The sequence below is a fragment of the Panicum virgatum genome, chromosome 2K, assembly GCF_016808335.1.
Source record: "Panicum virgatum strain AP13 chromosome 2K, P.virgatum_v5, whole genome shotgun sequence".
Lineage (NCBI taxonomy): Eukaryota > Viridiplantae > Streptophyta > Magnoliopsida > Poales > Poaceae > Panicum > Panicum virgatum.
In genome coordinates this window covers 48,679,509-48,751,597 of record NC_053137.1, presented here as the reverse complement: position 1 = coordinate 48,751,597, position 72,089 = coordinate 48,679,509, and the positions used below count along the sequence as shown (strand labels likewise).

The window sequence follows — 72,089 nt, the reverse complement described above, 5'->3', positions numbered from 1 at the left end:
ATGTATATAGACTTAAGACAGAAATATTGGTGGAATGGGATGAAGGCAGATATTGCACGATTTGTCGCCCGTTGTGATACTTGCCAAAGGATCAAAGCTGAACACCAAAAGCCGGCGGGATTGTTGCAATCCCTACCCATCCCGGTTTGGAAATGGGATGAGATAGGGATGGATTTTGTGGTAGGCTTGCCCAGAACCCAGAGAGGACACAATTCCATATGGGTAATAGTGGACTGACTCACTAAAGCGGTTCACTTCATACACGTACGGACCAACTACGGCGGAGAGAAGCTAGCCAAGCTCTATGTGGAAAATATAGTAAAGTTGAGTGGTGTGCCCAGTCGAATTGTTTCAGACAGAGGGACCCAGTTCACCTCTAGGTTCTGGAAAAGTCTGCATAAAGCCATGGGCACCAAGTTGGATTTCAGCTCTGCTTATCACCCACAGACGGATGGCCAAACAGAAAGGGTGAATCAAATTATGGAGGATATGTTGAGAGCATGTGTCCTCACCTATGGCAAAGATTGGGAGAAGAGTTTACCCTATGCCGAGTTTTCATACAACAACGGGTATCAAGCAAGCTTGGGCATGTCGCCGTTCGAAGCTCTTTATGGAAGAAAATGCAGAACCCCTCTGATGTGGTCAGAAGTTGGAGAACATGCCCTAGTCGGGCCTGCACTCATAAAAGAAGCCGAGGAAAGAGTAGCAGAAATCCGCGAGAAGTTAAAGGCCGCCCAGTCTCGACAGAAGAGCTACGCGGACAAGAAAAGACGCGAAATCAGTTTCAACCCAGGAGACTTCGTCTATCTCAAGGTTTCACCCATCCGGGGAACTCGGAGATTTCAAGTGCAAGGAAAGTTGGCCCCTCGGTACATTGGACCGTACCGAGTTCTGAAGAAAGTCAGAGCAGTAGCGTACCGTCTGGAACTACCAGAAGAAATGTCGGATATACACCCGGTATTTCATGTCTCGCAATTAAGAAGGTGTTTAAAGGTACCCGAGACAGAATACGTGCCAATAGAAGCAATAGATCTGCAGCCAGACTTGCGATATCAGGAGATACCGGTCAAGATTCTGGACACTATCACCAGGAGAACCAGAAACTCTGAAGTGCGGATATGCAGAGTCCAGTGGAGTAGACACGGAGTGGAAGAAGCTACGTGGGAACGCGAAGACGCTTTAAAGAAGGAGTTTCCCCACTTGTTTAGGAACCAGCCGAATCTCGAGGACGAGATTCATTTTAAGTGGGGTAGGTTTGTAACATCCCAAAATTCGCTGAGTTAAATCGTGCGCTAATTAATTTCAAAATCGAGTTTTTGTCATTGAGCTCAAAGTTTTTCCTTAAAGCCCTAACCCTAATATTTCGGGAACTGTCCCTGTTCCAAACATCCCGATGTCCAATCCCTAACGCGGCCCTCTCTTTTTCTGTGCCGCGCGTCACGAACCACCGACCGCCGCACCATGCCCGACCGACGCGTGTGCGCGAGCAGTCGCGGTCGGCGCCGCGATTGGCGCGAATCCCGCCCCCCTCTCTCTTTCTCTCTCTCTCCCTTCTTTTTCTTTTCTTTTTCCATTTTCCATTTTCTTTTTCCTTTCTTTCCCTTCCCTCTCCTTCCTTCTCCTGCTTCCCCCTTCCCCTCTGCTCCGCTCCCGCGCGCGCCCAGCGGCCGCCTGTGCCCGGCTCCTCCTCCCCGAGCGCGCTCGGCCCGACCCCCCCTCTCGCCTGCACCCGCGTGCGCCCACACGTGCGGACGTGCACGCCCATGCCACAGTCGCCACGCCGTGACGCACCAAGCGGCGTACGCCGCGCGCCTCCGCTCCCTGCCCGCACACCGCGCCCTGCATCGTGCGCACGCGCACGACACCGGCCGCCCGCACACGCAGCAGTGCCGCCCGCCCACGCGCTCTTCCACGTGCACCCGCCGCCTGCCGCTCCCTGCCTCGCCGCGACGCCGGCGCGCACTCGCACCGCCATTACGCCCCTCTTCGCGCCACGACACGGCCAGTGCTGCCCTACTCCCATGTGCGTTCGCGCGCCGCCCGTCGCCTAGCTACAGCGCCGCCACGAGCCCTGCCCGCGCGCCAGCACGCCGCCCGCCGCTACTGGCCTACGCTCGCCCCTGCTGCCGCTCGCGTCACATCACCTCGGCCCGTCCTCGCCAGCCGCGCCGCCGCATCCCGACGCCAGCAAGCGGCCGGAGCGCCATTACTCCGCCCCACACTGCTCGCCGGACGCCCACTGGCCACACCTACCCACCACCACCGCGCTCGACCTCCCCACCGCTTTCCCGCCACTATAAATAGACCCAAGCCCCGCCTTCGAGCTCCGCAACCGCCACGAGCCGCACCTCCTCCCAAGCTCCAGCGCCGCCGCCGCAGCCCCTCCGCCCGCCACCGCCGCTCTCAACGACCCGCCTCCGCGCGCCGCCTCAGCTCAAGGTGAGGCCGGGGATCGGACCCCGCACCTCTCCACTCCGTTTTCCCCCTCCCTCCATCCGCTATCATGGCCCAGGGCCACTGGCCAAGCACCACCGCTGCCCGTTGCCGCCGGCCACCGTGGCTAGGCCACCTCGGGCCGCCTCGGGTCGAGCCGCAGCAGGGGACCGGGTCCTCCCGCCTCACTCCTCCTTTTCCCCTCACCCCGAGGCATTTAGCCCAAAGGCCCCTCCCCTTCCCTTTATTTAGTAAAGAAACCCCCCACTCTTTATTTGCTATTTTGCAAACGAAACCCTGCCCTTTACCCTATTTCAAAATAAACCCCTTCCACATACAAACATAATTCTAAATATATCCTTGACCCTTCAGATATCTCCAAAAATTACAATCAGGCCCCTGCCTTCTCGAGAATAATTACAACTAGGTCCCTTACACCTTATCTAGCCCCAAACCTTTATAAAACCTAACATTTCATGCGCCAAAACAACTTCGACCGACCCGAAACTTTTCCACGCCTCTCGTGTCATAGTTTTGGCCATGCCATTAGGAAATCACTCAACAATTTTATTCCAAACTCCATATCTTAATTATTTCCAATTTGAGCTCAACGATAAAACTTTCATTTCTCCTTCTTGATTGTGTGTTTGTGTGTACGTGTCGTAGACCACGGTGTGAATGAAGGAGAACCCGTTGATGAGCAGTACTGCGAGCCCGTGAATGAGGACCAGCTCTGCGACCCCGAGCCCGAAGGACAGTGCTTCGACCAGGACCTCCCCGAAGGCTTCGAAGACGGCAAGTTCAATCCCGCCCTTTGATGCATGCTTTTGTCCTAGTTTTTATAAACACAACCTATTGGCCTGTTTTATAAACTTGCATATGTTTGCTTGCTGAAAACACGGTTGGATAGCCACCCCTTGATTTATTATGACCATTCCTTGACCACCTAGATTAATGTCTGATCTTGCTTGGACGTTAATCGATACTAGAACGCATAGGACCTGCTACTTTATACAACTCGTTTTATAAAGAAAAAGTGTGTGTGTGGGAAGGGATAAAAGTGGGTTTTCAAAAGATGAGTCTAGACGGGATGGATGGCATTTCAGTGTGATTTGCCGTCGGGAGTGCTCGTGCCCGTGTAGCAGAGCAAGAATGGAGTTATCCATCTTGTCACCCCTAAGGACTGAGTTGGTGTTACATCTCACCTAACTCCTCTTTCGTGCAAACCACTCGACCGTTGTATGGGCAACGACTTAGCATAAACCCCACTAGTTAGTCTGATAGCCATCAGGAGAGCTGAGAGCAACGGGTGACTAAGGAGAAGGGATAAGCCCAAGTGACTTATGCCCCGGTTAAACCTAGGTGAACGGTCGATGACCCCTTGGCGCATCCCGTGATGGCTAGTCAGGTATAGCTAAAGTGGGTAATGGCTTTGTTGGGAGCTGCACCGACACTAAGGTGATCGAGTTGTGGTACCCCACTTGTGGGTAAAGTTGCACACCTCTGCAGAGTTGAAACCTATTCGAATAGTCCGTGCCCACGGTACTGGGCGAGTTACGGTGTGGTCTCACAACTAGTGTTTACTTTGGGATGGGTTAGCGTGAGTTGTTTTGGAAATGTGTTCGGCAGTTGTGTCATGTGCTAGTGCGGATGAGGAGTCCGGTAGCAGTCTAAAACTTGGATCCCGTGTAGATCAACTCTTTGTGTTATCCGGTATAAGAAAACTGGTTTTAAAGATGATTTCTTTCAATTGAACCCCTGCATAAAATATTGCTTTCCGCAAATCAAGCCCTAGCCTTATCCTTGATTTATCCTGTGCATTATATTCTGCTTATACCCCTCCGTGGGTGTGGTTGGACTTGCTGAGTACGTTTGTATTCACCCCATTCTTTATTTTTACAGAAGAAGATCCAGACTTTGTACCCGACGACGATGAGTAGGGGTACCATCCTGCACCCAGCCTTGCTTGTGGATTAGGATCACCCGCAGGAGATACCGCATGACGCCAGACTCTGATGATTTTCTCTTTGTTTTTAATATTGTTATGTGTGTGTGGATTGTAATCCTCACGATAGTGGCGCTTCTCTGCTCACTACCGCGTAGAGTTGTACGGTAATGAACCATCTGATGTAATAAATGTGTCATCAGTCTCCTGGGACTGATGTTTGGAACACATTTAAGTCTTCTCTTATGAGGGGATGCTTCAAGTCCAGTACTTAAGCTTACCGATTACCATATTCTCGGCATGTGGTTAGTACGTTCAAACGCTTAACCACCACTACCACACACTGCAACCTTATCCATTTTCATCAACACGGACGGGGTCTCACACAAGGTCATGATATCGAACACAACCCCGTCCGTCGTCCTTATATTGATAATAGAAAGGTAAACAAGCAATTCCTATAGAGCTCGCGAGTGACAGGCAATCAATCGACTTTTACCGGTCCTACAAGCTTAGCCATTATTCGAACTCAGGTCTAGTGTTCAGTACATGGGTTCCTAGGATCATGCATCTAGGGTTTCAATTCAAATCCTAAGAACTGTAAATGTACAATTAAATAATAACAGTAAATGATAATAATTTGAAATATAGGTTATGCCCGGGTCTTGCCTTCTCGGTAGTCACTAACTATTTCAGCCCTAGGCTCTTCCGAACTTTGGTCCGGGGCTTCAGTTAGTACGGCGGTGTTCGCTTGAGCTTCGAGATCACCTCCTTCGGAATCCGGGATCAGCTCGTACGTCCCGTCCGACAAAACAGTCGTATCTATATGTAATGCAAGAACAGTATTATAAGCACACATGGGCAATCGTTTATAGAGTAGTTAATTAACAATTCTAACTACACAAGGCATCATGATCAACAGCACAAGAAAGCTATACTAACTTCATAAAGTGAGTGGTGGTTGATTCCTATAGCAATTAAATTAAGGTTTGCTAATAAATTAACAACTCAGAGCACAAACAGTAATAAATTTAGCAAAAAATTACTCTAAAAAGAACATGAACATAGTAGGCTACCCTTTAAAAATCATGCCAAAACATGTAGCCATTTATTCATAACAATTCAATCATTCAGATCACACCTAGAACAAGATTGAATTACACAGGTTAAACTAGAGCAAAACAAAAGCTCAAAATTGAAAAAGGGATGAATTAGCTACTGTGAATTTTTCATGATTTTACCTAAACATAATTAATTCTGAGAAAATAAACAAAACAGACATTAGATTAACAAGATTTATTTTTCGCTCCTGTTCTAGTCATGAACTGGGGCTCAAACTTCATGTACAAGCTAAAAAATTCAAAAAGATCACTCAAAAATATCTTCATGATTTACAAATAGCATAAACTATTTATAATAATTAAAGTCTATTAAACAAGGATTAAATAAAATAATTAGCTACACATGAGAACTGACCAGAAAATTTTTATAGCAATACTAGTGTCACAAGAACAAACTACCATAAAAATTTCACTGCAAGACATGGCTTCAATCATCAGTTAAGAAAAAGATAAAATATCTAGTCTTTATGTACTTAGTGACACAAAACAACTTGTACAGCAAAAAATTGCAACAAACATACACCATATTTTGATTCTACTGCAAAGAGCTACTCTCAAGGATTCCAAAACATCAAAGTTTATATTTTTCTGAATTTCCTATGAATTTCTATGGAATTTCAAAGTTCACTGCAAAAATTACAAAGGAGTCCCTAAAGATACTATTCATATGTGTCATGGGGTTTGCAGACAGCCCCCTGGAACTTTTGTTCCTTCTAACACGGGGTCCTTGGCTGGGTCAGAGGGGGGGCGGTGGTTGACCGGCCAAATCCCGGCGAGGGGATCACCGGCGGCGAGGGGAAAAAGGCGTGGGAGATTCAACGGTTCAATGCGCACCTCTGGGTGGTCTTGGGGTGCGGGGAGGGGCTCGGAGGCGGCGGCTCGACGAAGCAGGCGGGTCGGCGGCGGAGGAGAACGGCGGAGGCGGCGCTCCGGTGAGGATTGGGCGAGGAGGAGTGGTCGGCTAGCTTCGCGGAGACGAGGCAAAGCTAATGGAGGGGTTGGCGTGGGCGGAGAAGCTGCAGAGAGGCGGGTCGACGACGGCGTCAAGCTCACCGGTGTTCTGCGGATGGCGGCGGTGTTGTTCCGGGGTCTGGGGTTGGGGAACGAGCGAAAAAGTGAGAGGAATAGCTTTCTGGGGTGTTTGTAGTGTTCATGCGCGCGTGGGATAGGGCTCTGGGGTGCTGCAGTGGGCTTGCCACCGCGGCGGCGAGGTGGCGGCCGCTTGGTCTTGTCGGGGTGGCGTGGCGAAGCGGGGAGGGCACCAGCGCGTGGAAGGTGGGCGGCGAGGAGCATCAGAGCGACGCGTGGAGGCTAGCAGGCAGGAGGTGGCGCGGGGAGGCGGCCCAGAGCGGCGGGAGAGCGCCGCTTTGCCGACGGTGAGAGAGCAGAGGAGTAGGCCTGAGGTGGAAGAAAATGGACTGCTTTGCAATTTCTAAAATTTACAGGGACCCAACTGTAAAATAAAGCTCAAATGAAAAAGTGCCCAACATGAAAGTTGTTCAACTTTTCAAGATCTACAACTTTGATGTTGTGCAAAAATTTATTTGATCAAAGATTCAAGAGCTAATTTTGAAAACATAGAAGGTATTTTGAATTCCAGGAATTTTGTCTTTTTCAATGCAATTTCACTTTAAACTTAGGCTGAATTGAAAAGTTTCCTGCCATGTAATGATTACACTACATTTTGCAAAAACACCCTCCACAAAAGCTATAATTTCACATCCTATTCAAATATAACTACAGAAAGGACCTTGCATAAAATCATAATTACACATATAACCTTTTATATTTACAAAAAGATCCTTTTTCAAGCAATTCAAGCATATGATGCATACCATAGATACACAACTACTGTGCAGACACCTAGGGTGTCATAGTCGCGGCATGCGACGACCCTCCCGCCGCACCAAAGAAAAAGAGACCAGCCACCCCAAAGAAAAAAGGAAGGGGTAAGGCAGAACTCAAGGAACCAGCACAGAAAGCAACAGAATCAATGGGTAAGGTGGCACCCAAGGAATTAGCTGCAAAGAATGTATGGATTTCTGCTCACTCCGAGTTTGTGATGGGCAATTCAATGTTGTCAAAGCTGGATCTGGCCACTGCAGGGGTGAATACTAAGGGACTCCACAAGCATTACATGACCCATGCCAACGGTGAAGATACGTCAATCGTGGGGTCATTACAAGGCTGAGAACTTGCACAGTGGGTCTGATTATTTCTCCGTTTCTTGGTCTGATCTGTACAATGTCTTCAACCTCGATGCCTTGGACATCTCCCTCATCTGTTGCTTGTCACTGTGAGTATATATAGCACAAAATATTGTTCACTGTCATTCTTAATTACTTCATAATGCTAAACCCTATGTCAGCTTTCTGAAAACTAATGTATTTGTATGTAGGCAATTGGCCAGAGAATCAAAGAACCGTCAGCTTGGTGTTGAATTCATTGACCCCCAGGATTTCTCTGCCAGAGTGATCAATAAAGATCCGCAGCACGTAGAGTCTGCCATCACAAAGGTCTTGGGCTCTTCACCATGTTGTGTGCTTGCCGCGCACCACACAGGCTCCCACTATTTCCTAGTCGTCATCTATCCGAAGTGGAAAATAGTGTGGTACATAGACTCCTAAGACCACGCGGCGACGATAGCATCAGTCTGGGACAACGAGACTTCACCAGCATCTAGGCGGTTATTGATAGGTATATCTCTGAGTTACTACATTTGCAATCTTCTCATTTGGAGCCTGTCACCTATTTAATTTGCAGCTAACGACATCCATAATGCCTAGTGCAGTGCTTTCTCCACCTTTCGAGCCGATCACTGTCTTCCAAAAACCAAGTTGACGCACGTGACCGATTTTCCGGTATATCTCTGACCTCCTGCATACTAAGTTTTCATGTTTTCACTAAATAATATATTTGTGCTAACAGTTTATATCATCTTGAGCAGTGCATGCAACAAGGACCTGGAAATGTATGCGGGTTCTATGTTGCATACCACATGATCCGCCTTGCTACAAGTTTCAAAACCCTTAAAGGAGCAAAAGTAAGCCTTTGTCAAATATATCTCTGACCGCATGCTACATCAACATATATATATTTGTCGCACAAGCACTCATCATTTGACTGTCACTTTTTGCTAGGACGTGCGGGGTCATCCGGACAAGCAATTGGACGACAAGCAGCTCTTGGGTATTAGAGAAAAGCTTGCCTCCTTCTTGCTTCTAGATGTCATAAGAGACAAAGGTGACTTCCACTGTCACAGCTGATGAACTGATAATTGTATATGTGTACTGTTAATTCTTTCATGGACCTACTCTCGATTCATGTGATTATTGTATATGTGTACTGTTAATTTGTAGTGCAAAGATACAATATATAGTTTGTCATGTACAGTTGGTGGTTGTTTCTTATGTAAGCTTTGTGAGATATCAATTGAGTTCTATTCTGTGTGTTTGCTGGATCAACAAGAAGGCTGCCAAATCCTAGCTATGCTCTAGGATGCAGCCAGAAAACAAATTTCAGCTTGCAGGGGTCAGGTTCTAAGGTGACGGGCAACAACCAAACCCATTTCTTCTGTATACTCACCAGGTGACGGCGCAGTAAAGCACAACCCGTCACTTATCTAGAATCGTAGGTGACGGGCGTCGTGACCTAACCGTCACATGTGTTGAACAAAAGTGATGGTCGTAGTCCCCATACGGGGGGGCTAGTCACCAAGAAAGGTGACGGTGCTAAACTTAAGCCCGTCACCTTCTAAACACTGATAAGTGACGGGTCTTATTGCAGGCCCATCACCTGTAGTAGACAAAGGTGACGGTCGAAGACCTCACACGGGGGGCCTGGTCACCAAGAAAGGTGACGGTTGTCTACTGATACCCGTCACCTTGCTTTCACATAGGTGACGGGCAAATGCCTGTCACCCTTCTGTTCTAAACAGTGACGATGTAGGACTGACGGATGCGATGCCCGTCACCATAGGGAGATGACGCCCGTCACTATTGATGCTGGAATAAGCCATGTGACCATGTCCGTACCTGTTGATGCTGGAGGCACCGGAGGCTCCTTAGGAGGGTTGCTTTGTTGCGTCTATAGAACATCATTGTTGACGCAAAAATCAACACACTGGAATCCGAGGACAAGTGTTCACCAAGCTCCGGAAAGTCAACCAAACGTGCCAATCAATTTGACCTGCAATTGGCAAGGGATAAAACAAAGTTAAATTCGAGAGCCTATCGGCTGGAATTCCGAATATCTCTCACACAGGCGTATCGGCAGGCGCTGCCGATAGGAAAAATGACAAAAGGATATTGAATGCGGGTGCGTAGTAAACAAGTGCGTCGGCAGATTCAGTCGATGCAGAAAACAACAAAATCGGCTTAAAACGGATGAATGCACGTGCGTAATAAGATCTAAGCTACGAATGCATAACTCAGACGATGTGGCTCGAAACAGATCTAAACTGGCCTTTATAATAACTAGGTGTTACTGCAAATTCTATAGCCGATCTATGTTTCTAAGCGGATAAATGTGATAATAGACAAATACGTAGGGAAAAACCTACAAATCCAGCCAATATCGATAAATTGTGAATAAATCTAGATGAGAAAATAGCGATGCGTCCGAAATCAAAGTCTAGATAAACTCGATAACTTTTGAATAGATTTGAATGAAGCCACAGCGATACGCCCGATAGCTAAAGCTCAAATATACTCGGTAAAATGAAAACTCACCAGCAAATCAAGTTTTCTGATATAGTTTTCTGACTAATCTCAATTTCTCGCTCATGCACCATGAAACCCAAGAATTGGCCAGCTGACACGCCAAAGGCACATTTATTTGGATTCATCTTCAAACCATGCCTCCTCGTGCATTCCAAAGCTCAGCCAAGTGTTCTTAGTGCCCCATTTACTTGACAACCACATCATCAATATATATTTCCACAATCTTGCAGATGAGTTCATGAAAAATATAGTTCATGGCCCTCTGATATGTGACACCGGCATTCTTCAATCCGAAGGTCATTACTACCCATTCGAACAAATCAAGATGTCCTGGACATCTAAATGCAGTCTTGTGAATGTCTTCTTTTGCGTCCAGCATTGCCATCCATAAAACTGATCACTTTGTGTCCAGCAGCAGCATCTACCAACATATCAGCTATCGGCATGGAATAACCATCCATCGGCGTGGCCTTGTTAAGATTCCTGAAATCAATGCACACTCACAATTTTTCATTCTTCTTGTAAACGGGAACCACATTAGAAATCCACTCAACATAACAACACTGCCGAATAAATTTAGCTTCAATTAACCGTGTGATTTCGGCCTTTATATCTGGTAAAACTTTGGGGTTACACCGTCTCGCTCCTTGCTGATATGGCCGATATCCTGGTTTTATAGGTAAATAATGCTCAATAATAGATCTATCCAAACCAGGCATTTCATAATACTCCCAAACAAAACAATCTTTGTACTCTTATAACAAATTCTTCAACTTTTGTTTGTACTCGAGATCCAAATTAGCACTAATAAACGCCGGCCTTGGTCTATCACCATCTCCAATATCGATCTCTTCTAGCAAATCTCTAGGTATGTTTCGGTGATTAATGACAACCATTATTGTGACTAATGAGTTTGTGCAGCATAATGAAATCTTATCGCTCATTGGATCATATATTAAAGAGGCTCCTAAATTTCATCATTCAAAAAGGCGATCTTGGTATTCAACTCAAGTATATAACAAGACTAAGGATCTTTCTAGTCCTAAGTGTCGCAAGGTTGAGAAGGACACTTATGTTAGTATAGGTTTTATAGTTTTGTAGAGATCGCACTATTAAGAGGGGTTAAGCCCAAGTAACTTGAGCATGGACACGGTCAATCAAAAAATGGATGCACACATTGGTCACTCAGGTTCTTGGAAGCTCAAACAAGTGCTATTCAACTCATATCTCAAGAATATTTGGATTTCATTCAAGACTCAAATCAAAACAGACAAAATCAGGAAAAAGTCTTATCACCGGTTAAACCGACGACATCAATTTTCTATACGTCGGTTAAACACTGTCACTGAAGCATGGACACTGAGTACACCGGTTCAACCGATGATATTTGAAATTAACATCGGTGCAGCTGTCCAGAACGTTGGTTTTCCAGGGATTTCTAAGCTTATACTCACCAGTTAAATCGATGATGGATTTGAGTTAGCGTCGGTGCAGTTGTCCAGAGAGTTGGTTTTTCAGTTGATCAATGGACAACTACACTCACCGGTTAAACCGATGATACGTTTGTTAAATTGCCCGAGCTGTAACGGCTAGTTTTTCAAATGGGCAGTTTACATTCATCGGTTAAACCGACGATAACTTTTGGAGGGCCGTTGGATTAACCGGCGTTGCGTACTTTTCTGGCAGCTTTTCTCCAACGGCTCTATCCGTGTGAGCTGTCTATATATACCCCTCCAATGAGTCATTTTGAAGTCTCTTGACACCAGGCAACACTCATACACTCATTCTATTGTTGAGAGCCACCTTGAGCTTCACATTCCACTCATTTGATCTTTCAATCATCCAAGAAGCAAGGCTAAGGACTTGAGTAGAGAGAAGCTTGTGTGCATCCATTCTTGGTGATCGGTTCTTGCTTAAGTGAAGGCCCTAGCTTGTTACTCTTAGTGATTGGCATCACCTAGGCGATCTTGGTGATTGAGGTGTTTCTTGCGGAGCTTGCCAAGTTGATTGTGGGAGCCCGAAGAAGATTGTACGTGGATTGAGCTCCACCACGCCGGGATGGTGAACGGAGACTCTTAGTGAGCACCCTCGTCTCGGTGACTTGGGAGGTAACAAGACTCTTAGTGAGTGTCACAATGTGGATTAGGGGTGTGTGCCAACACATCGACACCACGGGAAAAAATCCGGTCGTCTCTTGCCCACTCTTTACATTCAAGCACTTACTTTCATGCAATTTATTCATGTGCTTGACCCTAGAGATGATAACTTAGCTCTACCTTGCTTAGCTTTATATTTTGTTGTATCCTTTATAGCTTGTGTAGGTTGCTTTGTTAGCCGGTTGGTGAATTGAGCCTTACTAGTATCACATAGGTTAAGGTTGCTTTATTTTGTTTTTAGAAATTTGAAAAAGGCCCAATTCACCCCCCTCTATTGGTCCATCGATCCTTACAATCGGCCGACGTAAACCTGTGTCCCAACTTTCCTTCTTCTTCTAGGAACTCATCCACTAGGAACTCTCTGAAGAACCGACTGCTTGGATCGGTGTAGAATCATTATCAGCAGATGAATCATTATTTTGTTCACCATCGGCCTTAGCTTTGACACGCCAGACTTGTGCCTTGACTCCCCTCTTGCTCAGAGTCTGCTTTTGCTCTTCCTCTACGGTCTCCAGTTGATATAACTTCTGAACACGTCGCTTCTGTGATCTGGTCAACCCTTCTAGACACCACTGAGGTTGGCTAGTACGATCTGAATGCAACTCACGTTCTGGATCTCTACACATCGACTGATCATCCTGAACCCTATCATCGGCCATTTGCTCTAACCGATCATGCGCGGGCACTCTTCTTCCAGCAGAATCATGTAGCATGGTCCTGCCCCCCAGTCGATCATGCACCAATACCTTTTTTTCCTAGCCGATCATGCACAGGAGTACGCTCACGTCTGTAAGGCTCATCACCATGACGTGGCTTCTTGTATGATTGGCTGCCTTGACCATTGCACTCGGGACAATCGTATGCCGGTGGTAATGTCAACCCTTCTGCCCAACAGTAAACAAAGAAAGGACACCTCCAATGTTCTTTCTCACAACGTGCCTCCTCTTCTCTGCGTTGCTATCTTTCACGGTCACGCTGGAACTTGTTCAACAGTATTTTTGACGTAACACGCCTCCGTGGCGTCGAAGAATTTTTCGGCCTTATCTTGTGGACCCTTTCCTTCGACCTCATCGGCAGTTATCTACGCCTTGGGATCGACGGCTCCAGACTTCTTAGCCGATGATGACGTCAGGATCTTGGCTTGAGAAAGACTCTTGTCTTTGGCCATGTCCACCATATTGGTGGTAAATGGATGCTGATCAATCTTTATTGTCCTGTTAGGAGTTTCAAATTTTAGCTTCCCCTGTTCAAAGGCCAATTGAATCTACTGTCGGAAGACTTTGCACTCATTTGTATCATGCGACGTGGCGTTGTGCCACTTGTAGTACTTCATATTCGTGAGCTCTTCTTCCGACGGGATCTTATGATATGGCTTTAATTTGATCAACCCTTCCGACAATAACAAGTCAAAGATCTTGTCGGTTTTGGTGATGTCAAACTCATATGTTTCGGGTTCCTTTTTTCCATATGGACACATCACCGGCTTTTTGTTGTTTTGAATCCACTCAGTTGATGCAACCGTTTCCTGCTTTTCATCAGAATCATGATCAGCAGAATACTCTACAAAGTTTACTTTCTTCTGAAAAGGCTTCTTGGACTCGTAGGACCGAGTTTCTCCTGTCATACGACTCGCGATCTGACTGATGCTCTCAAACTCCTGCGATGCATACTTGTCCCTGATGTGAGGCAAGAGTCCGTTGAAGGCTGCATCAGCCAACTACTGATCTGACAGAACCAAACTATAGCATTGGTTCTTAACATCTCTGAACCTTTGAATGAAGGCAGCCACCGATTCATCATTCCATTGCCTCAAGCCAGTCAAATTGGTCAACTTTAATTTGGTAATTCCAGAGAAGAAGAAATGATGGAATTGCCTTTTTAGATCAGCCCAATATAATATGGAGTTTGCTGGCAAAGTGGTGAACCATGCAAAGGCCGATCCAGATAAAGACAAGGAGAACAACCGAACTCTGAGTGCGTCTTGATTGGCTGCTTCTCCCAGCTACAGAAGAAATCTATTAACATGCTCCATTGTAGAAACTTCTCCCTATCCTGAAAACATGGTGAAATCAGGCATCTTGTATTTGTGTGGGAGAGGAATCTGATCATAAACCGAAGGATAGGGAGTCTTGTACATGACAGATTGTCGCTTTGGCCTTAATCCAAACTGTTCCCTCATCACTTCAGCTATCTTAGAAGTCCAGTCAACCTGCTGATCAACCACCGGTATCTGTTGAGGAGAAACCATGTTCGCTGGATTCATCGCCATTGCAGGTTGTGGTGACATAGGAGTCATCGGCCGTCCTGCCGAAGCCATCTGATGTGCTTGCTGAGCCACCCGATTGGGCGACTGCTGAGTCATCGACAGCACAGAAGTAGTCGCCGGCTGTGGAGCCGATGGACTAGCTGATTGCTGACCAGTAGAGTCAATGTATGCCACGTTGACATATCGCAATATTCCAGTCGCCTGATCATGGAAAATCCAGTTGACTCCACCCTAATGAGGAGATTTTGAAACCAGAATCTCTGAAGGAGACTTTGGTTGAAGCAGAAGCGCGAGATGCTACTGTGGGGTCATCGGCGATGGCGCCAATGCATTGAATTGTGCAGCCATCTGCGGACTCCATATATTGTACGCGGTCTGTTGCGTTGCCGATGCATCTTGCTGGGAACCTATCGGCTAAGTAGCCGATGGATTAGACTGAGGAACCGCTGATCCATCGGCTGAGTAACCAATGCATTAAACTGTGCACTAGACTGTGGAGTAAGGAAATCTGGCGGCATACCATATCCAGTGGCCGGATTCCATCCTTTTGGATATCTAGACACAGATCCTCCCTGCACAACTGTAGGAGCAGGCTTGGGAGTTGAATAGATAGGAGCAGCTGGTGTTGTCGATGTCGCAGTAGTAGTCTGTGTTGACGCTTGACTGTTACTCGCTTCTGGTTGGCTATTTGGAGCCGACAGAGCTGCTGCCATAGACACTTCTAGAGGAACATAGTTCATCTGATCTGGCTGTATATAACAAGGACCCACATAGCCTGGGAATGTACCCTCCGCGAAGGTTTTGACTACTGCATTGTGCACTGTGTTACCCATGACTGTTGAGCTCTTGATGAATGCTTGAGCCACAGCTTGAGAGATCGTGTCTATCATCTTATTCTCACGCTGTGTCTCTGTCAATGGCTGGAAGGACAGGAAGTCAAACTTCTTGATCACGTCACCAGATCTAGTCGTATTGAATGACTTGAGACATTCACGCTTGTATTTCTCAACAGTTCAAGATATTCTTTTGTTGGTCTTCTTTGAGCTTGCTTTCATCAACAGGGATGTAGTTGCCTTCATTGAATTCAGTTTCATCGCTAACTCTCGCCATGTTAAAGCTTCTGGTCCCACCAGGCATGCCAAAAGATGTGTTGACGCAAAAATCAACACACTGGAATTCGAGGGCAAGTGTTCGCCAAGCTGTGGAAAGTCAACCAAGCGTGCCAGTCAATTTGACCTGCAATTGACGAGGGATAAAACAAAGTTCAATTCGAGAGCGTATCGGCTGGGATTCTGAATATCTCTCACACATGCGTATCGGCAGGCTCTGCCGATAGGGAAAACGACAAAAGGATATTAAATGCGGGTGCGTAGTAAACAAGTGCGTCGGCAGATTCAGCCGATGCAAAAAATGACAAAATCAATTTAAAACGGCCGATTGCATGTGTGTAACAAGATCTAAGCTACGAATGCATAACTCAGACGATGTGGCTCGAAACAGATCTAAACCGGCCTTTATAATAACAAGGTGTTACTGCAAATTCTAGCCGATCTAATATGTTTCTAAGCGGATAAATATGATAATGACCAAATATGTAGGGAAAAATCTACAAATCTAGCCGACATCGATAAATTGTGAATAAATCTAGACGAGAAAACAGCGATGCCCCCGAAATCAAAGCCTAGATAAACTCGATAACTTTTGAATAGATTTGAATGAAGCCACAGCGATACGCCCGATAGCTAAAGCTCAAATATACTCAGTAAAACACAAACTCACCAGCAAATCAAGTCGCTCAAATATCTGTTATGCATGCATTTTTGGCAGGAAATTAATTCATGCCTGCTGTCGAGAAATTGATTCCTTCCATAGCTGTCAAGAAATTAATTCCTGCCATACTAGTGTATAAATTGAGTCTTGCAGAAAATTAATGCATTCCAACCACACCTAATATGTACATATATGTACTGTCAGCAAGAAATTAGTTCGTGCCACCTTGCAAAATTTAATGGTAGGCGTCATTTGCTGATTTGGTAAGTTTCATTAGATATCAAAAAGCTGAGGTGGTGAATAATTAGTTTTCTGATTTTCTAAATGATTTTTGGGTGGATTTTGAATATCTGAACATCTAACATACAATCAGAGTAAGATTGTGCATTCATCCATCCTAGCTGTTGAAATATATTTGTGGACGGCACATGAACAAAATTTTCCTGCCCCATGGCGGGCCTGCCATGCCTCAAACATCGCATCAAAGTCATCAGCATGCGCACGATTTCCAGTTTTCCACCTATGAGAAGCAAGTGTAAACTTCAAAAAAAAAAAAGAACAAGAAGCAAGTGTGGGTCCCACAATGACATAAGATTGGGGGGCCACATCCCAAGCCAAGCTCAACTTTTGGGGTCTGTTTGGACGGAGGAGTAAATAGGGTAAAAGTGATAAAAGGAGGTAAATGTTTTACTTTCTAAATTTTTTTTACCTCTCTTTGGATGTCAAATAAAAATAAAACTTGCCTAAATCCCACCAAAAATAAAGTAATTATTGTCTGGCTCTCTCTTATGGCTATCCTACCAAGCCTAGCTACCTATTGAACATTAAATATTATCCACAACCATATTTACTCCTAAGGCCAGCCTTAGTGGGGGTTTTATAGAGAGTTTCATGATATTAAATATCATTAATTTTGCTGACGTGGCAAGGAAAGAGAAGGTTGAAGTTTTATGGAATGTGAGGAGAGTTCATGAAACTCATCTGGCACGGTTACCTAGTTCCCAATCTAGGTATCTGTGCCTATGAAACTCCAACTGAGACTAGCCTTAAGTCTCAGTGGGAGTTTTATGGGCACAGATACCTAAACTGAGAATTAGGTAATCGTGCCAGATGAGCTTTTATGGTGATGGAACTCTCCTCACATCCTATGAAACTCTATTCTTCTCTCTCCTTACTATGTTAGCAAAGTTGATGATATTTAATGTCATGAAACTCCTATTGAGAGTGGCCTAATCCAAACATTTTTATGGGGTAAAATTATTAGAGATAAATGGTAAGAGTAAAATATTTATTTTGAGGTAAATTTACCCCAAATCATCCAAATAGAGCCTTGGTGTCATGCGCCCAAAAGTAGAGGTGGGGTGGGGGAGACCATCTCAGGACGTGTCATGCGCGCATTCCCTTGCAGCCTTGCCCGGCGGGTTCCATGTGATGCCCCTACCGTACAAGGAAGTCAAGCCGTGCCACCATGAGCCCACATCACCGGAGGACTCAGGATCAGGATGAGTTTTTTCATGGGAAAATTCGATTCATGCCACCACAACTCTGTGAATTTGGGTTTCACGTTGAAAATCATGCCACCCAATGGCATGGATTTCAACATGAAATCCAACTTCAAGAAGTTGTAGTGGCATGGATCCAACTAACCCTTTTTGCATCCCCAACCACGACTCGGTCCCACCAGTGTTTCCAATCCGGTGCGTCCAACAGCTGTCCCGTCCGTGCATGTTGTGCTTCTGCAGTTCCTTCCCCCAATGGCACGAGCACGACAACACCTGTGCTGCTGGGCAGCACCTCAATGGGCCGCTTTGGGGAGTGGAGGTGCGGATGCTCCTCCGTCCAGCCAAGAAACATAACGCCATCCGCAGGAATTCGACTCCGGAGCCCGCGCCTCCCGCCTGCATGTGCGCCCAAACCCTAAATCTCCCTTGCCGACCTAGCAATCCGGAGCCAGGGGCGTAGACAGGGCGGCGGGCAGGACCTGCCCCCCAGCTTCCAATCTTATATTGAAAATTTGAATTTTGATTAAATTTTTATATAAATTAGCATAGTTGGCTCTCCCTAATAATGAAAAAAAAACAAATTTCTGGCTCCGCCCTTGTCCGGAGCACGACACTTGCTCTATCGTATATGTTGATATTTTGGAGGTGTTGCATCTGCTGCACAAGGACGAGCCGCACATGAGGAGATCCCGCAACTACAATGTCGGCTTCCATCTGCACCACACCGACGCGCTTCAGAAGCTCCGTACTCGCGCGTCTAGTGGTAATCATATCATCTATAGCAGCATTAGTTATTAGTTTATGAGTAGAAAATTTTTGTTTTACATTCCTATATCCCTGTAGAACACATAATTCAAACTTCGGACGAGTTATCAATTTTCGCTCTGATTTGATGGCAACCAGCAACGGTGCTTTTCTCTTACACCAAATCAGCACCAACCACTAACCACCAGCAAACTAGCAGTATTTTTCTCTCACAGCAAATCAGCACCAGTCACAAGCTACAGCCAGCCGAATAGAGCCTTGGTAGTACACTAGCTAAATATGCTCTTGCATTGCTACGAGCCAACATTGTAATATAAGTATATGATCATTTGCTTTATTATTACTGCAAATATTATACATACCATAGACACATCATTTACTTTTCTATGAACAAACTCACTATGAAAGTTTCGACCAGCTATTGTGTAGTCCCTAACTTAATAATAAAGGACTTATGGCCAAGTTTTCATAACAGGCCATAGATCGTGCGATACCATTTGATGCCACGAGGCAATATCATAATCCCGATTGAAAACCTCGACGATGTCTAACTCCTTTGAAACCCTACCTTCATCCCTTCTATTCTACCTTTTCCGTGTGTGCGGGACATGGATTACCTTTTCCAAAGTGAAACATACATATATTTTCTACAACGCACTTGTCCTCCGAGAAATTTGAACCTCATTAGCTGATCTAGTTGCAGACCAACATCTCCGTGCAAATTATGAAAACTTTAATCTGGACCATCAGATCAATATCCAAGGGGGAAGGGCGCAGAGAGGTGGGAGGGGGATTTGCAAAAGTGTGATTACCCAATACAAGGGTGTGTCTAGATTATAAAATTACTCAATCCTCCATACCCCTTGGATATTGATCCAATAACTCAGATTGAAGTTTTCATAGTTTGTACGGAGAGATTGGCTTGCACATAATACGCCCCAATTAGATTGGTCGGAGAAATAGGAAATAATAAACTTAATTTTTTTCATCGTTTGGCTAGTCGACAATCATCTCATGTTTGCCTGCGCTGTGATTGAGCAAAGTCCAGAGAAGGATTTCACGGGTACGAGTACCATTTTTTTTAAGAAAAAAAGGCACGCGTGGACTCCACTCCAGGATGTGTAGCGCTCTCTCTCTCTCTCTGCCGCACACAACGACAGCAGCAGCTATGCTTGGCTGTTCCCCTCTAGTCCTCTCCATTGCCGTAGAAACACCTCCGGCACAAAATTCATGGTGCGTCACTCCTCGCTGAATCTGCGACTACAGGAGGCTCGCCCAAAGGTCATCTGTTCACCGGACTGCTCTTTCCATCCACTTCGTTTTCCTATAACTGAAGTGCTCTGTCATCTTTGGCCCGCCGTGGAGCTCTCCACCAAATTCATAAGATATGGCGAAACTGAGCTAAATTCCTCCTACCTGGCTACAACTTCATCAGACGCCATCCACCATTGCCAGACGGGAGGCATTATCGTGGGAGGACACGAGGACCCAGAGACAAGCAGGAGCCTTTGGGCTGCTAGTGTGGCAAAGTTGTAACGGACTAGAGGGTTGCCGGCGTCGCGCCGGCGATAGGGAGTGCGGCGGCGCCGCCTCCATGCAGTGGAGAAGGGAGGAGGAAGGGAAAGGAGATGTTAGGGTATCTGTTGTTTGTTGCCTTCTCCACACACGGGTTCATTATTACATAGTTAGCCACTTGGGCCGCAGACGGGCTCAGCCCACACACGCTTACACGGCCTTGGGCCCATTAGGTACTCAGGTCATGACAAAAGTCCGGCACTGCAGCCTCACGCCGACATTGCACAGTACCAGCATCGAGCAACGCCGCCGATCGAGTCAATCGTCGCGGTCCTATCGTCGACGGCGCTCCTGTGGAGAGCTACGGGAATCAGGCAGGCAATTGGTGTGGCGTGGACAGGGACGATGCAGTGAGGTTGTCCACTTCCAATTCAGATAGGAGGCCGCAGCTGCTAGGCGTGCAGGGAGGCAGAGGAGGCCGCAACCATGGCCTCCGCCGCTAATTGCGGCCGGGGAGGCGAGGGGGTAGCGGTAACGAATCAATCATCGATGACGGACGGGACGAGGGGGAGCCCCGCGGATCGGGACAGGGGGCACGCGTTTAGGCCCACCCGTCATTGACAGGTGACAGTTCAAAGTCAACGATACCACAAAAACGGTCCGCTTTTTAGAAGTAGGTAAAGATTAGAATAGGCAAATATGACCATGTGTTGCTATGAGAAAAGTTGATATAAATATCGGACATGTATAGTTTGGCCGTGCGTTAATTTATAGGGTCTACATGATCAAAGTCGTGGACGGAGGGCTAGTCCGACTTGCATACGGGATGGACCAAAACCCACTTGTCAATGACGCAAGACAGACTAAACTAAAAAATTTAGGTGAAAACATTACGTGCTTTAGAAATAAATTATAGATATGAGCAGCCACACCTTCATACTCCACCAAACTTTCCACAAAACCCCCAAAAACATTATTCATATCCATACTGCACATTTCTATTTTCACTAATTGGGATCCTTGTGAGTTGCAGCGGGCTTTAACAAAAATATTAAATTCCTAAATACTACTCATTGAAATCGCAATTTACAAGTAATTGTCGACAAATCTGAAACTAACATAAACACTTGGATTATTAAGCAAAAAAAAAACACATGAAAACAACTCGGCACAGAAGATCCTCCTTGTATAAAAACATCACGTAGGTTAATGCACAAATGATCCCGGAGTATAGGAGCAATCACTACCACTAACCCAGATGTGTTAAGTAGTAAAAAGATGAATGATAACATTCTTGGACTAGAATATGCTTAGGCCTGGGGTGTTTGTACTACTTCAATATGTTCCCAGGAAATGTGTTGTGTACCTCTAAATTATAGTATCACTAGAAATAACCATCATATATTTTCGAATTGCCAAGCCATAAATTACTCTGGAACAATGTTGCCAAAGGATTAGACCGTCTACTTCCGCTCCTTTTCTGTGGTTAGTATCATTCATTGTTCAGAAATTCTGTGCTCACCTTCTCTGTTAGTCAGTTTTCAAGATCAGAGAAGGTCTGCCGAGCAGCAACAGTGTCATGTGCCCATCCTTACGCTGTGCACCTACTACGCAGTGGCGGAGTTTGTGCGAGTAATCAGGGGGGCAGCTATGGTACTTTGTCTTGAAAATCAATGAACAGTAGCTGGTTTACTGTTCATTTAGTGCAGATTTTCAAAAGTCAGGGGGGCCATGACCCCCTTTCAAATGCACTAAGCTCCGCCAGTGCTACTACGTGAGATGTCGAATCAAAGTGAAATATCAGAAAGGCAATCTTATCTTGAGTTGCCTAAAATCCACAAGGGCCAAGAGACTCGACGCGAACACAATTGGCAACCGGGGTAGGTGAGGTGGTTGACGATAAACTTAACTGAAACGGGTGACTTGTTGTCCCGTCCAATCTGCCGCTGGACCTCCACACCGTTGAATGCCAGTCGCGGTGTCGCGATTGCAAAGACGAGCATCTCCAACCGATACCTAAAGTGAACCTCATATGTTGTTTTTAAGTTTTGGGATAAAATATCCTCTCCAACTGAACTTTCATTCAGATCCTTTGGTTTTGTTATTGGGCAAAAGTCCAACCCGTTTAGTTTATGCGTACGGATTTGTTCCTAGATTTCACAAAACCCATAAACCTATGAGTTTTTTAAACTTGATCAATCTAGTTTGATTATTATTTTATTTTGTGAATTTTCAATAAAATTAGCACTCCTCCTCCACTTCTTATTTTGGTGAACTCTCAATATTTTGGTGGTGGCTAGGGGTATTGTTGCTTTGCAATTATACTGTTTGTATATGCATATAATTGATTGGTGACTTTGTTTGGTGCTATGATCATTGAATATAAAACCTATTATTTATATTTTTATTCCCTCTATTAATGTTTAATTTTTGTAAACAATGAACTTCTTGCTTCTCATGTACTCCATACGCCATGATTTTGATGCTTATTATATTAAATCGTTGATTGTAATAAAAAAATAAATGTAGGCCCGCGATCAACCCGTGGGTACCCATTAATCCGATGGATACGAGTTTGAGTACAAAATTAAACTCATTATGAGTAATAGTTCTTTTAACAGGTGTGTATTATATTCGTGGTTACGGTTTTTTTTTTTTGATACTCGTGGTTACGGATTTGGGCAAGAAAAAACCCACCGGGTTTAGTCCCGTTGCATCCCTAGACATCGCTTGTTTTGTCAAGTGGTGTGCCGTACCATCCGCGGTGGGAAGGGAAGGCTCTAGCTGGACCGGGCCGTCAGAGATACTCCTAACAGGCTAACACCAGAGACGTGCGGTGTGCGGCCCAGCTCATGTAATGCATTACGCAACCAAAGAGTCCCGCCAATTGCCAGGCGGCAGGCGCCCAGGGTCCATGACCTTCTTTTTTTTAGCTGGAGCCTGGAATCAGCTCCCATCCGATCTCATTGCCCCCTCCCGTTTTGTATTGCCAGCAGTCTCACTGCAACCTGTTGGTTCATCTGCAGAGAGATGTTCAGTGTCTCCACATGAATCTCCTTAATTTCTTTGTAAAGCTTTGAAGGAGATGCCTGTAACTTGTCGGGAGTTCTGAGAGTCGAGGCGACGACTATCCCGAATTGGGGTATTGCTTGGACGGGGCTGGTGCAACTGCTTGTGGGCTCCGAGCGATTCGAGTCGATCCACACCTAGGATACAGCTGCTGGCCGCTGCTGGCCCCAACTCCACCCAATACAAGTGCTTCCCTTTTTACCAAAGGGCCCCAACGTTATTCTACAATTACACCGAGATCCTTCATCTTCTTCCTCAAGCCTGCGTGCCTGTGCTCTCGAGAAGAATCCTTCACGTCGGCGAACACATCCACCTTCGTCACCGCCTGCCCAGATGAAGAAGCTGACACCACGCATATGAAAGCCGCAAAAAATCCACGATAGAAGACAATCGGCTGCCAAGCTTCTCAATCTGGGCCGCAGAACACGCGTGCCGCGGATCAGTGGATGGATCGACGGCACGCGGCTCCAATGGCGCTGCTGCGACGTGCCGCCGCGGGCCTCCTCATCCTGGCGGCGGTGGCGCACCTCGTCGCGGCGGCGTTCGCTGTCGAGAAGGACCAGCAGCAGCAGCCGTCGCAGGTGGCCGCCCTACTCGCGTGGAAGTAAGCCTCGGCGAGCCCCCGGCGCTCTCCGCCACCTGGAGGGAGGGCACCGACGCGACGCCGCCGACCGCGTGGCAACGATCCGGCTACTACACCTCGGCCTCGACGGCGGGCTCGGCACGCTCGACTTCGCGGCGCTCCCGGCCCTCGTCAAGCTTGACCTGGTGGGGAACGCGCTCGGTGGCCCCATTCCGGCGTCCCTCGCGCGCGCGGCGGCGCTCCAGGTCCTGCGCCTTGGGTCCAACAACCTCACCGGCGGCGTCCCGGTGTTCCTCGGCAACATTTCTCAAATGCGTGTCCTGGACCTCGGCCAGAACCCCCTCGGCGGGCGCCTCCCCGCTTCTCTCGGCAGCCTCCGCTTCCTGCAGCGGCCAGCAATCACGGGCGCAAGGCTCGTGGGGCCGCTGCCTCCGGAGCTCGGCAGACTCGGGAACGTTTACTTCGTCGACATCTCCGACAACAACCTCGCCGGAAGGTTGCCGTCGGCGCTCGCCGTGTTGAGTAGGATGCGGGAGTTCGGAGCTTCGTCCAACAGGCTCACCGGGCATCTCCCCGGGGCCATCTTCGCCAACTGGCCGGAGCTCAGCTCGTTGCAGCTGCAGTACAACTCCTTCACCGGAAGAATCCCACCCGGGATCGCCATGGCGAAGAACCTCAAAACCCTCTACCTGTTCAGCAATAGCTTCGGCGGCTTCATCCCTCCGAGCATCGGCGAGTTATCGATGCTGGAAGAACTGGATCTGTCGTCGAACTCGCTGACGGTGCCGATCCCTAGCTCGCTCGGCCGCCTCAAGAAGCTCACGGTGCTGTTGCTCTACTCCAACGGACTCAGCGGCAGGATGCCCCCGGAGATCGGTAACATGAGCGTGCTTCAAATTCTGAACATTGGCGCTAACAAGCTAGAGGGCGAGCTGCCAACTAGCATCGCGTGGCTGAAGAACCTCCGGCATCTCGTGCTTTTGAACAACAATCTGAATGGCACTGTCCCGCCGGACCTCGGCAAGGGACAGCCGGCCTTGGTCGTCGTCAGCTTCTCCTACAACAACTTCACGGGCCAGCTTCCACGGAGAATCTGCGACGGCCTGGCTCTTCGAAATCTCACCGCGGTGCACAACGCTTTCAGCGGAGTGTTACCGCCGTGTCTGAAGAACTGCACTGGGTTGCGCCGGGTGTGTGTGACGGAACCGCCAAATTAAAACTCTAATTAAGCGTAATGGCCGTCATTTGAACACATCGGACGCATTAGCTTAACGTGCCGATCCTTTCTCAACCCACGGTCCGATCGAAACATCACCGGTAGTCCCACGCGAAGGTGGGCGCAGATGGTAGAAGCACGGCACATTACTTGAAAATATAAACTCAATGAAAACGAAACAATAAGTTTTACAAACCGAGTTCAAATATAGAAGATTAATTTACAAAATTTTACAATAGATAGTCCGAAGTTCGAAACCAAAAGATCCTACATCTATTCTAACTATCACCAGTTCTGATCCTTCTCGACCGGTCGGACCGGTTCACCCAACCGGTCGGTACCCCGCTGCCAACTCCACCGGTCAGACCGGTCCCACGGACCGGTCAGACCGGTCTACGCAAAACAGAAAGGCTGCACACTCAGCCCACAAGTGTACAACTCGACAGCGCCTTAACCTAAGGGTCCCGCTCCTCGACCTGCCACCTCTCTGCATCCTGACGGATGAACTTGACACAACAGGGGCAGAAGTCGACGTCCGGGTGTCCTGTAAAAATGAATGTGGCAACAAACCCTGAGTATTCTAATACTCAGCAAGGCTTACCCGACCAGTGGGTATAACTTAGCCCACATAACTAAACATGCAAAGCTTTTGGATGGTGGTTATTTTGCAGAAATAGCAACTAGAGGTGTATCCGTACTTTCAACATTTTAGCCGCATATTTTATATAGATAGACTCTCACTAATGTTTGCCTATCTACACACGCATGTTGGAGCATCCAATTTAAGATTCAGAATAGTATCCATTTTTATATCTCTAATACCCTAACACATTTGCTACGAGGTGACAAAGAGATCAAGGCCCTCATATCCGCGAGACACGGCGAATCGATCTGATTTAACCTTGCAAGGTGGACCTAACCAACACGGCACGCAAAAGCCCCGTTGGACTCCACACACCAAACTTTTCCCTCCCCGCCTCGAACTACAGGAACCAGCCCAACGACATACGGTCAGCCGAGCTCAACGTGGGACCACCAAAAGTAAACATAAGCATCCCAATTCTCCGCAACTACTCGACTCACCCCAGGAGTTGGGTGCGGGTTCCTGTACTTTCGAAGCAAAGCAGTACTCGGCTTACCGGTTTCGACTACCTCCTACTCCCGGTATGCGGTTAGTACAATTCAATCCCCGATCAGCACTGCCACAACGACCGGTCCTTAACCGACACGGACGGGGCTAAGACACCCAGGAACCCTGTCCTGCTGCCAAACCTAATACCATCATCCCCGCCCGGTCTCACATCTCCCTATCCAATTCAATCCATTTCTCAAATACTGAAGTATAAAGATGATAATGTATCTCGCGAGTAACCAGCAATTACTCGGCTTCTAAAGTTTCCTGTGTCTCGCGAGTGACACGAAGTCACCGGACTTCTACCGGACTTATTTAGCCTGGCACCGCTATCGACCTAGACATACTAGTAAAAACTCAAGGAAACCTAGGGATCATGCAGCTAGGGTTCCAGTCAATTCCTAATACGTAATGCACAAGTAATAGATAAAACATATACATAGTGAATCATAATTTAAATTAATAGGACATGCACCGGGGCTTGCCTTGCGTCTGCTGCTCAACACTGGGGTGAGTTGGGCCTTGGGCCGACTCCCCGCGAATCTCCTCCTGCGGGGCTTGCCCCTGCGACTCCTGTGGCTCCGCAACCACCTCGTATATGACCTCCTCCGCCGCGGCTGCTATACATATGCATATGCATATGATATGAGTATGCATGCATGATTTATAAAAATTTACCACTAACAATTAACCAAACAAATTTCCAACTAACCACACCAACAAACCCTAATTTACCCCTCTCAGCCCAGCTATACCGGTCAGACCGGACCACCCGACCGGTCAGACCGGTCCTACTTAACCTACCGTGACACCGGTCAGACCGGTCAGACCGGTCCTAAACAGACCAGAACCTAGAAACCTTGGCGCAGCGAAAATCGCCCACCAACTCCAAATATCTTCTAGGATCTAGTTCAGGGGTTCATGTGGATGCTTTTGACCAGAGGAAACCACCTAAAACTAGAGATCGACCATCACAAGCAAAATACCTTGAATGAGATCCTATCCGCGCGAAGGACTTGAATCCCAGGCTTCCCAGGGAGGGGATCGCGGAGAAGATGACTCCCCACGCCGGTTTGACCCTTCCTTGACCTTGGAATTAAATGGAAAGGGAGAGTTTGGGGATTCTAGGGTTTGGGTGAGGAAAGGAGAGGGAGAGAGCTCCAGCTCGGGCTCAACACGGTGGGGAGGAAAGGAATCGGTGAGGGTGAGAGAGAGAGTGGTTTAAATGAAGTGGGGCCCTTAAAAACGGTTGGCTCAGGTTCGACCGGTCAGACCGGTCTGGCCCAGGGTGACAGGAAAAATCTTTGGTTTGGTGATTTGTCGCGTGGTTTGAAACTAATGACCGTGATTAACTTAATTAACTAGTGGATTAACATCTGAGTGTTATAATCCTACCCCCTAAAAGAAATCTCGTCCCAAGATTTAACGGATGTGTTAAATTGCAAGGAACATGGAAATGCATGGAATGTTAGGTACCTTGGTGAGTTTGGAGCAAATCCGGACATTTGGATTTAAGAAATTCTTCGGTTTCCCATGTGGCTTCCCGCTCGGAGTGATTGCTCCACTGAACCTTATAAAAATTGCTGGTTTGATTCCGAGTAACCCGAGTCTTGAAATCAACAATTTTTATTGGTTGCTCCGGATAGACAAGATCGGGCTCCAGTTGCAATTTCTCAATGTCAATCACCTTTTCTGGAACACGGAGGCACTTCCGGAGCTGGGAGACATGGAAAATATTATGAACCATGGATAATTGGGCAGGAAGCTCCAGGCGATACGCTACCGGCCCACATTGCTCAATAATAGGAAAAGGCCCAACGTAGCGAGGTGCAAGTTTTCCTTTTACGCCGAATCGCTGAACCCCTTTCATTGGAGAGACCCGTAAGTAAACATGATCTTCCACTTGAAACAGGAAAGATCGACGTTTCTTATCCGCGTAACTCTTTTGTCGGGATTTTGCAATCTTTAAATTTTCCTGAATGACCCGAACCTGTTCTTCTGCTTCGTTCACCATGTCCGACCCAAAGAAAGTCCTTTACCCAGCTTCTGACCAATTCAATGGCGTTCTACACTTCCGTCCATATAATTCCTCAAATGGAGCTATTCTGATGCTCTCCTGATAGCTATTGTTATAAACGAACTCGGCTAAAGGTAAGCATTCATCCCATTTCTGACTGTAGGTGAGTGCACACGCTCTGAGCATATCCTCCAGAATCTGATTGATTCTCTCTGTCTGGCCATCTGTCTGGGGATGATAGGCCGAACTGCGGATCAGTTGTGTACCAAGAGCGGCATGAAAATGTTCCCAAAACCGGGCTATGAATTGAGTACCCCGGTCCGAAATGATTGTCTTTGGAATTCCATGGAGACTCACAGTCAGGGTTAAAAAAACCGATCGGAACCGGTCCGGTTACCGCGGTTACCGGTCTTACCGGCCCGGACCGGTTCCGGTTCCGGCCGGTTAGAAACCGGCCCAAATTCAAATTTTAAATTTGAATTCCAAAAAATGGAAAAAATCTCAAAAAATTCCTAAAAATACTTCAAGGTGCAACGAATCTAATGGTGTCAAATTTTCTCAAAAATTCGTTCATTTAATATAGTTTGCGGGGAGTTGAAGTTAAATCAAAAAAGAAAAAGAAAAAAATGGGCCGGCCCATTAAGGCCCACCAGGCAAACCGGTAAAACCGGCCGGTAAACCGGTCAAACCGGCCGGTAAACCGGTTGCACGGGAGCTTTTGAATTTGATTCGAATTCAAACCGGTAAAACCGGCCGGTAAACCGGTAAAACCGGCCGGTAAACCGGTAAAACCGGCCGGTAAACCGGTCGGAACCGATTGCACGGGAGTTTTTGAATTTATTTGAATTTGGATTTGAATTCAACCGGTTTCCACCGGTTACCGGTCCAACCGGTTCCGACCGGTTTGAGTTAACCGGTCGGGATAAAAAACCCTGCTCACAGTACAGTCCATATACAATTGTGCATATTGTTTTGCCGTATGTGTTGTCTTTATTGGCAGAAAATGAGCCGACTTGGTAAGGCGATCCACAATAACCCATATGGAATCATATCCCTTGGAAGTTTAGGGTAAGCCGATAATGAAATCCATACTAATGTCTTCCCACTTCCAGGATGGAATACTTAAGGGCTGTTCTCAAATGGCTCGCTTTAACCCTCTGACAAGTGTCACATTCTGACACATATCTGGCAATTTCCCGCTTCATTCTGGTCCACCAGAAACGCTGCTTCAAATCTTGGTACATTTTATTACTGCCTGGATGGATTGAATACCTCGAGAGATGAGCCTCCTCAAGAATCTGCTTCCGTAGCTCCAAATCTTTAGGCACCACCAGGCGATTGTTAAACCATAACACACTCTCGCCATCCTAGTGAAAACATGCAGCCTTAGGATCATTTTCCATGAGCCTCTGCCTGATCTTCTCCATACCCGCATTATCTTTCTGAGCCTCCACAATTCGACCCCGAAGTGTAGGTGTGAGAGTAATATTAGCAAGTGTGCCTTCAGATACGATAGCCAGATTTAATTTTTCCATTTCTTGACATAAGGTTGCATGCACCGCTGTGGCTGAGATACAACTGCAACTGACTTTGCGACTCAATGCATCGGCCACAACATTAGCCTTGCCCAGATGATAATGAATCTCCAGGTCATAATCCTTGATGAGTTCTAGCCACCGTCTGTGGCGCAAATTCAGCTCGCTCTGGGTGAAAATATACTTAAGACTCTTGTGGTCTGAGTATATATGCACTGGATTTCCCAGAAGATAATGGCGCCAGATCTTCAATGCATGCACTACTGCTGCCAGCTCCAAATCATGAGTGGCATAATTCTCCTCGTGTCGTCTGAGGGCTCTGGAAGCATAAGCAATCATCAGTTGATCTTGCATGAGGACGCATCCTAGGCATATACCTGATGCATCATAATAAGTATTAATGGGAGAATAATATCCGGCGGAGACAAACAGGGATGAATACGGAGCCAAGACCCGTACCTGATGCATCACAATACACATCAAAAGGCCGGGTAAAATCTGGCTGAGCGAGGACAGGGGCAGACGTCAGAAGTCTTCTCAGAGTCTGAAAAGCCTGCTCACATTTGGCATCCCAATTAAATCTCACCCCTTTCTTGAGTAGTTCAGTCATGGGTCTAGCAATTTTTGAGAAGTTCGGAACAAACCGCCGGTAATACCCTGCTTGTCGGGTACCACAATTAGGGACACCCTAATTGGGGTACTAAGATCGCTTTAAAAACACAAACACCTGTCAAGGCAACTGGGCCCATGAATGCTGTAGCAGCACCTTGGGACCTGCAACGCGGGACAAGACAGGCTCGGCACTCCTCCCGTTCCTATTCTGCCGACACCGACCACCCGGACTCGCCTCCCACTGGGGAAGGGGTCCGGCGATGTCACGTGTCCTTCCGGAAGGGGCGCTCATCACACACGGTCGGAGTCCCGGACCTCCCCCCTCCTCTCAGAGGTCCGGGACCTCCACGTGTCCCCCGGGCCTTCTAGTGTGCACGCCTGCACTCCGACCAGGGGGTCCGGGGCCATCCCGCGCCATAACTACCGCCGGAACACTGCAGGACGGCCGGCGCGATCCTCACAAGGCGAAGGACGAAATCCAGGACGACAGCGACGCACGCCGCCTTCCCACAGTGTACTTACTACAGTATCCGACCACTGTACCTCCGCGATTCGGGGGAAACGACGACTTCTATGCCCCACTCATGTGTCCCGCCCCTTCTTGTAACTATAAAAGGAGGAGGCGGGTTTCCTTTAGACTCTCTCGGCTGGACTCTAGTCTGCTTGGTCTCTCTGGCTTCTCTCCTCAAGAGGACGCACAATGACTACTGAGCACTCATCTCCACCGACTCCACTCTTAGCTGAGACTTGGGAGCTTCTCTCCCTCTCTCGCCTCGCTTGTACCCCCTACTACAAGCACTCCGGGTGCAAGATAATACAGTGCCCTCGCACACCCCCTTTGCTGGACGTACGGCCCCGCGGCCAGAACCAGGATAAACCATGCGTTACTGTGGTTGCCTCTTGCATCATCATCTGGGACGAGAAAACATGCAGCATTCACTAGCTGCGTGATATTTTCTCTTTTTTCCATTTGATTTCCAGGGATGGCGAGCAGATCCAACCCATACCCTATGGGTGTCTCGGATCTGCTCCCAGCTGGGTTTGTGATCTGGTTCGGGAGTCTCGAGTTCAGAGCGACCGGCAATGGTTACCTCATGCGGCTCCTCTCGCCCAGACGCAACCCGATCACCCCGACTTCGCCGGCCCGGCACGACAGGCGCTCGGGTCAGCGTTCGCACGGCACGTCACAACTCCCCCACGTGGGTCGAGGCTGGCATGTCGCAACTCACCATCGAGGCGAACGGGGCCACCGTTTCGTCATCACGTGCCTCGGCATCATCTGTGCCGGCACCGTCACCTGCAGCGGCGCTAGTGCCTCCCAGGGGGGGCTCGACTTCGCCCTCGCCCTTCCCCTTCGGGTTGCGCAACACTGCCGCTCGCACCTACGCCTCGTAAATTAGTACTAACCTCACCGAGTATAAGGATCTGCCGGGTCATCATCTTCTATCGATCCGCAACCTCATCGCGTCGTCCCTCGATGAATCCTACCCCGAGACGGCGAGCTCGATCGCCGACGACGTCAACATCTTCATGAACAACTTCGCGGTCGAGGATGCCGAGGACTACTCCAGGGTCTACGACCCCGATGCTCTTCGCTCGTTCCACCTGGCGACGGCTTACTGCCTCACCTGCTCCGAAGACTCTAGCGAGGGGGATTTCTATCCTTCCCGGGAGTGCTTCATGGTGGACCTTGCGGACGAGCAAAACGACAACGCCCCAAGCAACGACGGGGACGTCGGGGCGGACGCGCGGGCAAAGCCACCGGCGAACCCGCCTGCAGCCCCTTCCTCGTCAAGCTCGGTGGCGCGACAAGCCCAGCTGGCACAGCTCAAAGAGCTTCAAGCCAAGCTCGACGAGCAGCGTCAACAAACCCAGGAGCTGCGCGCCGCACTCGAGCAGCAGCGTGCCGCGCGCGGTACACACGCCCAGGCAGCGGGACGTGTTGCCCGGGAGCGCATCCTGGCCGACGCCGACGTTGACAAATCTCCGGAACTGCAAACGGCCGGCGAAAAACTCGTCACTGCGGCCTATCTACTTCAAGCTATGCCCGAGCCATCGACGCCTTCGGGCCGCAACCTGCGCCGCGAGGCACAGGAGCTCATCAAGCAAGCTGCGTGCAGCAGGCCGAGAGTTCTGCGTCTCGTATGCACTCGAAGGCCCCGGAGCCGCCTGGCGGGACTGCGCATCAGGACCGCGAGGCTTCTGTGCACACGCCACCAGCACGGAAGGGCAAGGCAGCCACAACACCCGGTGCGAGGGCACCCTCGGTGCACGAGCGCATCGGAAGAGTTCCCGCAAGGGAGCGAATCCGTGACACTCGCGGGCACGCTGGCGACGGCGACGCCCGCAGTGTCATCGACGGCAGGAGGTACACCCCTCGACGGGGTGGACGCTTCGACCCTGAGCACGACAGGGGTGAGTCACCGGAGCCTCCGGGCACCCGGGTGTTCAGCCGGGAGATCCGAACTGCATCTTTTCCCCCCGCGCTTTCGACAACCCAACACCCTCGTCAAGTACTCGGGCGAGACTGACCCTGTAGTATGGCTCAATGACTATCGCCTAGCATGCCAGCTAGGCGGTGCAACAGAGGACGCGGTCATCATCCGCAACCTTCCTCTTCATCTTGCTGACGCCACACGAACGTGGCTCGAGCATCTGCCTGCGGATCAGATCCACAACTGGGCCGACTTGGTCCACATCTTCGTGGGCAACTTCCAGGGCACGTACGTGCGCCCTGGGAATTCCTGGGACCTCAAGGGGTGTCGCCAGAAGCCCCACGAGTCCCTGCGTGACTACGTGCGACGCTTCTCCAAGCAGTGCACCGAGCTCCCCAGCGTCACCCACGTCGAGGTCATTAACGCTTTCCTCGAGGGTACGACGTGCAGGAATCTGGTGCATGAGCTTGCGAGAAGCCGACCCGTTAACACCAACGAGTTGTTTGACACCGCCACCAACTTCGCCGCCGGCGAGGAGGCTGTTGGTGCCATCTTCGACGACAAATCGAGCAAGCGCAAGGACGATGCACCCGCGGAGGGCGGCAATGTCAAGCCCAACACCCCCGCCAAGAAACAGAAGCAAGGGACCTCGAGGCCCCCCTCGAGGTGGTGGTGGCCAATTCGACGACATGCTCAAGAAGCCGTGCCCTTACCATAAGGGCCCGGTCAACCATACCCTCGAGCAGTGCGAAATGCTCAAGAAGTATTACAACCGCGTCGCGCATCGCGACAAAGACAAGAAGAAGGATGCGGGCGACAAAGGTGGAGATGACGAGTTCCCCCCTGTGGAGAACGCTTTTTTCATTTTTGGAGGAGCAACGATGAATATGACTTCTCGGCAGCGCAAGCGTGAGCGCCGCGAAGTCTTCTCCGTCACCAAAGCCACGCCATCCTACCTCGACTGGTCGAAGGATACCATTGCCTTTAGCCGCGAGGACCACCCCGACTACGTCCCGCATCCGAGACGGTATCCGCTCGTTGTCGACCCCATCATCGGCAACACCCGCTTCTCCAAGGTGCTCATGGACGGAGGCAGCAGCCTCAACATCATGTACGCCCCCACCTTGGAGCTCATGGGGATTGGACTGGACAAGCTTCGCCCCAGCAAATCGCCATTTCACGGCGTCGGGCCGGGGAAGCGAGTCCAACCCCTCGGCCAGATCGATCTGCCTGTGTGCTTCGGCACAGCAGCCAACTTCCGCAAGGAGGTACTCACTTTCGAGGTGGTGGGATTTCGAGGGTCCTATCATGCCATCCTTGGTCGTCCCTGCTACGCCAAGTTTATGGCCGTCCCCAACTACACCTACCTCAAACTCAAAATGCCGGGTCCGAAGGGCGTCATCACCATCGGCTCTTCGTTCGAGCATGCCTACGAATGCGACGTCGAGTGCGTTGAGCGCGCGGAAGCCCAAGCGGAGGACGAGGCCCTCGCAGCCACCCTCGACAAAATGGCAAGCGAGGCCTTGGACTCCACGCACCGACACGCCGGGATCTTCGAGCCCGCCGAGGGTATCAAGAAGGTGCCCCTCGACCCGAGCCACTCCGACGACAAGGCGTTGCAGATCAGCGCCACCCTCGACGACAAATAGGAAGTGGTGCTCATCGATTTCCTCCGCGCCAATGCAAATATCTTTGCGTGGAGCCCCTCGGACATGCCTGGCATACCGAGGGAGGTCGCCGAGCACTCTCTTGATGTCCGACCCAACTCCAAGTCGGTGAAGCAGCGCCTAAGACGCTTCGACGAGCTCAAGCAGCGGGCGATCGGCGAGGAGTTGCAGAAACTTCTGGCGGCCGGATTCATCAAAGAGGTATTCCATCCCGAGTGGTTAGCTAATCCAGTATTAGTAAAGAAAAAGAGTGGAAACTGGAGGATGTGTGTAGATTACACTAGCTTAAATAAGACATGTCCGAAGGTTCCCTTTCCCTTGCCACGAATCGATCAGATTGTAGATACTACTGCGGGATGTGAGCTCTTATCCTTTCTCGATGCTTATTCCGGTTACCACCAAATCAAGATGAAAGAGTCCGACCAGCTCGCGACTTCTTTTATCACACCCTTCGGCATGTACTGCTACGTTACGATGCCCTTTTGCCTCAGAAACGCCGGAGCCACATACCAGCGGTGTATGCTCCACGTTTTCGGAGACCATCTCGGGCGCAGCGTAGAAGCATATGTCGACGACATCGTTGTGAAATCCAGGAAGGCGGACGACCTGGTTGCTGATCTCAGGATCGCATTCGATTGCCTACGAGCCAAAGGGGTAAAACTTAACCCCGAGAAGTGCGTATTCGGGGTGCCTCGAGGCATGCTCTTGGGTTTCATTGTCTCCCAGCGGGGCATTGAACCCAACCCTAACAAAGTCTCGGCCATCACTCGGATGGGACCGATCCGAGACATGAAGGGGGTACAGAGGGTCATGGGATGCCTAGCGTCCCTTAGCCGTTTTATCTGGCATCTCGGCGAGAAAGGCTTACCCCTGTACCGACTCTTGAGGAAAACCGAGCGCTTCACGTGGACCCCCGAAGCTCAAGAAGCCCTCGAAAGGCTGAAGGCATCGCTCACTCGAGCTCCCATTCTCACACCGCCTACGGACGGCGAGCCCCTCTATCTGTACGTAGCCGCGATGACCCAAGTGGTCAGCGCGGGGATCGTGGTCGAAAGACAAGAGGAGGGTCATGCTCTGCCCGTCCAACGACCGGTGTACTACATCAGCGAGGTGTTGTCTGAAACCAAGACACGCTATCCACAGATTCAAAAGTTGCTCTACGCAGTGGTTTTGGCTCGGCGCAAGCTGCGCCACTACTTCGAGGCTCATCCCGTCACCGTGGTCTCATCTTTCCCCTTGGGAGAGATAGCCCGCAACCGGGAAGCCGAGGGTAGAATTGCCAAATGGTCTGTGGAGCTGATGGGAGAAACACTCACCTACGCCCCTCGCAAGGCAATCAAGTCCCAAATCTTGGCCGACTTCGTGGCTGAGTGGACGGACACACATCTACCCCCATCGCAATTCCAGGGCGAATGCTGGACTATGTACTTCGACGGGTCGGTGATGAAAACCGGCGCCGGTGCCAGCCTCCTCTTCATCTCACCCCTCGGAGAACACATGTGGTATGTGATCCGCTTGCATTTCCCTGCTTCGAACAACATGGCGGAGTATGAGGCCCTCCTCGGTGGCCTCCGCATCGCCGTCGAACTTGGAGTCAAGCGCCTCGACATACGCGGGGACTCTCAACTCGTCGTCGATCAAGTCATGAAGGAGTCTAGCTGTCATGACCCAAAGATGGAGGCGTACTGCAACGCAGTACGCCGCCTCGAGGACAAATTCGACGGCCTCGAGCTCAATCATGTCCCGCGCAAGTACAACGAGGACACCGACAAAATGGCCAAGATAGCCTCGGGGCGTACCACCGTCCCCCCGAACATCTTCGCTCGCGACATCTCCAAGCCCTCCGTCGAGTTCAATCAACCCATAGAGCCAGGTCCCTCGTCCGCCGGGCCCTCCGACGGGAACCCCCCGGCGGACGGGGTCGAGCCCATGGACTTTGACCTCGGGACCACCTCCGCGGACAAGGCCGAAGCAATGGAAGTTGACGAGGCCCCCACTTCGCGAGACTAGCGCGTCCAGTACCTTGACTGGATAGTTCGAGGGATCTTACCCTCGGACCGCACTCAGGCGCGACGCCTCTCCAGGCGGGCCAAGTCCTTCGTCCTAATCGACAATGAGCTACACAAGCGTAGCCCCTCGGGTGTCCTGCAATGATGCATCCCCATCCCCGAGGGCAAGGAGCTGATCCGCGACATCCATGCTGGCGTCTGCGGCCATCACGCCGCGCCACGCACTCTCGTGGGTATCGCGTTTCGACAAGGCTTTTACTGGCCCACCGCGGTCGCCGACGCCACCGACGTTGTGCGGACCTGCGAGGGGTGCCAGTTCTATGCTCGAAAAACACATCTCCCGGCCCATGCTTTGCATACCATCCCCATCACGTGGCCGTTTGCCGTGTGGGGACTAGACCTCGTCGGTCCGCTAAATAAGGCGCCCGGGGGCTACACCCACTTGCTGGCGGTAGTCGACAAATTCTCCAAGTGGATCGAGGCCCGACCCATCGGCAAGATCAAATCCGAGCAAGCAGTTCTGTTCTTCACCGACATCGTCTTCAGGTTCGGGGTCCCGAACTCGATCATCACCGACAACGGCACCCAGTTCACAGGCAAGAAATTCTTGGTGTTCTGCGACAGCTTCCACATACATGTGGACTGGTCGGCTGTGGCACACCCACAGACGAACAGGCAAGTGGAGCGTGCCAATGGCATGATCCTCCAAGGACTAAAGCCAAGGATCTTCAACAAGCTGAACAAATTTGGCCGGAGGTGGCTCACGGAGCTACCCTCGGTCATTTGGAGCCTAAGGACGACCCCGAGCAGAGCTACGGGCTTTTCTCCGTTCTTCCTCGTATATGGCGCCGAGGCCATACTCCCCACTGACTTGGAGTACGGATCTCCGAGGCTCAAGACATACCAAGAGAACGAAACCAGCGAGCTCGCGAAGACTCGCTGGACCAAGTGGACGAGGCTCGAGACATGGCGCTCCTCCACTCTGCACGCTACCAGCAGTCCTTGCGAAGGAACCATGCGCAGAGGGTCCGGCGCCGAGACCTCAACGAAGGGGACTTGGTGCTGAGGCTTCGACAGGATAATAGGGGTCGCCACAAGCTCTCACCTCCATGGGAAGGACCGTACATAGTCGCCGAGGTGCTCAAACCCGGCACGTACAAGCTGGCCAACAAAAAGGCGAAGTCCTCACCAACGCTTGGAATATACAACAGCTACGTCGTTTCTATCCCTAGAATTTCAAGTTTTTTGTACATTTGTTCGTAATCGCATTTTCAATTTCCCGAAATAATAAGGAAGCACGCTTCACTTATCGCTTTTTTGGGAACCATCTGGGCCCTCAAAGGCTAGGGCGCGCACGAACATTGAGGTACGCTCGACTTTACCCTCGGCAAAGCCGAGCCTCCCTCGGGGGCTACTACGGGGGGAACCCCGGAACGTCCCCAAAAAGTCGCCAATGTTTTTTCGAAATATTTCCGTCTCGACCCTAAGCCTCTCGTATCCTTGGAAAAAACGGACGCGAGGCGTAAGCAACTACGGTACGGGGCTGGCCGAGTCGTGGGGCCGCCTACGCCTCTGGGATACGGCACCCCCCTCACCACCCTACGCCTACGTTGCTTATGAACGCGAACTTCCTCGCAGATGTTTATCTAAGTCACATACAAGAACACGGAAATAAAGTAAAGAAACACAGGCTCGAACACACAAGGCCTCGACGGGCCACGCGCTCAAATTACGAAACAAAAAACTTTATATTCATAGAATGCGATTACAAAGTGCGACTATGATATAAACACTAATATATTTACATGGGCTTCGAGGCCCAACTGTCCTACAGGCTACCATCCCCCCCTTGCGGGTCTTCAGGGGCGTCGAATTCGGCGATGGGAGGGATGTCCGCCTCGAGCTTCTCAGCGAGGACGGTGGCGAACTCCTCCGCGGCTACGTCGGCTTCATCCATGATGGCCGATGCGGCGTCCGCGTCAGCATCATCAGGGACGACGTACCCCGACGACACCCTCTGGAGATCCATGAGGTAATGTGTCGAGGCCATGGCGAGAGCCCGCAGGACACCGAGGCGGAAGGTACTCTTGGCGTGTTCGGCAATCCGGCCGCCTAGCGCGCACAGGCGGCTGATCACCGAACTGCCCGAGACGGCACCCTCCCCCTCGAGCTCATGACACACACTCACGGCGGTCTGCTCCAGCTCAGCAAACTCCATCTGTGCCGCCGTGAGCGCGATGTGGACCGCTTCCTTCGCCGCGGTCTCGTCCGCCATCTTTTACCTCAGCTCTGAGTAAAGGAAATCAACATTAGCTACGAAAAGAAACAAATCGACGGAAAATCGAAGGTACTCACCCGCCATGTTCTTCTGCGCCTCCTCCCTCTGGGTACGGGCGGCCTCTTCGAGTAAGGACAAGGAGGCTTCCTTCTCTTTAAGGCTAGCCCCCATGTTCTGGAGGGCCACCTCCTTCTCTTCGAGGGCCTCACCCTGTTCCTGGAGGGTCCCGGTGAGCGCAACCATGGCCACCTCTTTGTGGAGGAGCTCGGCCTTTTGCTGCTCGAGAGTGGCGCTGAGGCGTTGCAGCTCGGCGCTCTGCGCCTCAGCCTCCCGAGCTCTTTCCTCGAGCGCCGTCCGAAGGCGCTGCAGCTCGGCAGCTTGCGCCTCGGCCTCCCGGGCCTTCTGCTCCGCTACCTCCCTCTGGGCGTTCCGCTCATCGGTGACCCGCGCCAGTTCCTCCTCCAGCGCCTGCTGACGCGCCCCCAGATCGGCCATTTTGGTATTGGCGTCGATGTTTTTGAGCACCAGCTCGGCGTAGTGTTGCCCGAGCTGGCTCATCTGGGAGTACATCTGGTTCATCTTGGCGCTCTTCTCGCGCGAGATTTCCCTCAGCTGCTGCAAAGGGGGACGGCGTGGGTGAAGACGCGCAAAAGCTAAAACCAAATCCGATCAATTTTCGGTGGGAAATATTTACCTGGCTGACATGGTAATCCGCGTTCTGATGAAGCTGATAAGCGCGTTCGAGGGCCTGCAAGATCTCGCGCCCAACGCCCATCTGCTTGTTCCAGGCCGCCTCCTCCTCCTGCTCCTTGCGAAGGAACTCTGAGGGGACACCGGACGGGACGATCACCCCGAGGTGGCTCCCCTCGGACGCCCCCGCTTCGAGCACGCCCGCGCTGGCCGACGCGAACTCGGCGATGTGTGCGGCGGCGCTCGCCGCAGCAGCGGGGTCGATATCCATCGAGTCTCCGTACTCCTCGCTGCTGTCCGGCAGCACCACCACCGCCGTCGCGCCCTCCTGCGCCGTTGGCATGGGCACTATCGCGACGGTACCCTAGTCCCGGGCCTCGGTGGGCTCCGAGATGGGGGCTCCTTCTACCTCTGGCGCCTCTTGCGCCATGTCCTCTGCGAGGCCCTCGGCCCTCGAGGGCTCGAAGACGAGGGTCTCCTCCGCTGCTTGGCCGGCAGGGCGCTCCTGCGCGCCCCCACCGGTCTCTCCTTTCGTATCCGGTCGGGCGGCGCTGTCCGCGTCGCCCTGACCGGCCTCAACTTCAATGGCCGCCAGGGCGGCGCCACCGGCACCACCCTAGCCGGTCTCCTCTGCGTCGGCCGCCTGAGCAGCCTCCTCGGCGCCACGCTATCCGGCGTCGCTCTGACCGGCGTCACCCTCCTCCTCCCGGGCTTGCTGCGGCGCCTGGGCCCCTCGGGCCATGGCCTCCCGTAGCCTAGCGGCTGCCGCCTCGAGATCCACGGCGGGCTGGGGCTGCGGCGCCGTGTGCGGAGTGCTGTGAGCCCCTGTCTTGAGAGCCTTGGCCGGGGCAAGCTGCACTGCATCCTTGGGAACGACCCCGGGGCTGGAAATCAAGAGACGCGAGTTGAGCAGGATCGAGAAATCCGCCACATACGTAACAAAAACGAGATCCAAAATACTTACCCAGATCGAGCACTCATACTCCGCTTCCTCATGGCGGTCTTTCGGGCTCGGGGCATCGTGTTGTCCCTCGAAGACTGCCCCGAAGCTGCCCCCCTCGTGTCGGCCCGGTGGCTCGAGGCTGCCAGCACGGACGACTCCTCTCCCGCCGCGGCCTCGTGGCCACAGATCAGCACCTGGGGCGCAGGCGACCCCTCGCCGGCCGCCGGCGAGGATGACCTCCGCGCCGCACCCTCGAGGGAGAGGTTCGCCAATGACCCCCCTGCGGCCCTCGGCTCCTCTGGCGCCACGGTCGCTCCCTCTTCTTCGTCCCACAGGTAGAACGGTGGGGGGTTCGCGCCCTCCCCATCCCTCCCCAGAGCGTGGTCCTTGGCGTCCGAGGCCTCCTCCTCGTCCTCCTCTGAGGACTCGGGCGTGGCGGGCTGTGCCTTCCCCTCCGCTCGAGTGAGCATGCACGCCTTGTCGTACCCCGCCTTTCTTTTCCTTTTCCTCTCGGCCTTCGTCTCCGCCGCGTCCTTCCGCCTCTTCATTTTCTCCGCATGGAGACGATTGATCAGGCGCTGTTCTGGGACCGGGGGGCCTCGAGGTGCCGCACCTCAACCCCTGTACAACACACCCGAAATGGGGTCAGGAAAGGGGAACTACATGACGCACGACGAGTTCGAAGCCAAAACTTACCAAGGAAATATACCCCGGCTCGGGGCGCATCTTGATCCTCCAAAGATCCGCGAGATCTTGGGGAAACTCCGCCACCGCGTACTTCACCCTCCGGGCGGCGTTGGTATGGGAAAGAAGCTTGCTCGACGTCCTCGAGCCTTCAACCTTGCTCCCGGGGAAGAGCTCGAAAATCGGCAGGGCCCTTTCACCGAGAGGGATAACCCTCTGCCGGTGGAAGTTCGCGATGACGGCCGCCGCTGTCAGCCCCTTCCTCGCCAAGCGCGCTAGCGCGTTGGTAAGGTCCTCGAGCCTGGCCTGTTGCGCTGGGGGCGACACCCCCCAGTCCCACTTCGGCGGTCGCTCCCGGATAACTTTGTTGGTGAACTCCGGAAGTGCGCCCTTGTGGTTCCGAAGGTAGAACCACCCTCGGCTCCACCCGGAGTTGTTCGTCGTCATCTTGCTTGTGATGTAAAAGTTCCTCCGGGTCGGGCGGACGTGGAACGTCAGGCCACCGACGCGCGCGTACCGCCTCGACTGGTTCCGCGCGTTCTCGACGAAGAGCTCGCCGCGGAACAGATGGATCCAGAGGTCCCAATGGGCCTCGATGCCGAGGTACCCCTCGCAGACGGCGACGAAGACCGCTGCCTGCAAGATGGAGTTGGGGCTGAAATTATGCAGCTCCACCTCGTAGTAGTCGCATAAGGCCCGCATGAACCTGCTGACGGGAACACCGAAGCCTCGCTCGTGGAGGCGCACGAAGCTCACGACATAGCCTTGCGGGGGCTTCGGCTCAGTCTCATCCGGGCGCGGGGAAATCCACGCCGGCGCCCCCAAGTCCGGGTTCCGTGGCAGCAGCCGCTCGGCGACCAGCTGCTCCAGCACCGCCACGGTGGCGGAGGACTTCCCCCATGGCAAGGGCTCCTGGATGTCCGACATCTCCGAGAGTCGAGGGAGGATGCGAAAAGGAAGGCTCCGAAATGGCTAAGTCTCTCTCTCTTTCTCCTTTCTCCTTCTCGCTCTTGGCTATGGGTTCAGGAAGCGACGGAGGCGGAGAAGGCGAAGCAGGATGGAGGCAAATGGCCAGGTGAACCCAAAACGCCCCCCTTTCTCTTCATATTTATTCACCTAGTCGGGCGCATCCGTAGCCACGGCCTAAATCTACCGCATTGAATGCGGTAGATTTTGCTATCGCTGACGGATGGGCCCCACGACCGTGGAGTCACCCACGCGCGCATGCCGCAATAAATGCGGCACGGTAACCGGCGGGCGCGGCGCGACTGTTGCGCTATCCCATCCATCAGCCGCCGCCCACGCTGCTTCGTCTGCCCGAGGCTGTCGCCTGAAAAGGCGCGCCCACACCATGCCACACAAATCGGGCCACACCGCCCGCTACCGGCGGAAGACCCGCGCACGCGCGTGGCTCGCGACTCTGCGACGTTTTCAGATCACGACGGAATATTCTTTCATGGGGTCTCTTTACCCTCGAAGGAATCGCATTACAAGGCCTTACTGATCAGGGGGTCGAAGCCTGGCCCTTTAGGGGGTTCGACAGGCGCCCCAGATCACCGGAGTCAGGGACTGCAGGGATGTGCCGTACAAGCTACCCTCGAACGCGGAGTTCGAGACATCCTACGCAGTGTTCTAGAAGGGGGATCCCATCGAGGGAGAGCATCGAGCCCTCGAACCCTACCGAATGGGTTCGAGCCCCGCCTAGCGAACCCTCGCGAGCGCTTTATGAGACGTGTCCATGGACCACGAGCCGACCCCTATCGAACAGGGCACGGACGTCCGCTTGAACAACCCGCTAATAGGTCACAGAAGCAGCCATGGCTCGCGGCCCGGGCATGGGTAGCATGGTGTGCTTCACCCCTCCTCCCTGCGGAAGGGCGACGAGGGTCGTAATCGAAGTCGAGGGCTCCCCTGAACGCCTTCACACGGGCCTGGGCTCGGGGGCTCCTCGCACACCACGGATCAAACCACACCCTCGAATAAGTCGACGACCATCAATCGTGAAGACTCCATGTGTCTAAACCAAACCCTCCGCTGTTGACGTGCGCTCTCCTGATGGTTAAGCTAAGCGCCGGGCCACTGTACCAGCACTGAGAGTGCCGAGGCCGGCTGAAAGAGTGCCGATGCCGGCTGAAAAAGTTGCTGGACAGCCGCCCCAGTGAAGCTACCCAGTGGGACAAACGTTCACAGCCCTTGGACGAGCACAAACTCTCCTCCAAGGCCTCGGGGGCTACACCCGCGGGTGTGCTGACGCGCCCCCGCGAAGGAGACTTCACACATATTCGAGGGTCGTAACTCTATGTACACCCCTATACCCTCGGTAATCCTCCCTGTAGAGGACAAAGGGGACTTTATTGCTCAATGCGAATAAAGATTACAAACGGTTACCGGCGCGAAGCCATCGAAAGATACAAACACGTTGCCACCTACGTGGCAATTTTCCCTGTCTTGGGGAGGAGCGAGCGACGAAGAGAGGCACCGAGCCCCTAGCTGACGCAACAGTGAGGCTGCTAGGGATGCGAGGACCAGCCCCCAGACCACACGGGTCCAGCGGGATGCTTTCCTCGCAAGCCTTCTTCTAGCGTCTCCTCCACCGAAGACCATGCGGGGGGTCGAGCTGGCGGACAGCGCCCTCCGCACCGTCTCCCCGAGAGCAACCTTGTCGCCTGGGGGGACGATGCAAAGAACAGCCGCCCAACCTGGCACGAACGCCATGGTCAGGCGTCTCCATCCCCCTTCAGGCTAGGGGACATCGCAGAAGCAGGACCCCACGGGCCCAATGCTCTTCTGCTGATCCCACTGAACCTAAGGGATGGAGCGCACGCCCACTTCGGTCTTCCCCAACCGCTCGCAAGCATTCCTCTAGCGCCAAAAGCCAAAAAAAGCCAGGCCACCCCATCTGGGGGCCGGTCACAAAAAGGCAAAGGAAACATTACAAGAATTGGGCAACGCTGGAAAAAAGAGCTGGGAGGTTGGAGAGGAAAGGAAACCACACGATCCCTATTTATAGCTGCGCCGGGCACAAAGCTTCAAGCTTGTCGAAGAGCGGAGGCTTGTATCGCCCGTGACGACGCGGCACTCCACGAGCAAAGGATGCCCTCGGTCACCGCGCCGAGACGCAACTGAACAAAGTAAAGAAAAACTGAGCCCCTGGACACTAGGCGGCACAGCGTCGGCTCAGGCCGACCGCCCTCGAACGGCGCACTGCAAGGCAACCAGGGAAGGCGGGGCCAAGGCCCTAAGTGCGGGACAGCGCGACGAAAGCGCCAGCTGCCAAGCAGCAGGTGCCGTCATCGCCTTGGCCCCCCTCAGTGCGCGGACACATCTTGTCCTTCAAACAAACAAAAAGGCACGTGCCTTGAAGTACTCCACCCGCAGGCGCACTACCCCGTCTGACGAGTTGTCACATCCGCGGGGCCGGCGCCCAGGCGCGCCTGGCGGGGGCACGGCATTGTCCGATCACGTCAAGGGAGAAATTGCCGAAATACCCTTTAGCCGAATCCCTTGACTCGACCAAAGCCTTAAGGGATACTATCGGGTACCACAATTAGGGACACCCTAATTGGGGTACTAAGATCGCTTTAAAAACACAAACACATGTCAAGGCAACTGGGCCCACGAAGGCCCACGGCCTGCTTCCCATCCGGAAGAAAGGAAAGGACTCAAAGAAGCCCAGCGTGCGGCCCATTCACATACCCCTCGAACCCGCGGAACAATCTCCGCCTCGTTCGAGGGTCCCTCTCGGGTCCGCTGGGCAATCTCCGCCTCGCTCGAGGGTAGCGGAACTACCCTCGAGCAGATGACCAATCTCCGCCTCGCTGGAGGGTAGCGGATATACCCTCGAGTGGGTGACTCATTTCCGCCTCGCTCGAGGGCTCCCTTCGGGACCCTCGATCACGCAACACACCTCCGCCTCGCTCGAGGGTAGCGGATCTACCCTCGAGCGGTGACCCATCTCTGCCTCACCCGAGGCCGTCTCTCGGCACAAGGGACAAACGGCCCCGCCGCCCAACCGCTCGCCGTACGAAGGCATTAAAAGCCAGCCACTCCGCCACGGCTCAAAGGACGGACGGCGTCAAGCCACCACTCCCACAGTAGATGTGACCGGGGTCCCATCCGCTGACTCCGGTCACCATTCCACCATCCCGGATGCTGTAGCAGCACCTTGGGACCTGCAACGCGGGACAAGACAGGCTCGTCACTCCTCCCGTTCCTGTTCTGCCGACACCGACCACCCGGACTCGCCTCCCACTGGGGATGGGGTCCGGCGATGTCACGTGTCCTTCCGGAAGGGACGCTCATCACACACGGTCGGAGTCCCGGACCTCCCCCCTCCTCTCAGAGGTCCGGGACCTCCACGTGTCCCCCGGGCCTTCTAGTGTGCACGCCTGCACTCCGACCAGGGGGTCCGGGGCCATCCCGCGCCATAACTACCGCCGGAACACTGCAGGACGGCCGGCGTGATCCTCACAAGGCGAAGGACGAAATTCAGGATGACAGCAACGCACGCCGCCTTCCTACAGTGTACTTACTACAGTATCCGACCACTGTACCTCTGCGATTCGGGGGAAACGACGACTTCTATGCCCCACTCATGTGTCCCGCCCCTTCTTGTAACTATAAAAGGAGGAGGCGGGTTTCCTTTAGACTCTCTCGGCTGGACTCTAGTCTGCTTGGTCTCTCTGGCTTCTCTCCTCAAGAGGACGCACAAGGACTACTGAGCACTCATCTCCACCGACTCCACTCTTAGCTGAGACTTGGGAGCTTCTCTCCCTCTCTCGCCTCGCTTGTACCCCCTACTACAAGCACTCCGGGTGCAAGATAATACAGTGCCCTCGCACACCCCCTTTGCTAGACGTACGGCCCCACGGCCGGAACCAGAATAAACCGTGCATTACTGTGGTTGCCTCTTGCATTATCATCTGGGACGAGAAAACACGCAGCATTCACTAGTTGGGATCCGGGCCCCCGGGTCGGGACACCGACACTGCTAGGCCAAGGAAACTCCGGATCTCTGAAACAGACTCTGGAGTCTTCCAATTCAGGACATCCTGAATCTTGCTAGGATCAACAGAAATCCCCTTGTCTGAGATGATGTGGCCCAAGAACTGGACTTCCTTGAGCCAGAAATCACATTTACTGAATTTGGCGTACAGCTTGTGCTCCCGCAGGCGTTGAAGCACAATGCGGAGATGCTCTGCATGTTCCTCTTCATTTTTGGAAAATATCAGGATGTTGTCAATAAAAATCACGACGAACTTATCTAGCTCGGGCATGAACACCGAGTTCATGAGATACATGAAATGAGCAGGGGCATTCGTTAGCCCGAAGGACATGACCAGATATTCAAAAAGTCCGTATCTGGTGGAAAAAGCCGTCTTGGGGATATCCTCAGCTCTAATCTTTATCTGATAATAGCGAGAGCGGAGATCAATCTTGGAAAATACTTTGGCCCCGAATAGCTGATCAAACAGAATATCAATCCGGGGAAGGGGATATTTAGTTTTGATTGTGACGGCATTCAGAAGTCTATAGTCCACACACAACCTGAGGCTTTCATCTTTCTTTTTCACAAAGAGTGCAGGACCGCCCCAAGGTGATGTGCTAGGACGGATATAGCCCTTATCCAGCAATTCCTGCAATTGTTTCTTTAACTCCGCCAGCTCATTGGGTGGCATCCGGTAAGGCCTCCTAGAAATCGGTGCCGTACCCGGTTGCAATTCAATTGTAAATTCCACGTCACGATCAGGCGGCATTCCAGGCAAATTATCCAGAAAGACGTCCGGATACTCACACACCACTGGTATATCTTCTAGCTTCTTGTCCTCGGCGTGGTTCACTGTATGAGTCAAAGACACGTGATCCCTCAAATTCAAAGTCATACTACCATGAGTAGAGGATTTGATGTGCACAGATTGTGAGGTCGTGTCCAGAGTAACTCCCTGACCCTCCATCCAGTTCATACCCAATATAATATCTATCCTTTGGGTTGGTAACATTATCAGGACCGTAGGAAAAATTTTTCCTTGCAACTGTAGGGGTACTTGCTTGACATATTGATTGTTGATTAACTTTCCCCCAGGTGAGTGAATATGGTACGGCTTGGGCATACTCTCTATCTTCAGCCCTAATCTAGTAGCACACTCCTTGCTAATAAAAGTATGAGACGCTCCAGAATCAAACAGGACAGTAACAGGATATTCATTTACTGAAAACGTAACCGCCATCACTGGAGCTCCCTCAGGAATACCCTCGAGGGTGGTGTAGTGCACTTGCCCCGGCTTGAAGTGGGCCACACCCTGCTTCGGACCCTGCTGGCTCGATTGCTGGCCTTGCTTGGGTGGCATTGGACAGTTCCGTGCAAAGTGACCCGGCTGCCCGCAGTTGTAACACGGGAACAGATTGGGGCGCACCCCCGGCTGCTGCACCCAGACCTTCTGCTCATTCTGCTGAGGAGCAGGAGGCCTGACTATCCCCTGTGACTGAGTGTACTGAGGGGGCCTGTATCCCCACTGCTGCAGCGGCTGGTGCTGAAAGGGGGCTCGCTGTGGGCCCGACTGCACCATACGGAACCTCTGAGGAGCACTGCTAGTAGATCCCACAGCCGGTGCCTTTCTTTTTTTCTCCGCCTTGTGAGCTAGATGGGCGTCCTCCTGTATGATAGCCCTATTGACCAGCTCACTGAAACTGTCAAACTTGACCATTGCCAAGCGATCCTGGAGCTTACTACTAAGCCCCTGCCTGAAGCACACCTGTTTCTTCTCATCAGTGTCTACGTGATATCCCGCGTACTGCGATAAATTATTGAAGGCCTGGGAGTACTGTAGAACACTGTTGTTACCCTGTTTCAAGGCCAAGAACTTGGTGAGCTTCCTGCGAATGACCCCTGCAGGAATATGATGCGCTCTGAAGGCATTCTTGAACTCCGCCCAGGTGAACCGAGTGCCCGCAGGGAACATGGCCACGTGATTGTCCCACCACGTGCATGCAGGACCCCTGAGCTGCTGGATTGCAAATCCCGCCTTGTCCCCATCCTGGTACAGGTGCAGGGTGAACTTGGACTCTATGGTCCGGAGCCAACTATCCGCCTCCAATGGCTCATCCGCTTTATGAAAAAGCCGTGGTTGAGTACTCAGAAATTGCTCATATCCAGGGATAGGTGGCCGGTGGTGATGCTCAGGCTGCGGCGCTCTGCCCTGCACCACAAGCTCACGGAGGAGTGTCGTCTGCTCATCGCGCCCAGTGAGCATGGCCGCGATGGCCTGGGCCAACTCAGGACGGTTTGGTGGCTCTCCCATTCTGCATTCAACCATGATTGGGTTAGTTACATTTTTCTGATTACTTAAGAAAAATCTTGACTGCAACTAACACCCGAATCATGGAAGAAATCGCCGAAAATCAATTATTTGAACACAACTTAGGGGTCTTTGTCTGCGCTCAACCGGTCAGACCGATGCAACCGACCGGTCGGGCCAGTCTAAGCCCTAACTGTGTACCAACCCTTAAACCAAAATATTAACTGAAATTTAAAAACCATAATGCCATGATGCATGATACAATGCATGAACTCCTATACCAACTTTCAATTACTAGCAAAAATCTTAAAAGCCATGATGCATGAACGTCCAACGTAATTCTCTCAACCCAAAACTAAACATCTATTACTACTCGAACACAGACCATATACATAGGGCTTAGTACGAACAACCCCCCCCCCCCCCCATATTAGTATACTGATCCCATCCAAAGTCCGAATCCAAATTTTTAGTTTGTGATATTCGAAAATTAGTCATGCTCGTACCACCCCCAGTGCGTTTCGGCCCTGATACCAGCTGTGACGGAACCGCCAAATTAAAACTCTAATTAAGCGTAATGGCCGTCATTTGAACACATCGGGCGCATTAGCTTAACGGCTTAATTTGGCGATCCTTTCTCAACCCACGGTCCGATCGAAACATCACCGGTAGTCCCACGCGAAGGTGGGCGCAGATGATACAAGCACGGCACTTTACTTGAAAATATAAACTCAATGAAAACGAAACAATAAGTTTTACAAACCGAGTTCAAATATAGGAGATTAATTTACAAAACTTTACAATAGATAGCCTGAAGTTCGAAACCAAAAGATCCTACATCTATTCTAACTATCACCAGTTCTGATCCTTCTCGACCGGTCGGACCGGTTCACCCAACCGGTCGAACCGATCGACACCCCGCTGCCAACTCCACCGGTCAGACTGGTCCCACGGACCGGTCAGACCGGTCTACGCAAAACAGAAAGGCTGCACACTCAGCCCACAAGTGTACAACTTGACAGCGCCCTAACCTAAGGGTCCCGCTCCTCGACCTGCCACCCCTCTGCATCCTGACGGATGAACTTGACACAACAGGGGCAGAAGTCGACGTCCGGGTGTCCTGTAAAAATGAATGCGGCAACAAACCCTGAGTATTCTAATACTCAGCAAGGCTTACCCGACCAGTGGGTATAACTTAGCCCACATAACTAGACATGCAAGGCTTTTGGCTGGTGGTTGTTTTGCAGAAATAGCAACTAGAGGTGTATCCTTACTTTCAATCTTTTAGCCGCATATTTTATATAGATAAACTCTCACTAATATTTGACTATCTACACACGCATGTTGGAGCATCCAAATTAGGATTCAGAATAGTATCCATTTTTATATCTCTAATACCCTAACACATTTGCTACGAGGTGACAAAGAGATCAAGGCCCTCATATCCGCGAGACACGGCGAATCGATCCGATTTAACCTTGCATGGTGGACCTAACCAACACGGCACGCAAAAGCCCCGTCAGACTCCACGCACCAACCTTTCCCCTCCCCGCCTCGAACTACAGGAACCAGCCCAACGACATATAGTCAGCCGAGCTCAACGTGAGACCACCAAAAGTAAACATAAGCATCCCAATTCTCCGCGACTACTCGACTCGCCCCAGGAGTTGGGTGCGGGTTCCTGTACTTTCGAAGCAAAGCAATACTCAGCTTACCGGTTTCGACTACCTCCTACTCCCGGTATGCGGTTAGTACAATTCAATCCCCGATCAGCACTGCCATAACGACCGGTCCTTAACCGACACGGACGGGGCTAAGACACCCAGGAACCCTGTCATGCTGCCAAACCTAATACCATCATCCCCGCCCGGTCTCACATCTCCCTATCCAATTCAATCCATTTCTCAAATATTGAAGTATAAAGATAATAATGTATCTCGCGAGTAACCGGCAATTACTCGGCTTCTAAAGTTTTCTGTGTCTCCCGAGTGACACGAAGTCACCCGACTTCTACCGGACTTATTTAGCCTGGCACCGCTATCGACCTAGACATACTAGTAAAAACTCAAGGAAACCTAGGGATCATGCAGCCAGGGTTCCAGTCAATTCCTAATATGTAATGCACAAGTAATAGATAAAACATATACATAGTGAATCATAATTTAAATTAATAGGACATGCACCGGGGCTTGCCTTGCGTCTGCTGCTCAACACTGGGGTGAGTTGGGCCTTGGGCCGACTCCCCGCGAATCTCCTCCTGCGGGGCTTGCCCCTGCGGCTCCTGTGGCTCCGCAACCACCTCGTATACGACCTCCTCCGCCACGGCTGCTACACGTATGCATATGCATATGATATGAGTATGCATGCATGATTTATAAAAATTTACCACTAACAATTAACCAAACAAATTTCCAACTAACCACACCAACAAACCCTAATTTACCCCTCTCAGCCCAGCTATATCGGTTAGACCGGTCCACCCGACCGGTCAGACCGGTCCTACTTAACCTACCGTGACACCGGTCAGACCGGTCCCTTCGACCGGTCAGACCGGTCCTAACCAGACCAAAACCTAGAAACCTTGGCGTGGCGAAAATTGCCCACCAACTCCAAATATCTTCTAGGATCTAGTTCAGGGGTTCATGTGGATGCTTTTGACCAGAGGAAACCACCTAAAACTAGAGATCGACCATCACAAGCAAAATACCTTGAATGAGCTCCTATCTGCGCGAAGGACTTGAATCCCAGGCTTCCCAGGGAGGGGATCGCGGAGAAGATTACTCCCCACGCCGGTTTGACCCTTCCTTGACCTTGGAATTAAATGGAAAGGGGGAGTTTGGGGATTCTAGGGTTTGGGTGAGGAAAGGAGAGGAGAGGGAGAGAGCTCCAGCTCGGGCTCAACACGGTGGGGAGGAAAGGAGTCGGTGAGGGAGAGAGAGTGTGGTTTAAATGAAGTGGGGTCCTTCAAAACGGTTGGCTCAGGTTCGACCGGTCAGACCGGTTTCACCGACCGGTCAGACCGGTCTGGCCCAGGCTGACAGGAAAAATCTTTGGTTTGGTGATTTGTCGCGTGGTTTGAAACTAATAACCGTGATTAACTTAATTAACTAGTGGATTAACATCTGAGTGTTACGGTGCGGCTGGAGGGCAACCAGTTCACCGGCGATATCTCGGAGGCGTTAGGGGTCCACCCCAACTTGGATTACCTCGACCTCTCCGGGAAGCATCTCACCGGCCGGCTGACCGACGACTGGTGGTGTTGCACCAAGATCGAGCGGCTGCGCGTGGACGGCAACAGCTTGTCCGGCAGCGTCCCAGCGTCCTTCGGGCTGATGGTAAGCCTCAAGGATCTAAGCCTGGCCAACAACAACTTCACCGGAGCAATACCGCCGGAGTTGGGTGAGCTGCCCTTATTCAGTTTGAATTTGAGCGGGAACTCCTTTTCGGGGGGCAATTACTTTGGGCAGCAACACAAGCAGGCTAGAAAAAATCGATCTATCCAATAACATGCCGACTGGGACAATATCAGAGGCGATTGGTCGACTTGGAGCCTCAGTGATCTTGCTGGATCTCAGCAAGAACCACCTGACTGGCCCTATACCTGCTGAGATCGGCGATCTGCTTTGGTTGCGGATGCTGCTCGATCTCAGCAGCAACAAGCTTACTGGTACCATCCCTGCAACTCTTACGAAGCTAACTGATCTTTAGAAGCTTAATGTGTCGAGGAACAAACTATCGGGTTCAATTCCATCGGGGTTCATTTAGAAGATGCTTAGTCTTGACACTTTTGATTACTCTTTCAATCATATACTTTGTCAGAGTTCTTCAGGACAGGGTTCCCATATCGACATGATACCGCCTTGTAACTGCACTACTTGGAGTAGCTCCTCTTCTTGGCGCCACAAGGACAAGGGTGAACTGATTGCGGCTGGATTCCAAGGCCTGGAGCTCAATGCAGATTTAATGAGCGTAGGGGCACATGCCGTGTTTTTCTTGTAGTGGAGTACAACACTGCGGATACAAAAACACTTCTTAACTTGTTTATCAAATTGTTCGTGAAAACAAAACGAAGGCGACGAGGGAAATAAATAAAATTGCGCACACGAGGGAACACATGCACATATTTATGAGAGCACATATTTCATTAATTTCGATCATTTACAAAATTCATGAATACATGACTCACGACAGCTCGTCTTCTTCTGTCTTTTGCGTCGATGCTTAAGGAGAGGTCTAACTCATAGAGATTGCGTAGTTCACTGATTCCCGGGACCGATTGGATGCGTTTGGTTAATTACATCTATAGAGTGAGTCTAAAAAAAACCTTCGATTAAGCTGCGCTTTTGTGGTCATCATTAACTCATTTGCTCGTCATCATCCATATGCAATATATGGAGCATAGAAGTATGGGTGGCTTTGTTTCGCCGAAACCCGGTCACGACTGTACGTTGCCATGTCAGGGATAAACGGAAAACGTTGATGAAGGGGTGACTTTCGCCTCGTCGGTGCACAGTCATATGGCCCAGCTTCATTCAACATGGATATATGTGTGTTGCCATCGCCTTGTAGGTACCCGGCAAAATAGTATCCAAATCCCGTTACTTGGGACATGCCGATGGAATCGTGGCCTCGCCTCTTCGGCACTTAGCCAAAAGTTTGTCTAGCCTCGTCGGTACATGTAGAAATCGACCGCTGCTTGAACGATGCTTGCAAGATAAGTTTAATAGCCTTCCGGCGTAACTTCTTTTATTTCAGCTATAATTGCTCACTTAATTTCAGGCCTTATCCAAAATAATAAGAGCCTAATAGGAAGCATGCATGTGCAGCTCGGCGGGACTTTTTCTTTTCTTTTCCAACCGTGTAGACATCAAGCCATCAGAGACGACTTTTATTTTAGCTTCTCGTCACAATACACATGGACGACCCAAAACGGGGCAATGGATATGATAATAAGCATCCTCCTATGGTTAACGAGGAAATAACTTAATTATGAGAGCCCACTGCCATGATTTAATTACAGCCGTGTCATCTTGGAGAAGCCGGGCGTCGTGCAAGACGTGGCCGTTTCTTCCGAGGACACCGTCGCTATGCAATCTGAATATTGACGTCTATCGGGGACAGCCGTAGCCATCTCGACCCGAGGACACTGTCGCTCTGCAATCTGAATATTGCTGTCGACCAGGGATAGCCGTAGCCATCTCGACCCGAGGACATTGTCGCTCTGCAATCTGAATATTGACGTCTACTCAGGGACAGCCGTAATCATCTCGACCCGAGGACATTGTCGATGTATAGAAATCATTTGTCGAGAACCAGATCACCCGTAGATGAGCATCATAGATAGAACAACGTAGCTCACCATGCATCTTAGCGGCAGGAAAGGTCAACATGGCGTCGAAGGCGGTAAGGTTGAACAGCTCGACGGCGAAGCGGGGCGTACGAGCACGTATCAATTTGCTTGTCGCCGGCGGCTGCTTGCACGACGTGGCGCTTGCTTGCTGTCTTGACGACGGCGAGGTGCAGCGAGTTAATGCGGCTCTCGGTTGCTCGACGGCGGCAAGCTGCAGCTTATGACGTGAGGCGTCCGTCTGGCGTATGAACGCGGCTGCGTGTAGGTGCCCTTTTGACCCTGGGGTCCTGGCTGCTTTATATAGGCATGGGAGGCAGCACTTTGACCCTCGGCCAAGCAAAGTCTCCTCTGTTTAAACTAACCGGCCAACGTTATCTCCAAGCAAGCAGCCTTATCTCTATCTAGAGGGACAACAGCTCACGTGCAAGTTTAAATCAACCAAGATACTTTTTTTTTAGGGAAACACCGGGGGACGATAGGTCCCCACCTGAATAAACTTCCACTGATGCCGGCAAGCCGGTGATGGAAGGTGCATGGCACCAAGTACATGCGTGACCTTGCAAGGTCAAAAGAGTACAAAAGAGAAGAGAAGATATTACAAGAGTCGCATTTAAAACCACACATAATTGCTCCTAACTCCTATGACAAAGCATGTTGTTGTTCGCCGACCAATGACACTCCCAGGAGACTTCACTTCGACAATGCCCATTCCACAAGCAATTGTAAAGCACCGAGTCAAAATTGACAGACGACAATTGTGATTGCATCGTCGTTGAAGCACATCTAGGATCCAATCGACGCCCTCCGACGCCCTTCCGGTGCCTTGCTCCGGCGGCGAGGCGAGAAGGAGGCCCGGGAGGGGGGTTGGCGGCAGCGGGCGGTGGGTGTAAAACCCCTCAATTAGCCCTCAATTAGGAGTCTTAAACGAAATTTGAAGATTCAAATGGAGTCAAAAATATCAAGCCCACGTGTAGCTTGCTCCCTCTCTCCCGTGCGTGCTCACCGTGGCCAAATTGGCCACGGCGCCGCTCGTGCACGCCGAGCACCACGCGCCCCCGCCATGCCGTGCCGTCCCCTCCTTCCGCTGCATCGGCCACGTTGATGCTCGCCCCGCCCATAGCGTCGTCGTCTGGTCTTGCGCTGGCCAGAACGGCCACGCCGCTACCGCTCGCCATGGCCGCCGCCCGCACCTCCATCCCGAGCCGCCGTCCGAGCTCGCCCCGAGCTCCACCAAACCCCCAGGCCATTCACCACCTCCCTAGTTCCCTTCCCCGCCCTTCAGAACCGAGCTCCGGCCGTCGCACGGCCGGGAATCGAGGATTTCCCGACCATCAGACCACCATGGACAGCACCTCCGCCCTCACCGTCGAAGTCCTACCTCCGGTCCTTCTCCATCCAACCTAGGTATAGAAATCGACTCCCCTCGACTCACTGATGCTTGTGCTCTCCTCGTTCTTACACGTTCCCGTTGTTTCCGCGCTCGTTCCCGAGCCATGCCGCCGTCGACAAGCTGCTGCTCGCCGCGAGCCGCGCTCACGCGCCTCTGGGCCGTGCCGCCGAGCGCCTCCACTTCGCCCGGCCCTGCTGAACCTTCCCAGCCCGGCCGCCCTCTCCACACCTGGCCGGAGCGCCGCCGCCGCGGCTCAGTTCGCCGCCGGCCCGCCGCTCGCCGTGGTGCCACCACTACAGACCACCCCGAGCCCCCAAACCACCACCCACAGGTGCGCACGAGCCCCCTCAACCTTTTCCCCAACTTTCCCCTCGCCGCCGGGGCCGAACCTCGCCGGAAAACGGCCGCCCACCCCTCTGTTTCCCAAGCCGGCCAGGGACCCACGTTGAGAAGGAAATAGAAGTCCAGGGGACTAGATGCAAGATTTCCTTTCCTTTTTCTTTTGTTTTCCAAAACAGCAAACTTTGAAAATGCCTATAAATTCATAGAAAAATCAGAAAATGCAAATCCAAATGTTCTGGAATCCTTGCAACAAGATCAACAACTTTCATTACATGTACATATTTATTTTCTGTCTGTATTTTAATCTAGAAAAAAGATTAGATTACATAGGTTATAATTATTCTAGGAGTTCTACTCACTATCTATGGGTTATTTTTGGTGGGTAGCTACTTCATGCCATGTTTAGCGTTGTGTCAAAATTTGAGCACCAGTTAATACTTTTAACTAGATGAAACCCTAGTCTTGGCTAGATCTAGTAGAATAATATATTCTTTTATTTCTAGATGTTATGATTTAGATATATGTATGAAACTTTTTATGTGAATTTACAATACTAAACGAACACCACTGTCCAAATTTCGTTAGTTATAGATTTGTGTAGCTATTTCTTTTATTGAATCCTTATTTAGTAGACTTTAATTATGAGAAATAAGTTATGTTGTTTTTAAATCATGAAAATATTTCTGAGTGTTCTTTTTGAATATCTTAGCTTGTCCATGAAGTTTTAGCACCAGTTCATGACTAGAACAGAAGTTAAAAATGAATCTTGTTAGATTGAAGTCTGTTTTGTTTATTTTCTCAGAATTAATTATATGTAGATAAAATCATGAAAAAATCACAGTAGCTAATTCATCGCTGTGTCGACCTCCTGTTAAATTTTCAGCCTCTGTTTTGCTCTAGTCTGACCTGTATAATTCAATCTTGTTCTAGGAGTTGTCTGAATGAATGAATTATTCGTATTAAATGGATGCATGAAATGACGTGATTTTTACAGAGTAGATTGCTCTTTGTACCTTCTGTTTAGAATATTTTTTCTGAAATTGTTGTTGTTTATGTACTGAGTTATTTAATTATTAGCAAGCCATGACCTGCATGTTATAGGAATCAACTACTACTTGTTTGTGCAGTTAGTGAACTTCTTTTGTGCCATTGATCATGATGCCATGGGTAGTTAGAAATATAGTTAACTACTCTATAAATGATTTCCCATGTGATATGATTGTTTGCTACTTGTTAGACTACAACTTTATCGTGAAGGAAAAATAATAGCATCTATATTGTTGAGCAACTCGAAACTTTGCATTCATACATATGCATTGCTGCATTTCATTTAGGTACGATAGATGAACCACATGAAGGATGTCCCGTTGAAGCTGAGACAGAAGACGGTGAATGGTGGACACGTCTAGAAGATGGATGGATGGATGGATCCCGATGTACATGATCCCAAGGAAGGTACTTGCCAAGCGAGTATCATCTAACTAACACTGACTCAGTGTTAATCCTAGGCAAGCCCCGGAGCATAACCTATTATTTTAACTTATGAAATGTTATATCTATATTTACTTGATTATGCATTAAGTTTCTAGGCGTTGAATGAAACCCTAGTTGCATGATTCCTAGGTTCCATTGGTCGGAATACTAGTATGTATATGTCGTTATCCTTGCCATGCTAAAATTTGGATTCGGTAGAAGTCGAGTAATGTCCTGTTACTCGCGAGATATAGGATGTCTTTATGATTTGATTATGGAATATTGGAATATGGAGGAAAGGAAAAGAAGTGGAGACCGGACGGGAATTGTCTAGCCCCGTCTGTGTCGGTTAAGGACCGTACCGTTGTCGGCCCTGCTGATCATGTTTGAATTGTACTAACCGCATATCGGGAGTAGGAGGTAGTCGAAACCGGTAAGCCGAGTACTGCCTTACTTCGAAAGTACAGGACTCCTTCCCACCCCTTAGGGCGAGTCGAGTAGTCGCGGAGAATTGGGATGCATGTATTTACTTTTGGTGGTCTCTCGTTGAGCTCGGCTGACTATACGCTGGTGGGGCGGTCCTGTAGTTCGAGGCGAGGAGGGGAAATGGTTGGTTTGTATTGTCCGACGGGGCAAATATGTGCCATGTTGGTTAGGTCCACCTTGCAAGGTTAAATCGGATCGATTCGCCGTCAGTTGCTCTCGGACATGAGCACCTTGATCTCCGAGTCACATCGTAGTAAGGAAATAAAACGAAATGATATGATATATGTTGATGTTATTTAATCAATTATGTTTTCACATTGATTGTTATAGATCTGCAAATCATAGATGTGTAGCAACTTTATAACTATAATTTGGAGCTAAAATTTTGAAATTAAGGATCTACCCTTATATGCTTTTCTGCAAATAAATCTACCAGCCAGAAAGCTTTGCATGTCTAGATATGTGGGCTAAGTATACCCAAAAGTCGGGTAAGTCTTGCTGAGTATTAGTATACTCAGGGTTTGTTGTTTACCCTGTTTCAGGTATAGAAGCTAACCAGGATTCGCATCAGTGGGCTCGATGTGACGTCCTCACGTGTTCATAGTTATCGTTTTGTTTTATTGGTTCTTAATCAAATTTCCTTCTCTCAGGTCATATTCTCTTCCGCTGCTGTCATTTATTTTATGTAAATTCTAAATTTAAAGCTGTTTTGTAAATATTTATGTTATTATCTATTTTTGTGAAATTATATTATGCTGGTACCGTCTGTGCTCGCCGTCGCGCGAGACTTCTGGTGTGTTTCGATCGGCCTGTGGGTTGGAAACAGGCTGTCAGGTTACACTTAATTAAGCTAATGCGCCTGATGCGTTCAAATGATGGCCATTACGCTTAATTAAGCCGTTTAACTTGGCAGTTCTGTCACAGTGTGGCGCCGCCCGAGTCGCCCCCTGGGAGACGGGGGGAGTAGGCTCACTGTCAACCAAGATACTTATCTCTACCAACATACGTGACAATCTCGGCTTAGGATCCAACATTGAGAATGACATGTGGGCCGGCTTGTTTAATGATCAGCCGGACTCCACGGTTTTTCTTGAGATCGGTTTGCATACGGGCGCCTGTTCAAACTAACCAAATTTTATCTCCCAACGTGCGTAACCTCATCTCTATCTGGCACATTTAATCAAATCTCCACCAGCCTTCTAGAAACCAGCTAGCGTACAATCCATGCTCTCTTTCCGTAAGCCTCGCAACAGCTTGATCCGGGTTCTCTTTAAACAAGGAGTAGTGGGGCTCACGTGTCATACACTCAACCATGATTTATGTAATAATATATGCCTTTAAAATAACTCATCAAATAAATATCGCGTGTATATACTTTGTCATGTCTCATTATTTTAGGGTAAAATAATCATCAAACACAAATATTGAATATCTCCGGAGATAAAGAGAGCATGACCTTGCTAAATGAACCCCTGTGAACCTTCTCTATGCATGAAATCAACAGTAAGTATCTGCAGCTGTCACTATAGTTTGCTGTCATATTACTCTGTAGACGAGTCACCACTTCATCCTGCAGTATGTGTCGGCTAAGATCAAAAATCAAATCGGATGAAGGGGTGGGCGACATCAAGCTGCCCAAGCCGGATGAGGGGGGGGGGGGCATGTGCCCCTACGCTCATTAAATCCGCATTGGCCTGGAGCTAGTGCTGCTTGCAGTTCTTACTGGGTGTTTCGTTTACTTCTGTGTAAGTTTGCCAGGGTTAAGCTTCCGAGAGACTGATGGGAGATTGCTGTCTGGGTAACCAGTTCACAAGAGTTGTGTACCTGATATCATAACTGTTTCAGAATTCTGTTATGCATGGTCGGGCTTTGTTATTAAGAATAATAATCACCGACTTGTTCATGTCATGGAGTCGTTGCATTTGTTAGTAGTGTACATTTGCTTTCGACCATGCATGCTCATTTTTTATTTGCATGTGTGCAGTAGTTAGTAGTTGTACTTGTACGTGCGCAGTAGTCTTGCATGCAACTATGCGTACTGCATGCATGCAAGCATGGCTCGTGGCCAGCGGTCACCCAAAAGTTAAATTAATCAACCTGCCCAGGGATACGCCATCAAGCAAAGGTTTACAGGATAGTAGGGAGCAGCAGTCTACTGAAACATCAAGCAAAGGTTTACAGAAGGAACAAATGCCATGCATCAACGGCTCATCCGGCACGGTTTTGCAGATGGAATATGTTCATCATTACAGTCGTTTCAAAGACAGCAGTCAACTAAGCAAAAGCAGATATCTCACATCTACGATGTTTTCTCCATCAGTAATGTAGACACAAAGACTAGGCCGTCAATAAATTACAACCATCATCAATGCTTTCTCCATCATTGCAGCAAGATTTGGCACGCTCAATGTCCATGCACTTGCCAACTAAATCTGTACCACACAAAACTCTAGCCAAAGAAACAGATCCCGCCGGAGACCACCCGGCTCCGGCGGCCACCTCCACAGGCACGCCGGCGGCCCTCTCAGCTACGGCGTGCGCCACTCCCCTGCTGTCCGCCCCCCTAGCAGTGGATGGGTCGTTCCCCTCCCCCGCCCGCTTCGGGCTCAGGTCGCTCCGACGATGGATCTGCCGCGGATCCGCGTCGGCTCCTCAATCCGGATGCGCCACCCTTCTCCCCAACCTCTGGTGCCGGGCCGTCGCATGTCGAAGCTGATTCCCCAGAGGGGATTTGCTTCAGTCTGCCGTCTGATTCGGAGGACGAAGATGAGGAGCTTCACTGGATTCCGCCGAGCTCTTCTCCGAAAGGAAAAGGCAAGTTGCCGGAAGGACGCCGTAGATCCACCTCTCCTGTGCGTGCATCGGGCGGTTTTATGGCGGATGCGCGTCGGTCGGCTTCGGTCGCTGCTCCCCCATCCCAGATGCGCGGGGATCCTCTGGTGGATGCGGATGGATTCCGCACGGTCGTCTACAAGCGTCATACCCGGGGGGTTACGCGCCTTCCTCGCCGCCCACGCCGGCCGGTCCCCGCCGACCTGGTGGGGAAATGCTTCAACTGCCTGGCAACGGACCATGTGGCCTCCCGCTGCACCCAGCCGTCGCGCTGCCTCCGCTGCGAACAAGTCGGCCATGTGGCCAAGAACTGCAAACGTCCCCGCTTCTCGGGTCCTCCGCGGGGGCGTGGCCGCCCCACTCGACGGTTCGTGCCTGCGGCGGACGTCACTGCAGGTCTGCAGCGGCCAACATCCGGAGCCGGTGCCACTCGGCGGGCTCTGCCTCTACTGCTTCGTCGGGGTCGGCTTCTACGGGTCGCGCCTACTCCGGCCCTCCATCAATCTGCGCAGCCTCGCCGGTGGGTCGCTCGCCATCACCGGAAGCTCGCACATGGTCGGATTTCCCTCGGGGGCATCCTTCTAGGCGTCCGCAACTCGTCACTAGAACTGTACCACGTACTGCGGAGCTGCAGCAAGCCGAGGACTCTCTTGCGGCCACTGCCTTGGTCGTGTTGGTAGTGGGTACGCGCCCTTCTTTCGCTCCTAGTCAAGTCCGGCGATTTGTTGAGGAAAACTACGGTATTCCAGGCAGGGATTTCACTCTCCATCGCCACTGGCCGGAGGATTTCATGCTCATTTTTCGTCACCGGTCAGATCTTCAGCTTGTTCTTGATGCACCCCCACTGCCTCGGGCAGATATGGCATTACGTTTTCGTCGCTGGAGCAGGCTGGTCACTGCAGAGTGGGAATCTTTGCGCTTTCGCGTTTTGCTTGAAATCAGGGGTATTCCGGCTCATGCCTGGTCGGTCGCTGCCGCGCAAGTGATCCTTGATGGTGCTTGTGCTATTCCAGAGCCAACCCCTTCTACTTCAGCCCGTGCTGATTCACGTCGTTTCCAGGCTGCTGTATGGTGTGCTGATCCTGATCTTATCCCCAATGAAGTCATCGTCCGCATTCCTGAGCGTGTGAAGGATCTGGGCACCAATAATTTATTCTTACGGCCAGAGGAGCATCATGAGTTGCCAGTACTTCGATACAAGGTTGAAATTGGGATCCTGGAAATCCAGGACTGGAATGTCAACAGCTCCTCCGAGGGAAATGGCACCCGTCCTGAACGGGCTCTTACTGATACTGACTCGGAAGACGATTACCCGGGATTCCGTCAGTCCTCTCGTTCTGGACCAGGGCCGCGCCGGACTGTCGGCGTTCCCTCAGGCGCGTCTGCGGACAATGAAGGTACAAATTCCGGCGCGCCGGCAGGTGATTGTGCGCGAAGGTGTGCGCCTGGGCCCTCTGGCGGTCCTCTGTGGCGTTTTGGTCGCGGCCTTCCCGTTGTTTCTAACGATCCGCCGCACTCTATCTCTCTGCGCTTCGGTTCGGTTCCGCCGGGGCTTCTACGTCCTGCCGCAGGGTGGCCTCCCTCTCCTGTCTTGGATGATCCTACTGTTATTTTAGTTGGGGCAAGAGCCTCTCCCATGGTCGCCAGAGACTTTGATCCTATGATTGATGAGGCCTATGGTTCTCACGGGTGCTGGCTGTCACGTGAAGTTTTAGGGGGTGAACTATTTCCTGAACTTGAGGCTCCAGCGCCAGATGCCCAGTCTGATCCGATGCATCTTGAGGCTGGGTTCCTCTCTGCTCAGCCTAGCCCAGCTCTGGGTATCGTTGAGGTCGCCCGGCCTGCTGTTACTTGCAACACTACCATAGCTGACTTGGAATCAATTCGTTTTGATGTACCAGAGATGCCGCCGGTTGACTGCTCTTCTTCTGACGTATCTAATAATGTAACGGTCGCTCGGGGATCGCGAGAAACACTCCCGTTTCATTTATTTGCTGATAATCACATCACGGTGTCCGAGCATGTCGCTAATTTTGCACAATCTGTGTGCAGGGAGGCTCCCCTGCCAGTGTTAGACACCTCTCCACCGCGACGTCAATCCCATCAGCCGCAGCAGGACGTGACCATCAGGCGCAGCGAGAGATTGGCGCGAAAGTCATGTCACCGAGCAACCAAGCCTGTGGTCCAGGCCCAAAATGTGCTGATGAAAAAGCTGGGCATAACATCGGACGACCGCCCGCCGGATGCTTCCTCCTTCCAACAGTTCACGGATACTTTCTCCTCCACGCTAACCAAAACGCAGTGCGAGGCGCTTGATGCGTTGTTACCATCTGGGATGGGGGCCTTAGCTATGGACCCGGTCGCGCCAGTTTGGGTGCCTTGAGGTCACCTTGGTTGTTTCACTCTGGTCGCATAATCTGTTAAATATGCTGGGTGAAAATTGTCTGGTTTGGAATGTTCGCGGGCTGAACTCTAGGGCCCGGCGTAGTGTGGTACGGGAAATGGTAGCCCAGGAAAACATTTCTCTACTCTCCTTGCAAGAAACTAAACTTGAAAACTGCTCTGCTAATGTGATTATGGAGACTTGTGGTGCCGCTTTTGACTATTTTGCCAAACCGGCGTCTAACACATGTGGTGGCATACTGCTGGCTTGGAAGCGAGACGTCTGGTCGATCACTAATCAAATGTTTAGGTCGTACAGCTTAACTGCAAAGATAACTCTTTTGCAGTCCAATGTCTCTTGGTGGATAACATGTGTGTACGGGCCTCAAACAGATTCTGACAAGGTCGCGTTCCTTGATGAGCTTAGGGAGGTCCGCACCTCCTGTGATGGAATGTGGGTAATCTGTGGCGACTTTAATCTTATTTATCGTGCGGACGATAAGAATAATCAGCGGCTCAATAGAAGCATGATGAATCGGTTCCGACGTTTCATCAATGACACTGAGTTACACGAACTGAACCTTAAAGGGCGCCTCTATACTTGGTCAAATGAGCGTGATAGGCCTACGCTCGAGAGACTCGATCGTGTGTTCGCTTCAGAGGACTGGGTACATGACTTTCCCAACCATGAGCTATCCGCGCTGGGGTCGGATTGCTCTGATCATGCTCCACTGCTGCTGCGAACCGATTGCTCCCTTCCTCACTTCAAGAGATTCCGGTTCGAGAACTTCTGGCCAAGATGCGATGGATACCTGCAGGTTGTTCATGACGCTTGGCATGCACCCCTACCATGGCCGAGTGCTGTTGTCGACGCATTCAGGTGTTTGGATTTCAAACTCCGTAATACGGCCAAGGCGCTGAAAAGCTGGAGTGCCAAACACATCGGCTCGGTTCGTCTTCAATTGGCCATCGCCAAGGAAATCATTCGCTGTTTGGATCACGCCCAGGATTTCAGAAACCTAGCGCCTCATGAGCTAGCTCTGAGAAGGAAAGCTAAACTTTGTTCGTTGGGACTAGCCTCACTACAGAGGACCTTGATCCGCCAGCGTGCACGCATATCATATTTGGCGGAAGGGGATGCTAACACCCGATTCTTCCACCTGCAAGCATGCCATCGCAGCCGCAAGAATCATATTACTAAACTACGGGTGGATGATGTCGTGCTGTTCAAAGAGGAAGAAATGGCCGAAGCAGCCTTTAACCATTTCAATAATATTTTGGGGATTGAAGGACAACAGCTTAATAATATAAACCTGGAAGAATTAAACCTTCCATCCATTCACGGCGAATCCATTGACCATTGCTTTACAGAGGAGGAAGTTTGGCAGGCCATTGTTGACATGCCTACCGATAAGGCCCCTGGACCGGACGGGTTTACCGGTCTGTTCTACCGTACAGCCTGGCCGATTATCAAAGACGATATCATTAGGGCTTTCAACGCCCTCTGGTCGCTGGACGGTCGGAGTTTTTACTTGGTGAATCAGACATATTTGATACTCCTTCGCAAGAGACAAGATGCCTCCTCCATAAACGATTACCGACCAATTAGCCTGATCCACAGCTTTGCTAAGCTATTCACCAAGGTGTTGGCGCGTCGCCTCTCGCCTCTCATGCTTAAGCTGGTCAGGCACAATCAGAGCGCTTTCATTCGATCACGACTCATCCATGACAACTTCAGGGCCGTGCAGTTAACGGCAAAATTGTTGCATCGTGCAAAAATTCCGAGTGTGCTTCTTAAGTTGGACATCGCCAAGGCCTTTGACACGGTCGACTGGCGCTTTCTGTTGGCCATTTTACAACATTGTGGCTTCCCCCGCAGGTGGCGGGACTGGATCTCCCTTTTGCTTTCATCGGCAAGCACCAGAATTATTTTGAATGGGTCGCATGGGAGGAGAATCTGTCATGCTAGGGGATTGCGTCAGGGCGACCCGCTTTCACCCCTACTCTTTGTCGTCGTCATGGAAATCTTAAATGCTCTTCTGAGATTGGCTGATAACAGAGGCCTTCTACGGGCGCTCCACCCCAAGGTCCGCGAAAGAACTTTCCTATATGCCGATGATGTGGTGGTATTCCTGTCGCCTGAGGAAGAGGATTTACTGCTCACTAGAGTCATACTCAATATTTTTGCGGGGGCGTCTGGCCTTAAGACAAATCTATCCAAGTGCCACATTTCACCCATCCAGTGCGACCTGGAAGCTTCGGTGACTCTTTTCACTCACTTCTCGGGGAAATTTGACCCGTTCCCGATACGATACTTGGGGATACCGCTTGGCCTGCAGAAATTAAGTAAAAATGTCTTGCAACCCTTGGTCGATAAGGTGGCATCCAGACTTCCATCATGGAAGGCCGGCCTCCTAAACCATGCAGGGCGTACTGTTTTGATCAGAAGCACGTTGTCGGCCATTCCGATACACACGGCAATGGCTGTGAAGATCTCTCCATGGGTGATCAAATGTATTGATGGCTATCGCAGGGGTTTCCTTTGGAGTGGGGCCAAAGATGCTAAACGTGGGCACTCTCGGTTGGCTTGGCTGCGAGTATGCAGACCAACTGATCTTGGAGGGCTCGGCATTGTGGACCTACAGCGGTTGGGTTATGCCTTACGCATGAGATGGTTATGGCTAAAGCGTACTGATGACTCTCGTACATGGTGCGACCTCCCCGTGGAGTCTGAGAGTGTGGTCGACCAGATGTTTCAAGCGTCGATCTATGTCGAGTTGGGAAATGGACACAAGGCATTATTTTGGACAGATCGTTGGTTACAAGGCAAGTCCATATCCGATCTTGCTCCATGCCTAACTAATGCTGTGGGTCCCCGAATCAAGAAACAAAGAACTGTAGCTCAAGCGTTGAATGGGGATGCCTGGGTCCGTGACATAACCGCAGCCTTAACTGTCCAGGTAATTTTGGATTACTTTCTCATATGGGACCTAACAAGGGACATACAGCTTGATGTGAATTCAACGGACACAATTTTGTGGAGGTGGACATCGGATAGGGTTTTCACTACCGCCTCCGCGTACCGTTCCTTCTTCATTGGTCAACACCCGGTGGAGGGAGCTAGACTCTTCCGCAAGACACGTGCGCCGGAAAAATGCAAATTTTTCATTTGGCTTGTCATTCACGACCGTTGCTGGACAGCTGCTAGAAGGAAAAAGCATGGGTTGCAAGACGATGACACCTGCGTGCTGTGTGCACAAATGTCGGAGACGATTGATCACTTGTTAACTGCCTGTCCGTTTACAAGAGAAGTGTGGTTTCGCTTGTTGCGTAGATTTGGCTGGGAGACGTTGGCGCCAGACTCTCAATCCACTTCTTTTATTAGATGGTGGTTCGATGCAAGGAAACAAATTCCAAAGGACAACCGCCGGTGTTTGGACACCCTCATTACCCTCACTTCTTGGTTGCTATGGAAGGAGAGAAACGATAGGACATTTAATCGGCGAGTGCGGACAATCGATGACGTACTCACTTGGGTGTATGATGAGATTGACGCTTGGCATCAAGCTGGTTTTAGGTGCCTTGTATTGGCGGTTTGTAGGCTTGGTAGACTTCCGGGTCGCGCAACGGGGATCATGTAGTCTTTTTCTTTGGAGTGTTCTGTGTCGGTTTTGATTCTAAAACCGACCCTTGTGTATTACTTCTCTTTTCTTCTTAATGAAAAACGTGCTCAGGCACGGTCGCGAAAAAAAAAAATCTGTACCACACCATGCGTTTTCTCGTGGCCTTCCTTGAAGTTCTTGTACTGGGTTAACCTGCCAAACAAAAACATAGGGATGAGACTATGACGCCAGTTACCAAAACAAAGCGAGGAGAATTCTTACTTATGATATACAAAAGTAAATCTCGCAAAGGAAACAAAACAAGGAGAGTTCTAATTATAATATCCAAACATAAACCTCACAATGAGTAATTGCAACATGCTAACATTTCCAAGTTCTAGCTTGATGCAAACCCAACGTTGTGGCAATGTGTGGGAAGGCCATGACAGTGGTGTTTGCTTGCTGTTGAGGCGCAAATAGGAGCTTTTACATACTGTTCAAGCTTGTTGGTCAGTGATGCACTGACTCGGTTCACCATTTATATTCAGAATAGAAACAGGGTCAGTACAGTAACTGTATTACTGTATTTCCATGTATTTCACTGTGAGGGGACAGCCTAATGATCCTGTATCACTGAATTGGTGCAGACATTGCTTCTCCAGTAAGAATAGACACAAAAAAATCAACTAAGTGACAGTGTTCAAAAGCAGACATTAGTGAAGCATTTTGCAAGTAAACACGAAATCAGAAGAATTTCATGGACCGAAACAAGTCAAAGGCTTCATGCAGTCATTACATCTTCAACTCAACACCAATTTAAGTAGACAAGTATCACCTTGGAGCACTGGGCACCATCAGCAATGCACGGTCGTGGCACTAGCTTGCTTCTCAGAATATCAGCATGACGCTGGAGGTTTAATACTTTAATAACCAGAGACAGCAGGCTGCTACGTCAGAGCGGTAACTCGCAAGCAGTGTCCCGTTCGCTGGAGGAAAGTGACCCTGCGTGTGGCTGTTGGGCACGCTCCCTTCGCCCATGGTAACGCTCGGCAGCGACGAGCTGGCTCCACAGGCAGCTGCAGCCACCGCCACCGCCGTTCTCAGGGCAGTAGACGTCGAGAGGATTGAGGGAATTGCTAGGAGATGTCTGGCTGAGCTTTTGTGCTTCATTTTGGGCTGGGCCGCTGTGATATTTGGGAAGGACTACGACCGCGTTTTTTATATTTTTATATTTTTCAAAATCATTTTTTACAGAAATATATTTTCGGTTTCACAATTTACAGGTTTATACCCCTACCGCCCGGCAGGGGGCGGCAGGGGGCGGCTATATGTAATTAAAATTTGTGTTTTATCGCATGGAGGCCCCTACCGCCCGGCAGGGGGCGGCAGGCTCCCCCCAATATAAAAGCCGAGGTCCCCCCACCTGCATTTGCAGCAAACAACATCCATAGAGGGAAAAAGGAGAGACGTGGGGTGAGAGAGGGAGTTGCAATAGCGAAACTCTGCCGGATTCCGCACTTGTGATCTGCAGGTAAGTTACATATGAATCCATTAATATTGTAAAGCAATTTAATTTAATTAATGCTATAGTATTAAAATTTCAGTTTAGTATTAAAATTTAAGTTTATTACAGACTTGTTTCTAAATGAATTATAAATTAAAATATAATTAATTTTTGGATAGTGAAATATAGTATTAAACTTGTTTCTAAATATTGCAGCATAAGTCAATGGCTGCCTCCAATTTGGGAGGATTTTCATGCACCGAAGAAAAATCTAGTATAATACTTGAGATCATGACACATCTTGTAATCAGTAAGAAATTGGATGTATTAGCGGATGGTACGATAGAGATGGTGTTGTCAAAATTAGTTCAGTTTAAAGACTTCACATTGTTTCTAGGTATTACAACGCAAGATATAAAGGAACACCTACTAGAACGTCGGAAGATATACATGAGAGTATGTGAACTAGCGAATCATCCTAATGTTATTGAATTCTTACAAAGTACTTGTAAGATATACATGAGGTTTCGCTATTGCAACTCCCTCCCTCACCCCACGTCTCTCCTTTTTCCCTCTATGGATGTTGTTTGCTGCAAATACATGTGGGTGGGGGGGGCCTCGGCTTTTATATTGGGGGGAGCCTGCCACCCCCTGCCGGGCGGTAGAGGCCTCCATGCGATAAAACAGAAATTTTAATTACATATAAGCCCCTACCGCCCGACGGGGGGGCGGCAGGGGGCCTACCGCCCACAGATGGGCGGCAGGCCCCCTGCCGCCCCCTGTCGGGCGGTAGGGGTATAATTCTGTAAATTGTGAAACTGAAAATATATTTCTATAAAAAATGATTTTGAAAACTATAAAAATGAAAAAACGCGACTACGACCAACATTGATTTCGGCCCAGGACTGCCGGGAACTATGCTGCATGGGTGCTAGGCCGCTGCGACTATATGTCGCGTGGGATGCAAAATCAACAACCATCGCCCGAAGAAATTAAATGGGTCATCATAGGAAACCGGCCCAATAAATTTAGAACTACCAGTTTTTAATCCTGCTCTCTACGTACTCGTAGGTAGGTGTAGCCTAGCTGCACTCGTAGGTAGCTGTAATCTAGCTCGTAGGTAGCTATAGCCTAGCTGCACTCGTAGTAGCTGTAGTCTAGCTGCACTACGCATGCTGCGTGCATGCTGCTTTAGTTTTTTCTGTTTATATTTTTCTTTTTTTCTATGTTTTCTCTTTCTTATTTCTTTCTTCCTTCTTTATATTACTTTATTACTACGCATGCTGCATGCATGCTGTTTTAGTTTTTTTCTGTTTATATTTTTTCTTTTTCTTTTCTATGTTTTCTCTTTCCTCCTTCTTTATATTACTTTATTTCTAATCTAAACATAGATAAATGTTCCATTAGCTGCTCCTCTTGGTTTACTTTTCTTTCTCTATTCTTTTTCTTATATCTCTTCCTTTCCTTGTTCTTTTCTTTATAGTTTGAGGATATTTCTTTTTGTTACATAAAAATTCAAGCAACAAAAATTACTGAAAAATTGATGTGTGTGTGAAATAATTTATTTTTTATACGCTAACTTGTTTATCATGTGTATATGTGTTTATAAAAATACTTTTTACAATATAGATGCATTTGTTGTCATGTAATATTATTTATCTGTGTATAACTAATTTGTTCGCAAGGTCAAATTATTTTGTTCGCTTAGTGGATTAAATATATTGTTCCGTGATATTGACTCATTTGTTCGTGATATTAATTTTTATTATTTATTCTATGCAAATAATTGTTCGTGATATGTAATATTTTGTTCGTTGTACATTATTATTTATTCGTTATATTTAACTTTTTTGTTCGTGTAAAATAATCAGTTGTTCGTGTAGTTAAAATATTTGTTCGTATGAGCTAAAAATAATTATTTAATATTTAAAAAATATGATTTTAAAAAATATTATATAAACATAGGCAAGTGTGGTCTTGTTTTGAAGATATTATTATAACAAAGATAATGGTGCGATTCAAATTTGATTTGGATGATCGGTTTGATAGATATTACTTTTTTTTAGTTTCAAATTTATAGTGAACACAAGAGTGACAACATCATCATTACTGTCTTTTTTGCATGTCGATTTATGGGCTGTCAGCCCATTGAATACCGCGCTAATTTATTAATCTGGTTTCCGCCTCTGCCGACGCATAGTCCCACCCGTGCTAGGCTGGAGCTTCTCTGTCCCCTCTATGCAGTGGCGGAGCCAGAAATTCATGACTGGGTATGCCATATGTAAAAAAAATTCAAAATCAAATATGAAATATAATGGACAAAAAGTTATAATAATAATAACAAATTCACAATAGTGATCCATGTATAAATTGTAAACATGAATAATTAAATAATATTATAAAATAGTGGTCCGAGTAGGGCCACTAGTCGAAGAAGGGTCGCAGAAGGTGCGTCGCTTGCTGGCATCTTGGGCGCCACTGCAAGGCCGACAGTGCCCAGTGCCCCAACGGGCCGGTGGTCGGCACCTTCCGTCCTTCGCAACTTGCGTTAGGAGGAGAGGACATGAGTCATGAGTGATAGCTAATGAGGGTAAGGACCCGAGGTCACGAGGCTGTCAGGTTGCCGGAGTGGGGGGAGGAGCCCCTGAGCGCGGAGCCACCGTCTCACTGAACGCTAAATGAACGGGATACGGAGATCAAGCCATCAGGGGCGGACGCGACACGCAGAGTAAGACTCTCTATATCTTTCTTTGTAGTTAGGAATAGAGATTTTGATGGAAAAAATATCCTCCAACAGCTTCTCTAAGTGGTTATCCAAATGTAGCCATCCTCCATTCCATGTTTCTCGCTAGTCAAAGATAGATAATAGAAATAACTTTATAGAATGTACACAAGATATAGAAAAACTTTTAGAGAGTGAAAACATTTAGAATACGATTTTTGTGCAGAAGACTATCCAAATAATAATTTAGAGAGTGTAATTTAGAAAAACTCTTAGAGATACTTTAAATCTGTGTATACTTATTAGTATTTTCTCCCAAATCTTGGGTATGCCAAGGAATACAGGGGCATACCCCTAGCTCCGCCCATGCCTCTATGTGTCTCCATGCGAGTCTCCGCACACGTGGAGATCACCGGTTCGCTCATCTCTAAGATCTGGGCCCATTAATGTTTTCAATAAGGTCAACTAATCCAATTTGGTTTTCGATGAATTATATATTATAACACATTAGAAGTACGAAAGTGCATATTCTAGAAAAAAAAAGAGCACAAAACAAGAATAGATTTGATGGGGAAGAAAATCCCTTGTTGATGCCATGCGCTGTGACGAAGAGGTTCCATCATGAAGGCCCCGCGCTCGATTTGCCGTGGCCGTGTGGATGGAAAAATAAAGAGCTTCCCTGTCTCCGCTATTGTGTGTCTATCCCAGGGTTTACGTTTCCGTCGGGAAGCGCTTTCCCGCCTGAGTCCGGGAACGGGAAACCGGCCGGTTCCCGGTGAAAACCGCCAGAAACCGGACGGGATGACACTTCAAATTCAAAAATCGGGAAACCGGTTTTCCCGACCGGGAACCGGTGTTTTTTGACCGGGAAACCGGTCACAGCTGCCGGGAATTAAAAAAACAGGTGCAGTGAAGCCAAATTTTACAAAGAAATGACTCCATTTGAACAATTGACATGTCGTAAGATATTTTGAAGACATATATAATGTTTTAATGTATATAATGGACATAGCATTGCATAGTTAGTACGAACAATGAAAATTTTGGCAGCATTTCAGTGCAAATTGAATACATGACATGGCACAAACATATATAAGATACATATATACATGTCACACACATATATAGACATGTCACAGCATATGTTTTACACATATAGCGCCTTACAAATACAAGTCATATAGCACCGTTGAATTTGACCGAAAAATGTCGTCGGCTGCGGTGAAAATAAAATTTTTTAACAGCATTTCCCCCTAATTTTGTAAAAAGCATTGCACAAAATATACATCGAGCAATTGTATATCATTGACACAGAGATAATGTATATAAATAGAAGTTCATACACACTAGTTCATACAAATCATCAAATACATAACCAAAGTCCATGCTCCATAGTACACATTATTCCACATGATACATACAAATAACATGATGTGTATTTGATGATTTGTATGGACTATGGATATGAAGTTTGGATGGACTATTGTTGTGATTTATGGACTACTCATGCGAACACAACATTTATATGTATATGAACTTCTATTTATATGTTTATCTCCCTGTCAATGATACATAAATGCTTGATATATACTTTGTGCAATGCTATTTACAAAATTACGGGGAAATGTTGCCAAAATTTTTAATTTT

At 49.9% G+C, this 72,089-nt stretch overlaps 1 pseudogene; it reads left to right on the top strand.

The window, feature by feature from the left end:
* The first annotated feature begins 23,733 nt into the window (after positions 1 to 23,733).
* Positions 23,734 to 52,358, top strand: LOC120695384 (annotated as a pseudogene).
* The last annotated feature ends 19,731 nt before the right edge of the window (positions 52,359 to 72,089 follow it).